Consider the following 72089-nt stretch of genomic DNA (forward strand, 5'->3'; position numbering starts at 1 on the left):
TCATTCTATCATCTTTCTTTTTTTATATCTATCCTCTTTCTTTCTATCTATCCTCTTTCTTACTTTCTTTTTATCTATCTTCTTTTTATCCTTTCTTTTTTTCTATCATCTTTCTATCCTCTTTCTTTCTTTTTATCTATACTCTTTCTTTCGCTTTATCTATCCTCTTTCTTTCGTTTTATCTATCCTTTTTCTTTCTTTTTATCTATTCTCTTTCTTTCTTTCTTGTTATCTATCGTCTTTCTTTCATTCTTTCTTTTTATCTATCTTCTTTATTTCTTCGACTATTTTACAAGAACTTGTCTATAAATAATAATGTAATAAAATACAAGCTATAACTCCGTTTTTCTCCTTAACACACTGGCTTTACACCTGATTTCCTTCTTCTGTGAGCGCACTCTGGCTGTCATTCTTGTCTGCCCAATAACCCAATAATAACTACCAAACTACCACTCACCTCAATCACGCCATTTAGCGAGCTCGGCTGGGTTCACTGCAGAGTTCACAGCCCATTGTTCTAAGGACAGAATTTTTCTTTTTCCAGGCCACTACCATTTACAATACAATAGAGTGAAACAGAAAAATCTGATGTCAAACCTTATAATCCTAACCACTGCACTACAGTATAGTGACACGGGAAGGACTGACGACAAACACTTCTATGGCTGAAAATCTATTCTGTTCATCTGAGCAAAACTGCTTTGTGTGTGACATATCTCCTCAATATCATGCACTATAAGGCACTATTTTATTTATCTCACATGTGCTACCGCCTCCATATTAACTCACAAGGCAGTGATACATTATAGATCCATAGATTTACATGGGCAGCATATTTCTATAATAAGATGGCCCTGTTGTCTATTATTCCTTGTAGACAACTGCATATGTAGTGTATTTGCCTCTGATTTTATGCATTGATCTAAGTGGAGAAAATTCATAGTATATTCCAGAACCAGATGAGTACATGATATTGGAAAATCCCATCTCCACATTGTGGAAATTTTCCACACAGAAACATAATTGCAGTGCAGAATATTTGTGCAGAATTCATTGTGTTTTTCCACTTTTTACAATGCATAGGGTAAACTCTGCAGCTAATCTTTATAAAACCTGCCTTTCTGGAGCGACTGTAGGCTGACATTTATAGGCTGGGAAGGGCCAAATAACCATGGGTCTTCCCTCTCTGATAATATCAGCCCTCAGCTGTCTGCTTTATCTTGGCTGGTTATCAAAAATAAGGGGGACCCCGCATGGTGTTTTTTAATTATTTATTAGGTTAGACCAGGCTAAACAAACTTCAGTGAAAAATTGAATAGTTTACCTGGATAGGTACAAAAGGGAAGACAAGTGCGGCGCTAACCTAAGCACAGTAAATGGTGAAAAGACTTGGATATAAATGAATTCAATGATCACCTTTTTGAAGGTATAATTTGCCTTGAAAGTAGATGTATTGAGCCATGGCAACTGGCCCCTCTTGGCTTGCAGCAATCCCTGGACACTATGAGAGAATTCTCCCTTGGATTCACATAGGCACCACAAATCAGAACCATAAAAAAATCCAGGCTGTGTGTGATTGCACTTCCATAGGAGGCCAGAGCGGGGTGATCCTTTTAAAAAATTATTTATTGATATTCACATAATCCACATACAACGCGTTTCGGCTAGGAAGCCTTCTTCAGGTATAACAGAAGCAATATTGCTTGCTAGCCAAAATGCGTTGTATGTGGATTATATGAACATCAATAACATTTTTTTAAAAAGGATCACCCCACTCTGGCCTCCTATGGAAGCGCAATCACACACAGCCTGGATTTTTTTATGGTTCAAACTTTAGTGAAAGGAACTAAAGGGTTCAAGTGTATAATATGTAGGGGCATTATATATATATGGTGTATATAATGCAGAGCATTACTTTGGTCAACATCTAATCTAAGCTCTCCCTCCTAAATCAACTCTCCCTGAACTGCTTCTAGAGGAGAGTGTGCCGAGCATCGTGCCCCCGGATCTCATATAAGACCCAATGACGACCCAACATGGTAACGGCATTATCGTGTATGGCAGGCAATCCCCGCGTGTTGATAGGCTGTCTAACAGCTGTGAAACATATGGGATGGGGACTTATATGTATATATATCGTGTATTGAGCAGTGGAGAGCACTCGTGAGCATCACTACTGCAGACCACATCAAAGTTGAGTGTGCAGGGAAACAACCTGCAAAAGCTGAACAAAAAGATTTTATTTAGCTTCAAATACATGCAAGAGAAAATAAAAAGAATTATATATATGTCGCAGGCGGAAGAGGGGACGCCGCGCTCTCCCACTGCTCGGGTCCGGCTGCCGCTGCTGCTGCGGCCTGCTGCTGCTCGGTGGCTCGAGCGATGGGCCGGATCCCGGGGACTCGAGCGGCGCTCCTCGCCCGTGAGTGAAAAGGGATTGGTTTTTGGGATTGTTTATTGTCCGTGACGCCACCCACGGTTGTGGTGATTATGTGGACACCACCGCTGCTCTGTATGGGGATCCCGGGAGCGATGACAGGGAGCAGCAAAGTTGTTGGTTCTCCCCTCCGTGGGTAGGGGGTAGTTGTCCCGGGGCCCAGTGATGAGGTGGGTGATGAGGGATGGCGGGGCAGGTGCAGGGCTTGGTGGGGGTGCAGGGACGCGGGGGAAGCGCTGTGCCTCACGGCACTGTGGTACTCACTCAGCCTGAGACAGGGACACAGTTCTCGGTAAAACACACGGCTGGGAAGACGGTTCCCACGGACGGCTGCAATTGCTTTTCCCCAGTAGTTGACGGTGACGGTCCCTTTTCCTGCACCTAAGATGATGATGGTAGCGATGGGTTCCCACCGGTAACCCGCTCCCCGACTTGGATATGGGCCGGAGGAGCCCTACTTTGCCCACAGGCGCTGGCCCTGAGAAACTGGTGCCTTGGTGGTGGCGGTGTCTCTCTCTAACGGTTGGACTGTTGCCTTCAATCGGGACTTGGTTGTTGGGAGACCCAGAGGTCCCCTTCACTGACGGATTTGGCAAATTCACGGTGACTCCTAGCCTTGCCGGGATCCGAAAGGCCCCTGCCAATGGTGCTGGCTTCTCTTTGTATATCGCTCCGGTACCGCCGGGACACCACCCGTCCACGGTCCTTCCGGCAACCTCCAAGTAGCCTCTCCTGCAGACAGTCACCGCCGTCTGCTGACCTTGCTGTTCTCAGTCCAGGGCACACAACCGGACTAACTTCAGGCTTTCTCAACTGTCACTTCTTCTTCCACCTTTACTCCTCTCTCTTGCTCCTTTACCACTTTACTTCCACTTCACTCACTGTTCTGTCTACACTCCTTCACTTCCCTAGCTTAACTGCCTGGTTCTCCCGCCTCCAGGGCTGTGTACTCCTCAGTGGGCGGAGCCAACCGCCTGGCCCACCCCCTGGTGTGGACATCAGCCCCTGGAGGAAGGCAACAAGGATTTTTGGTTAGCTTTGGTGTACCTATCTGGGGTGTAGGGTGTGGTGGTGTTATTACCTGTGACCCCTGGCTTGCCCAGGGCGTCACATATACAGTACAGACCAAAAGTTTGGACACACCTTCTCATCTCTAGAACAACCGTTAAGAGGAGACTTTGTGCAGCAGGCCTTCATGGTAAAATAGCTGCTAGGAAACCACTGCTAAGGACAGGCAACAAGCAGAAGAGACTTGTTTGGGCTAAAGAACACAAGGAATGGACATTAGACCAGTGGAAATCTGTGCTTTGGTCTGATGAGTCCAAATTTGAGATCTTTGGATCCAACCACCATGTCTTTGTAGAAAAGGTGAACGGATGGACTCTACATGGCTGGTTCCCACCGTGAAGCATGGAGGAGGAGGTGTGATGGTGTGGGGGGGCTTTGCTGGTGACACTGTTGGGGATTTATTCAAAATTGAAGGCATACAGAACCAGCATGGCTACCACAGCATTTTGCAGCGGCGTGCTATTCCATCCGGTTTCCGTTTAGTTGGACCATCATTTATTTTTCAACAGGACAATGACCCCAAACACACCTCCTGTGTAAGGGCTATTTGACTAAGAAGGAGAGTGATGGGGTGCTACACCAGATGACCTGGCCTCCACAGTCACCAGACCTGAACCCAATCGAGATGGTTTGAGGTGAGCTGGACCACAGAGTGAAGGCAAAAGGGCCAACAAGTGCTAAGCATCTCTGGGAACTCCTTCAAGACTGTTGTAAAACCATTTCTGGTGACTACCTCTTGAAGCTCATCAAGAGAATGCCAAGAGTGTGCAAAGTAGTAATGAAAGCAAAAGGTGGCTACTTTGAAGAACCTAGTATATAAGACATTTTTCCAGTTGTTTCACACTTTTTTAAGTATTTCATACCACATGTTTTAATTCATAGTTTTGATGCCTTCAATGTGAATCTACAATTTTCAGAGTCCTGAAAATAAAGAAAACTCTTTGAATGAGAAGGTGTGTCCAAACTTTTGGTCTGTACTATATATATATATATATATATATATATAATCCATTAAGATGGACGATTGCTTTCAGATCGTTTCATCTAAGGATATGAAATCTGGTGCTGTAGCGCTTGCTCCCCTAGTATGCCGGTGTAACGCCTTGTCTCTCCCCTCTTCCCTGCTGTCCACGTCTAGTGCAGTCCCCGGCTCCTATCTCCCTTGGGTGCCCACGTGAGTGTCGGCTTCTGTACCCTCTGCTTACCTGCATGACCATCCTTGTGTTTTGTGGTTCTCGGCTCGTTCCCAGGGAGAGGGAAGGCGTTAGGACGTGGAGGAGCGCCGGCGTACTAGGGGAGCCGACGCTACAAGTGCATTGCCCCTTTGCATCAATAATTAGGAAAAAATGGGAAATATGGGTTTGATAGGGGCCACTTTTCCCCCATGAAATCCTCCTATTCGAAGAGGTTTAAAGTATCAGAGTTATATTTTTTATATGTTTCCAATTAATATTAATTAGAAAGTGGGAAAACACGGGGGATTGCATGTTGTCTGCTCAGGCATACTATAACATGCATAGATTTAATGGAGTCATTTATATGTAAATTGCGCCTACATGTACTTGATGATACCTTGCACAGACTATAACCAACACTTTATCACATTCTCCCTGGAAGTGATTTGGGATATACAGTAAGAGAAGCGTCGGCGGTGGCACGTGCCAATGTATCCGTGTATGAGATTAATCTCCTGATATTTACTGAAATTTCACTGAAGAGTTGTGACTCCACTTTGCTCCTGGAAGACGGATTAGGCGGACCTTGAGCCTGACTTGTAGAAGGTTGAGGGGATTACGAGATGGAGATTCAATATTGTAAAGTGACAGTCCTCTATAACTCTCAATGCAGCTGGGAGCCGGGATCAGGGTAGGGGGCTGCAAATTAAGGACTGGGAAGAACATAAAAACCATAAATACGTTTAGGATCAGCGGTAAGAAATGAGTGGGGATACCAGGGACCGGCCCTTTATCCCTCCGGACATTTTATCGTCATCAGATCTCTATTTTTCCATAATGGTAAATCAATGTTTAATAAAGTAGCTGACCCTTTAGCCCAGGAATGTGAAAATGTGAAATGTGGCGGGATGAGTTTCTCGATTAGCACAAATCATCAGGATATCATAATTTTTGGTTTTACATAGGACTGCCAGCAGAGGCAGCAAGGAGATCAATGCAATGAACATATATCGTATATTCTGCCTGATTCCAGATCTCAATAATACACTGCTTTTTTTCCGTATTGTTCCTCTTAGTGTTTTCGCTACTGTTACTCAGGGCTGCCATCAGGGCATTACAACCATTACTGGTGTATGGGGCCCGGTAAAGAGGGTGGGCCCGGCCGAGCTAGGGGTAATTACTTAGCATTATTAAGCCCCGAGCCGCCTAGGCCCCCTCTTCACCAGGCTCCAGTCACAGCCGCAGCAGAGGGGCCCGGCAGTGTCGCTTTGGCTACTATAGTGTTACTCATCTGTCTTGGCTCCAGGGCTGGGCCCTGTTCCCTTCCCTATTGCCACCACCCATTACTGTCACTTCTCTGACATTGTAGTTGAATCTGGAGGACATCTTTGTTCTGTACTGTGCAGAGGAGATGGAGGACTATTGCTCATCTCTTCTTTGTAGCCTTAGGGGTACTTTACACGTTGCGACATCGCTACCGAAATATCGTCGGGGTCACGGTTGTTGGGACACACATCCGGCGCCGGTAGCGACATCGCAATGTGTAAATCCTAGGAATGACAATGAACGAGCGCAAAACAGTCAAAAATCGCTGATCTGTGTCACGCCGTTCATTTTCATAATGTCGCTCCAGCTGCATGTACAATGTTGTTTGGCGCTCCAGCGGCGTCACACATCGCTGTGTGTGAAGCCGCAGGAGCGACAAACATCTCCTTACCTGCCTCCACCGTCAATGCGGAAGGAAGGAGGTGGGCGGGATGTTATGTCCGGCTCATCTCTGCCCCTCCGCTTCTATTGGCCGGCTGCTTAGTGACGTCGCAGTGATGTCGAACGCACCCCCCTTTGAAGGAGGGATTGTTCGGCGGTCACCCCGACATCGCCGACCAGGTATGTGCGTGTTATGCTGCCGTAGCGATAATGTTTGCTACGGCAGCAATCACAAGATATCGCATGTGCAACGGGGGCGGGTGCTATCGCGCTGGACATCGCTAGCCGATGCTAGTGATGTCGCAATGTGTAAAGTACCCCTTAATCTTAGGTGCAGCTCTTTTGTGACCACTCACCTTTGCTATAACAAGTCAAGTGTCTTACCATCTGATGCCGGTTATAGACTCTCATTCTATTACTGAACACTTTAGAAGGAGCCTGTCTCTGGAAAAAGCAAAGGCGTCATGACTCTGGCGAGTCTGGGACCAGAAGGTCACAACTTGTCATTGTTCTCAGGTCTACAACTGGTAATTGAATGTATCTCCTTTCTTTCAGTGCTGTGGGGATTAAAGACTCTTTCCTAGGCTGTTCTTTGTAGCCTTAATCTCAGGTGCAGCTCTTTTGTGACCACTCCTCTTTGCTATAAAAAGGCACCATCTGTTTCTTACTATCTGACGCCGGTTATAGATTCTCATTCTGTTACTGAACACTTTGAAAGGAGCCTGTCTCTAGAAGAAACAAAGGCGTCATGGCTCTGGCGAGTCTGGAACCAGAAGGTCACAACGCTTTATTGTTCTCAGGTCTACAACTGGTAATTTAATGTATCTACTTTCTTTCACTGCTGCGGGGCTTAAAGACTCTTTCCTATCTGGTTATTCTTTGTAGCCTTAGGGGTACTTTGCACACTACGACATCGCAGGTGCGATGTCGGTGGGGTCAAATTGAAAGTGACGCACATCCGGCATCGCCGGCGATATCGTAGTGTGTAAAGCCTAGATGATACGATTAACGAGCGCAAAAGCGTCGTAATCGTATCATCGGTGTAGCGTCGGCGTAATCCATAATTACGCTGACGCAATGGTCCGATGTTCTTCCTCGCTCCAGCAGCAGCACACATCGCTGTGTGTGAAGCCGCAGGAGCGAGGAACATCTCCTACCGGCGTCACCGCGGCTCCCGTAGGATATGCGGAAGGAAGGAGGTGGGCGGGATGTTTACATCCCGCTCATCTCCGCCCCTCCGCTCCTATTGGCCGCCTGCCGTGTGACGTCGCAGTGACGCCGTACGACCCGCCCCCTTAATAAGGAGGCGGGTCGCCGGCCAGAGCGACGTCCCAGGACAGGTGAGTCCATGTGAAGCTGCCGTAGCGATAATGTTCGCTACGGCAGCTATCACAAGGATATCGCAGCTGTGACGGGGGCGGGGACTATTGCGCTCGGCATCGCAGCATCGGCTTGCGATGTCGCAGCGTGCAAAGTACCCCTAAATCTCAGGCGCAGCTCTTTTATGACCACTCCCCTTTGCTATAAAAAGTCATGTGTCTAACAATCTGATGTCGGTTATATATTCTCATTCTATTGCTGACCACTTTGGAAGGAGCCTGTCTCTGAAGGAAACTGAGGAGCCATGACTATTGCAGATGTGGTGTTTTGCTGAAATGAAGAAACTTTCAGTGTTTTCCTTTTTGTCTTTCTGTCTCTCTTACCTTGTGTTGTAATTAATGATTCAATGTATCCACCTGTAGGGAAAACGGAAAAGACACAGTGTGGTGTTATTTCAGAACGTAATAAACCTTTAAACTTGTGTTGGCAATGTATGTAATAATTGTAGTCACCTATAGCGAGCACATAAGGCTCATGTAAAATATATCCTTATTGCTGGTGTTCTGGTTTGCTGCCAGAACAATGTGCTGCGAATAATCCCCTCCGTCGGAAATACCACAGATGGAGTCTAGAAAGATGTAATAGATTGTATGCGGCGCTTCCAATATATCCAGCCTTGATGTATTTTTTATTAAAATAATCAAACAGGACCAACCTTATCCAGACAGGATATACTGGAAGCACCGCATGCAATCTCTTGCATCTTCGTACATTGTGTTGTATTATTGCAGAGGTGAGACTAGTGCTCTCGCCGGCCTTCTCACTAGCCAGAGTGAGTTCAGGGCAAGAGAGGGACTAGGTATGTAATAGTGACTGGGGGAAGGACCTGTTTAGGAACTTTAGTGAGTTTAGTGTACAGATTCAGGTCAGTTGCAGAAGGTGTCTGTGATGGTGGAATATGGGGGGGTGTATAATTTTGTGTAGGTTCGTATTTTAGGCATGGTGCTCTGTCCATTCTGTGTATTCCTTGTGTGTACATTGTCCTGTTTGCAGGTTAATCACCCCCTGCTGGGCTTTTGTCCCTAAGTCTGGGGGAGGGGAGCCTGGGATCCACCTAAACTCTCTGCTTAACTGAGGGATTATTCATTCTGGCTAAGAAAGACAAGAGAGAAGGAGTAAGATTGATCCTCTGGGGGAGAAGCTGCGGCTACAGGCAGCACCTCAGAGAGCTGTTGAGAAACCCCGATTTTACTGGAAAAGGACTGTTGGAGGATTGTGACTGATCCCCGGGACATTTTTCCCTTTACTGGACTACTTTACCCTCTGTGGTGTGGATTATTTTATGGATCTTCTGATTTGCATGGAATAAAGGATCTCTGGATTGTTCACCCATCTCTCACTCTGTTGATTGTGTGATATGGGAGACAGACCCCACGGCAGTGTCCCCTCTCCCTATCACGAAAGCTTTTGTCACCCTTGTGTTGCACTGCATGTTTAGATTCTGTACGCTCTGGTGTGACACAGAGTTTGTGAATGGATCTACCCTCTTTCTTCTCAACTCCCTATTTAATTCTGGATTTACTAGCAATCCTGATGGGTGGCAGCAATATCTTCTTCGCACTGCCCTCCACCAGTTGCCGCCCTAGGCATTGGCCCTCCAGTTCTTTGTGACAAATACAGCTTTGTCTCTACTCTGCAGAAATTATATCTATATTCTCCCTAAACTTCCTGTATCGGAACAGAAGAAGTATCCGAGAAAATGCTTAATGGAATATTAAAAATTCACACAAGAATAACTCAGTAACTTTTATTGCAAGGTAGTTTTTACTTTAGGGGAAATGCTCTTTAAATAAATGACCTTTAGCAAAAATTACATTGATCTACATTACTGCAAATGTAAAATGCAGAGAATATTAGGTGACGTTTACAACTGCTGGCTATGGGCACAAATGTTTCTGAATCAGGCCGCTGCGCAGGCAGGTCAGACAGGGCTGCATAAATAAACAGCTGAAAAAATCTGCAATGTTACCTGTAGCCGGCAGCTAATGAGAAAAAGACACAGAAATGGCCGCTAGGCACAGCAGAGAAACTTCCTACATGCCCAAAACCTTGCAAATAAACCATTGGAAATCCAATCTCTTTATCACTATGTACAGTTGAAACCAGAATTTTACTTAAGGCCGCTTTACACGCTGCGATATCGGTACCGATATCGCTAGCGTGGGTACCGCCCCCCTCTGTTGTGCGACACAGGCAAATCGCTGCCCGTGCCGCACAACATCGCCCAGACCTGTCACACGTACTTACCTGCCTGGTGACGTCGCTGTGACCGGCGAACCGCCTCCTTTCTAAGGGGGCGGTTCGTTAAGCGTCACAGCGACGTCACTGAACCGTCGCCCAATAGAAGTGGAGGGGCGGAGATGAGCGGGACGAACATCCCGCCCACCTCCTTCCTTCCGCATTGTGGGCGGGAGGCAGGTAAGGAGAAGTTCCTCGTTCCTGCGGTGTCACACGGAGCGATGTGTGCTGCCGCAGGAACGAGGAACAACCTCGTTACTGCTGCAGTAACGATATTTGAGAATGGACCCCCATGTCACCGATGAGCGATTTTGCACGTTTTTGCGACGATGCAAAATCGCTCATAGGTGTCACACGCAACGGCATTGCTAATTCCGTGACCCCAACGACTTCGCATTAGCGATGTCATAGCGTGGAAAGCCCCCTTTACACTCTCTTTAAAGACACATCTGCAGGTTTTTCCCACCGCTCTCTATAAAGACACATCTGCAGGTTTTTCCCTCCGCTCTCTATAAAGACACATCTGCAGGTTTTCCCCTCCATTCGACACATCTGCAGGTTTTTCCCTCCGCTCTCTATACAGACCATCTGCAGCTTTTTCCCTCCACTCTCTATAAAGACACATCTGCAAGTTTTTCCCTCCACTCTCTATAAAGACACATATAGCGCCCCTGAGATACTCAGGGCACTACAGGGAACTGCATCCTCTTGGGGATGCAGGATCTACCCCCTGGGACCTGGAGTACCAGTGCCTATATAACCAAAGCACAACTAAAATCCTAGTTCTCCACACCACACTCGGCATAGAGAGTTAACCATGTAAGGGGATGGTCGCCATGGGAACGAGTCCCTGGGATTAGCCAGCCTGGTGGGAGGGGTCAGCAGTCAGTCAATGGTAGAGTCTAGAGCGTGTGGCACACAGAAGAGGTGGGCGGATGTGCCTGAGCTGGGTCCGTGTAACGGTGACCCCGGGGCACAGGAGAGAGGTCGCCAGGTTGGGTACCGGAGATACCGCTGGGACCAGAGCACAAACGGGGCACAGGGCCTAGGTCAAGAGTCAGTTTCAAATGGTTTGATAAATACCTGCCCAGTGAGGACACCTTCACGGACTTCACCTAACCAAATAATCCGTGGGCATCAGCAGGAAACTAGGATCGGGGTTCGGACACTTACCTCCCCACAGTTTCCGCTCTGCCCGCCGTACGGAGAAGGAGACTGCACCCCAAAAGGGACAGTTGGGGCCCCCAAACGCTCCACGCTACGGGGACCCAACTAACAGAGAATGCCGGGGACAGAGCAACCTGGGTCACTACATTGGCACTGGTCCTCCAAGGGACCTGAACCAGCAACTCCTGGGTCCATGTGAGTAGAGACTGTTAAAGACAACCTGGTGTGGTCTCCGTTATTATCCCCGTTACATCTCCCAGACGCAGCCCTACCTGCGGAGGGCCTAACACCATTGCTGCAATCACCACCAGCCCTGGGAGTACCCACATTCAGCAGCGGCGGTTCTCCATCCTTAACCGCATCCCGCAGGTGGCGTCACATGAACATTAACTCTTATCTCCCCTGTAAATACTCCCCTTACAAAAGGGGCCCAGGGCACGGGACCGGGCAACAGCCACCCAAAGTGATATTCCCAATTCTAAGTACTGCCCAGGACCGAGCACCTCAACCCTGGGCAACACACACATCTGCAGGTTTTTCTCACTATTTGACATGAAATCAAAATAAACTTTCCCATTTTGCATCAATTAGGATTCCAAAAATTATTTCTATTTGCCAATTATGCTATTGGCTTAAAGAGGACCTTTCACCGGGTCAAAAGTGACAACCGTTTGCTCTTACAGTGTCCTATTTTACTCTTGCTGCTCCTTTGAGTAAGCCATTTTTTTTAATCCACCTTACGGTTCAAGAGAAATTTGCCTTTTTACTGAGTGCTAATTTTTATGATCTTAGTGAAGGATGTGTGTTTCACATAGTAATTATGCAGAGCTGCCTAAAGTCACACCCACGAGGAGTCTTGTGAGCCACGCCCCCAAAGAGCACAAAAATTAGCACTATATATAAAAGCCCATATCTCTGGAACCGTATAGCGGATTTTTAAAAAACGAAAACAGGAATACTCAGGGGAGAGACAGAAATAAAATAAGGGTGAAATCCTGTTGATTGATGCCCTTTAAATTATCTGGGGACTAAGAAATATATCTCCACCCATCCAGTAATGTGATCAGTGTTTGGGCACCCAGAAATAATTAGGGAGTAAATATAATTTGTTCCCAGGTTCTTTTTATCTATCAGGGATATTTCCCGCGCACGACACACTGGGACAACATTTATCTGCAATCATGTAAGTAAGGATTTAATAGCTTTGTTTGGCTAATTAAGAGGCGCAGTGAGGCCAGGCGGTTGTGAAAATTGAATGAATGTACAAATATGCTGATCAGATGGCAATGAATCAAACACTCATCTGAAATCTGAAAAACAAGATGTAAAAAAACATTGAAAACCCTCAGCTTTATCTCCCGGTCCTGAGCAATTAAATACTATTGAAATGCAGCCTCTCCTCCTACAGATGCATGGTAAAGAGTCTCTTAGTCACACGCAAATGAGATGGAGGGGGTTTGGATGAATGCCAAGGAAAATTCCCCGGAATGGATAATGCGGGGTGTAATAGCAATCCTCTGACATTCCTGCAGTCAGCTCTGTCTAATGGGTCACTCAATAAAAACGGATATATTTATGCCTAAAACCAATACAACTCCCAGTACGTCCTGCAAGGAAAAACATTGTTCATCGACTGAAAATTATTAACAATATCAGCTTCACTATCGATGGAAAATATTAATAAAGACAAAGCTGCTAAATGATCACTAAATAGAAAATTGGCTAGGGAAATCTTTAAAGGGAACCAACCAGCAGTTTTTGCCCTATAAACTAGAGCAGGGGTGGGCAATTAATTTTTCCATGGGGCCACATAAGAAATTGGGATGGTTTTAGAGGGCCGGACTAATATAATTACCTCGGTTCTACATCATTATATATAAAAGATGTAGAACCGAGTTAATTATAGTAGTCCGGCATTATATATATATATATATATATATATATATATATATATATATATATGTGTATGTATATGTGTATGTATATGTGTATATATATGTATATATCTATATGTATATATATATATATATATATATATATGTGTGTATGTGTATATGTGTGTGTGTGTATGTATATGTGTGTGTATGTGTGTGTGTGTATGTGTGTGTGTATGTGTGTATGTATGTGTGTATGTATGTGTATGCGTGTGTGTGTATATATACACACACACACAGCCGGGCCTCCGACATACAAGCACGCATGCGCACACGCACACACACACACAGCCAGGCCTCCTACATGCGCACACACACACACACACACACACAGACAGGCCTCCTATACACATGCATACATACACAAACACACAGCCAGGCCTCCGACATGCGCACACACACACACAGCCCTCCTACATACATACATACACACACACACACACACACACACACAGCCCTACTACATACAAACATACATACACACACTCACACACACACACACACAGCCCTCCTACATACATACATACATACACACTCACACACACACAGCCCTCCTACATACATACTAGTGATGTGTCGGTCGCAAATGATCCGACACAAAGATCCGGCTCCCTGCTGTGAACGACAGGAGCCGAATCGCCGGTGTAAGCCACTTAAATATCTAAATGGCTCTTTTCGTCGTCAAAACCCCGCCCACCCGCGGCTAAACTCCGCCTACTCAGCAATCTAATTGGCCGCTTGTAAGTGGGCGGGGCTTTGGTGGCGTTACTATAATCTTAAATATGTGTTCACCTGGGGTGAACACATATTTAATAAGGAGCCGAGAACGAGCTGAAAGATCCGGCTCTTTTTGGCGAGCGGAGCCATGGGAACCGGATCACTAAAAAGAGCCGGACTGCCCATCACTAATACATACATACACACACACACACACAGCCCTCCTACATACATACACACACACACACACACACAGCCCTCCTACATACATACACACACACACACACACACACACACAGAGCCAGGCCTCCTACATACATACACACAGCCAGGCCTCCTATACATACACATGCATACATATATACACACACATCAACAAAGCACAAACACAGAACCACGTATTTACCTTAAAAAAAAAGTGTGTGTCCATGCAGTGGAGCCGGCCTCAGCGGAGAGCAGAAGCAGGAAGTCAGGAATCAGCTTCTTTGGAGTGAAGCTCCGCCCCCGCCCCCAGGTCTGCTCTGTGTGAGAGGATGAATGCAGCTTCCATAGAGCAGTGTGTGCAGCTGCCGGCCTCCTGTCACTGCAGACAGGGCCGGAGCGGCCGCACACACCAATGAGATAGGTAGTCGGGCGGCCCCCCTCCCCCCATAGGTTACTAGTAACCACTCACCTCTCCCTTCTTACTGTCCCTCCTCAGGCAACTCCGTATGTGCCCCCCGCTGAGCTGTTTCTCTTTTGCATGGCCAGGCTTCGCCCATGCTGTATTCCTAGGAGGCCCCGGCTGCTGCAGCTTCTTCTGCTGCCGGGCGGGAACTTTTCATATGACACACACGCGCCGTACTGACGACATCAGGGCGCGCGTGTCACACAGAGCATCTGCCGGGCAGGGAACAGAGGACAGATTCATGCGTTCCGCTGCCTGCACTGTGCAGCGCTGCAGGATCTGTTCCCTGCACAGCACGCAGCGTGTGATGACGGCGATCTGACCAGGGACCTCCCCGGAGCCTGGAGCTCCGTCAACAGGTCAGATTGCTCTCTCATCACTGACCGGCCAGCAAGGACGCCCTGAACCAGGCGGGCTGGATGTGGCCCGCGGGCCGCCCCTTGCCCAGGTCTGACCTAGAGGCATTGGATTGAAAAATCTGGGGCTTGATGCTGAATATTCGTTGGTCAAACCTTCAGAAATGACATATCGTATTTTTCGGTTTATAAGACGCACTGGATTATAAGACGCACCCCAAATTTAGAGGAAAAAAAAAGCGAAAAAATGGGATCCGTCTTATAGTCCAGTGTTGTCTTACCAGTGAGTGGCAGCGGTGGTGGAGCGGGTTCGTGGTGGAGCAGGGTGGTGCTGCGAGTGGTGCGGCGGGTGTCCCAGATGCTGTCCCAGAAACTGTCGGCAGTGCGGGTTTAAAAGAAATGGCGCCCGGAGTCGGCGCGTACGCAGATAGAGCTATCAGCTCAGTGACAAGCCAAAATCTCAACTACACACGCTACACTTCCGGGCCCCATTTTCATTAAGCCCGCTGCTGAGAGAACAATGGGCCAGAGGGGACATATGCGCAGATGAGATCTTGAGCCGAGAAATCCATCTGTGCACGCGTCGACTCCGGGCACCATTATTTGAAGCCCTCACCCTCCGCAGCACCCTTAGCCAAGCACAGCCGCCGCAGCACATTCCTTTCAGCCCAAGCACAGCCACCGAAACACAGCATTGCCCCTGCCTCCTACTACCCCTGTGGACATGAATATGAGGGGCGATGGCGCATGCGCTGATGAAAGAAAAAAATTAATGGAGCCATGTACCAGAGCTGGGACAGCTGTCCCCACCCACATCAGGCTCTCAATAAAGATTGTACATTGATAGTAAGGTGTTCATTACAGCAGGGGTCATGTCGGAATGCGACGTGTGTGACAATGATAAGTCCTGCTGCTTAAGCAAACATAGCAAGTAAACAACAGATTGGACCTTAACAAGACAGGCATCCCTGAACCACACCACCCCACAGGCACAAAACCAGCACAACAATGGCTGCCACACAGCACGAACACCGTGTGAATGGAGTTGAATAACTCACCTGCCATCAGCTCCCAGTATGTAAACTGACACCAAAAAAGCTTGTGACCCTCCTGACTCACGGGTCCCATAGCGGCTGTGTGGTCTGCAACTGAACAGTGCAGCTCCTCTCTCACAGAGAGAAGGCGGTTGCTTCTCTGCAGGTTGGCTGACACCTAGTGCTAGAGATGAGTACTACAACATATAGCCGGGTAGTAGTGAAACGTACGTCGGGGTGTCAGGACGGCGGCACACTTTCTATATACCCAGGTAACTTTTGTGCATTTTTGCTGAGAATTTGACCTTTCATTATACGAATGTTTTACACGGTGCCCATTGGGAATAGTACCATCTACCACTTGTGTTCGGTAATACTTACCAGGTGGTACAGTTTACACTAGTTACCATTATGTTAATTAGCTTGAGAATAGCTCCATCTATGGACTTAGGTTGGTAATACATCCACAGCATTAATGCCACTGGGTTATTTGCACAACGCTTATACTAAATTGATCTTTTAGTGAAAAAAAAATGTATTTTTCCTTTTTTATATTGATATTTCCACATGAATGTACGGTACTTATTTATAATCTATTTTTTTGTACATATAAATTTTCCATAACGGTTATGTGCAATTTGATGCACCAAGACACTTTATAAGTATAGCCCTTATGGTGTAGTATTGATATAGATGTGGGGTGTTATTTAGATCAGGAACATATTTTCGCACTAGTCACTTTTCTCCCTTGTGGATATCGTAATGTGCAATAGTGTTATGCTGCTTGGTCCTCATTTTTTGCTGTATACATCTCATTTAATTGTTTGATTATGTTTTGAATTTCTCAATAAAAATTTACATTTTATTATTTTGGACTGTTTTGCTCCTTTTTGAAAGAATCACAATTGATCTTTTCAAACTGTTGTTGCCTATGTAATGGGAGTGTCCTTCCACTGATTGACCGCTTTTTGTGCTGAAACATATATGCAGCAATGCAGCATAAAATCAGTATACAGCGCAAAAAAGACAGCACGACGCAAACACTTCTCAGACACAACTCTACTCAATTGGGCAATGACAGCTCCAAAGTAGAAAATTGCAAACGTTCAGCAAATGTCACGCCCTGGCCTATCAGGTCGTCACAGGGTATCGTGCAATCTGCCCTTCAGCAGTATCCAAAGTCCTCTTTGGTTACGAATCCCTGTCCTTTGGTGTTGCTAAGATCAGAGCCAGTCAAAACCCTAGGAACACTTTGCACCACACCCACCAGACACACCATTGGGGGGCCTGAAGGGAATAGGGCTACCCACTTGGGGGGTTGGTAGGGGAAAAGTGAAAAGTGAGAAGAGATTGAAAGTGAACAGTAGGAGTGTGGAGTGGTGTCTCTCGAAGTGAGAGGTCACTGGTTTTGGAGCAGGGCTCCTTAAGACTACTAGGTGGCAGACATTGGTCTGGGCCTGGTAGGAGCTGGAACCCTGGTCGCAGGGGATTGTGTCAAGGGGCACGGATCTGCCGAGGAGGGCAGCCGGTGGCCTTAATCCATCTCCGGGCAGGGGACAGGGCACGACGGGGTACGTGGAGCCTAGGCCGGTAAGTAGCTTCAAGCGTCCTGGTAATTTACCCGACGGGGGTGAAGTCTTCAAGATTCATCCCTCAGCCGCTCCAAAATCGGGGTACTAGCGCAACGAGGGGATAGGACTTTTCCCAAAACACAGTCCAGAAAATCCCAAGCGTGAACCCTGAGAGCGAACTCACTCCGTTAGCCATACGGGTGAGCGGGACCCGACTAGTTCCACACTACAGGGTCCAAATAGTGAAGGAGGTGCCACGGAAAAGGTCACAGGCTAACAAGCAACACCAAGGGCATGGATTCACGCGTGCTCCCTCCATGCTGCAGCGGTGCTCAGAATTCTGGTTTACAAGATGTCGGTGTCAGTATTCTTGGCCTGAGTGAGTACGCAGAAACCCTTTCCTCTCCCAACAGCACCCCTTTGCTACCATCACCGGGTCCCAGGGCAAAACCCCCTACCCACGGAGGGGGTTAAACACCTTGCTGCCATACCACCGCCACCGGGCTCTCCCAACAGCAGCGGTGGTACTCCATCTTACCACGCACCGTGGGTTGCGTCACGAACTTCTAATCCCTATGTACATATCCCCCCTTTTACATTCGAGTGTATGTACGACCCCCACCCGGGTCCGGAGACCCCTCGAGCCACCGCGGTTCCAGATCCGAGCGGCTCGGCCGCTGACACGGGGGCGGTACATTATCTTTTTGAAAAATTAAATAAATAAATAAAATAAAGAAAAATAAAGAATCTTAAAAATAAAATATCACAAAAATATAATTAATTTGACATATTTTTCCTAGTTCCAATTGTTAGCACACAAGTGCTGGGGAGCGAGCCATTTTCTGCAGTAGTCATGGGCACCAGTAATTACCTCCAAGACCTGGTGAAGATGCCAGCAGTCAGATATCAGAGCCGGGGAGAGGCTGGCATTGGGCTGGGAGCTCTACAGAGCACTCTGTATGCAGCTCGCATCCTCACTACTACATTGTAATTTGGAACACCCAGGCTGTAATTAGAGGAATTTGCTGCTCGCTTTGATGTACAGGAATAATAATCTGTTGCAGCTCGCCCCAAGAAAACAGGCTGCCCTATAATCTTTATTTACAGAGCGGCTTTATTAAAAGACACGCCATTAAGGTCTGGTAATCATATTGCGCTCAGTGCAGATGTCACACGACCCTTGAAATGCAGAAGGCTCGGCTCGCTGCCTGCCTGCCGCAGAATACAAACAGCATCTGCAGTGTCCTGGCTAATGAGCAAAGGTAAAATGGGTGCAAGTCCGCAGAGATCGCCCCCAATTTATATGTATTTGGTTGGCGAGGGAAGACGAATACTTTAGAAATGACTGATATGCGTATGTGCGCACTGCTAGGAAAATCTTTTGGCGTATACTTTACTTTTTCCATAGGTTGTGATTCACTGTGGCTACCGTTGGATGTATAATCATGGCCAAAAGTGTTGGCACACCTGAAATTATTCTAGAAAATAAAGTATTTTTCCCAAAAAGTTATTGCAATTACACATTTTGTTATACACATGTTTATTTCCTTTGTGTGTATTGGAACAACACAAAAAAAGAGGAAAAAAATGAAAAAATTGGACATAATTTCACACAAAACCCTAAAAATGGGCCAGACAAAATTGTTGGCGCCTTTCCAAAATTGTGGATAAACAACTTTGTTTATGTGATGCTCTCTCAAACTCACCTGTAGCAAGTAACAGGTTTGGGCAAAATGAAAATCACACCTAAAATCAGATAAAAAGTGGAGAAGTTGACTCAATCTGCATTGTGTGTCTGTATGTGCCACTCTAAGCATGGAGAATAGAAAGAGGAGGAGAGAACAGACTTGAGAACCAAAGTTGTTGAAAAATATCAACAATCTGAGTCAATTATGAGTCAATTTCCAGAGATCTTGATGTTCCTTTGTCCACGGTGCACAACATAATCAATAAGTTTACAACCAATGGCACCGTAGATAATCTCCCAGAAAAATTAATGAACATTTGCTATGCAGTATATATTTTAAACTTGGGTTTGGGAGAAGTCCCCCTTCAAATATGAGAGACCTGGAGACATTTGCAAAAGAAGAGTCCAAAATTCCAGGTGAGAGGTGTAAGACGCTAGTTGATGGTTATAGGAAGCGATTGATTGCAGTTATTACAAGCCAAATATTAAGTTGTGGGTGACAACAATTTTGTCCAGCCCAATTTTAGAGTTTTGTGTGAAATTATGTTCAATTTGCCTTTTTTTCTGTTTTTGTTTTTTTTGTGTTTTTTTCAATACACACTCTGCAATAGTGGCCACATCTCTGTAGGACTCATATGGGAAGGCTTTTTCTAAATACCTTGTTGAGCCAACTGTGCCTCTCAGCGGCGCTATTGTGGTCCGCTCATCCCCATCACTTGACCCCTGGGCTCCGTGACCTCTGAGATCCGGTGATGTCATGTCAACTTCTAGTTGACCCAACATCACCGAGGCCGGCCCTTGTCTTCCTAAGTGACTGGGTTGTGGCGGCGTTTCACCTCTCATCACAGCCCAGCAATGCCTGCTTTCGGCACTCTGCAGTGAAGGAGAGAGCAATCAAGATGGCCACAGCCCAATCACTCAGGAAGACTGGGGCCGCCTCGGTGATGTCAGGTCAACTGGAAGTTGACCTGACATCACCGGATCTCAGAGATCTTGGACCCCGGGGGGGTGTCACTTAATGGGGATGAGTTGACCGCAATAGCGCCGTTCAGAGGCACAATTGGCTGAACAAGGTATTTAGAAAAAGCCTTCCCTATCAGTTTTACAGGGATGTGGCCACTATTGCAGAGTAGTGAACGACCCCTTTAAGTAATATTGCAGTATACAGTAAAAACGAGGGTCTCATATGAAGACCTGCCTGTGGCTGGGCTTCACAGATTTATTGGCGGTGATAGTGGTCTTTAGCAAGTCATCAGCTGCCATTACAATCCACCAACACACAGTGATCGCAAGGTGAGGTGGGTGATGAGCCTCCAAATGGACAGCACACCCGAATTGCAACAATTGAGTGCTAGATGTGCTGTCTGTAAAACACAGCTGGCACCTGTGCGGAGCAGGCTCAGCTCCTGAGCCATTTCCATGCTCTGTTATGGAGCAAGAAGGGGTAAAAAAGTCAGCAGCAAAGGTCAATTTTCTGGCCTACAGAATTTCCGCAGTATGTGGATGAGGTTCGGTAAAATGTCATCCAATCTCCGGCTGCTATATTCCACCCGTGTAAAGCGACTTGACAGAAGAGCTGAAAGGCGGTATCCGTTTTGCTAAAAGGAGATCACTTCAACCTGTTACCGTGATCTCTAACTTTCTTCTGTAACGTGACACGCCATTTTAACTCATCAACCATTCCACTGTCATCATGCGAGTCAATCTGCAGTAATCCCCTGCACGTAGTAGTGAGATAGACGGCTGCAGAAACTCCCGAGCGCTGTCACGACTACTAATTCCAGTGTCATTTCGTCCCTGTAGCATGAACACAGTGACATTTCATTTACTCCTCACAAGGAATTAATGCTAATGTTCTTGTCTTGAAAATACATTAATTCCGCATCAACATCCTTTGTGCTAATTTTTTCAGGATGGATAACTTAACTATTTCTAAACTCCGTCGTAGTTGACTTACTTCTAAAGGGAGAGATTTAGAAGTAGAAAATCATGATACTTTCTTCTAAAAACAGCGCCACACCTGTTAACAGGTTGTGTGTGGTACTGCAGCCTAATCCCATTTATTTCAGTGGAGATTAGCTGCAACGCCATGTTTGATTTATGGACCAACATGGAACTTTTTTTTTGAAAGAAAGCAGACATGTTTTTTAATTCATAGACAACCCAGTTTAATGTTTATGGCAGGAAAAAAAACCAAATAATATATGTATTTCATTAGTTTAGTTATACTTTCTGTGGACAATATCATAGATGGACAGGTATTTCATTCTCAGGTCTTGAAGTTCCTTCTAAATTGCTCTATCACCAGGGATGAAAATACAATAGGTGCAGGAGTTGCGATCGCACCCGGATTCTGGAACCTAGGGGGCCCAAAAAGTTCATTTGGCCTATATAAAAAGACCAATGCTATTGGACTTACAATAATTGAGGGCCCTGGTAAAGCTTTGTATTGGAGCTCATGAGCTTCAAGCTTTGCAACTGTGTAGTTAGGCCACGTTCACACGTTGAGTGTTTTGTGAATTTTTTACCTCAGTATTTGTAGCCAAAACCAGGAGTCGGTGATAAATACAGAAGTGGTGCCCGTGTTTCTATTATACTTTTCCTCAGATTACTCAACTCCTGGTTTTGGCTACAAATCCTGAGGTAAAAAGCTCACCAAATACAGTGTGAACGTGGCCTTATCGTTTCAACCTTTTGGCTCCAACCTATCTTCCAAATGTTGACCTGGAAGGTCTATTCTAAGGCCCAATGCTAGTAACTTGGACCTGTGCCACCCCCACGTCAGCAGCCGGGCTGCTCGGATCCGGATCCGCGGTGGCTCGAGGGACTTCCAGACCCGGGGGTCGTGCGGCCACTCGAATTAAGGGGATATTTACAGGGGATGGTGTATTTACAGTTCGTGACGCCACCCATGGTGTGTGGTAAGGTGGAGTACCACCGCTGCAGCTGGGGAGTACCCGGTAGTGATGGAGTGGGCAGCCAGGTGTTTAACCCCTCCATGGGTAGGGGGGAATGTCCCGGGACTCGGTGACGGTGACAGGGATGTGCCGTTGGGGAGGTAAGGGTCACTTGCGTACTCACTCTGTCCAATAATGCTGACACCGACAACTTAGTAAACCAAAGTTCTGGACACCGCTGCCGCTGAGGGGGAGCACGTTTGGGTCCCCTTTCTCCTGGTGTTGCCTGATGATCTGTGACCTTTCCCTTGGCACCTTGTTCTCTTCTTAGTTGTGCCCTGTAGCTTGAAACTAGTCGGGTCCCGCTCCCCAGTGTGGCTAACTGAGGGAGCTTGGTCTCAGTGTTCACGCTTGGGATTTCCTGGACCGTTTTAGTGGAAAGTCCTATCCCCCTTGTTGCTCTAGTACCCCGATTTTGGAGCAGGTGGAAAGTGGATCTTGAAGGCTCCGTTCTCGTCAGGTGAATCGTCAGGTTGCCTGAAGCTACTCCCTGACCTAGGGTCCACGTACCCCATCGTGCCCTGGTCCCAGCCCGGTGAGTGTACAAGGCCGCCGGCTGTCCTCCACGACAATACCGTGCCCCTGGTCACGATCCCCTGCGACCGGGGGTCCAGCTCCTACCAGGCCCAGACCAACGTCTGTTACCTAGTACTTCCAAGGAGCCCAACTCCTGACCTCCTCTCTCCTTTACTTCCAACACTACACTGGCCCACTCCTGACTATCCTGACCTCCCCTTAACCAACTTCGCAAGGGGGCGACCCTATTCCACTCAGGCCGTCCACTGGTGTGTCTGGTGGGTGTGGTGCAGAGTGTTCCTAGGATTTTGATTAGCTGGTTTTGGCAACACCATTGGTTAGGGACCCATAACCAATGAGGAGGTGCATATTGCACAGAAGGGCAGATTGCACAATACCCTGTGACGACCTGATAGGCCAGGGCGTCACAGACCTGTGTAGGGTGTTAGGATTAGGTTCGCCCCTGCAGAAGCAGCCAACACACGGTAATCCATATTTGATGTGTAAATATAGGAATGTGTATTGTGTAAATAGCCACAAGGTGGCAGTGTTACAGCACGGCTGTCCTAGCACCTGGGTGGTCATGGAGACAGTTAATACGAGGAGGAGAGTAGGCCATATAAAAGAGAGAGATAGAGAGTAGGGGGCAGGAGAGTCCCTGAGTTGGAGTTGTGATAAAAGCCCTTTTGAAGATTCTGACCCTAAGGGTCACCCCTGTGGCCGTGATGTGTGGGATTCATTTAGGATTGAATAACTACGTCCCCTAGAAGTGGGGTATAGTCCTACGGTCTTGGGTTTGGCATCCGTATTGTCTGGCTTGGAATACTCAAAGACTTCCTCACTAAACGAAAGGTCAGTGCGCCCTCAAGGAGTAGGGTTTGGCTGGAAGGCCTGGGCAGAGACAAGAGAGCGCTGTCGGTTGCGGTCCTTCGTTTGCACTAGCATCTCCTGTGGGTGGGGTGAAGTGGCCCAACAGACTTAATGAACCGGTTGGTGCCAGCGTGAAGTTGAGTGGAGGAATGAGAGGCCTAGAGGTGTCAGACAGAACCCAGGTGCCTGAAGTACAGACAGCTGCTAAAATGTATATGAGGCGGAGGTGTAGAAGGAACCCCCATGGGATGTGTAACGGTGCCGGCGGAACGCGGAGTGAAATAATGCACGAGTGGAAGAGTAAAAAAATTATATGTTTGGAAGAAGAAACTCTCCCTTGACCTTATTAACTGAGAGGAAAAAAATAGTGTCGCCTGGACTGTTGTGGAGTTCTCCTGTGTGTGGTGTGGTGACGGGGAGGCATGGGGTTATCGAACGGCTGTGCTGCGGCCTGCTGACCTCTGCATTCACGACTACCACTGCCTGCCCCGTGCGTCCCACAGCTGGACAACTACCAGAGTATTTTCTCAAAGTTGGCCTACATGAGAATTGCCTTCCACTTTAGAGCTCCTCCTCAAGTTTCAAAGAGACTGTGACTTTACTAGTGATGCCTTTGGCGGACATAATGGCTTATGTAGATCATCACTTGGTTGAAGACCTTTACCTGCCTCCTGGCCAAAACCTCAATTATTACATGGCTGACCACAACTTAAAGGGGTTTTCCAGATTCAGAACACCCCTTGCTACCAGTGACTATCAGTCTGCAGCCAATCACTACTTAGGCAATGTCTCCTCTCTTACTCTTGCCTACAACCCGACTTCCCCTGTTCCTGCCCTAAGCTTTTCTCCCACTCTTTGTCATCTTCCCACACTTTTTGGGCAGGGCTCCTCCAACTCCACTAGTCAGAGAGGAGCGCCGACTCTGACAGCTAGTCCACAACACACAGGGGAGCCCCATCTCTTAAAGTCACAGCATGCTTATGTGTCGCCAGGGGTTAAGGGGATACCCAGAACCGGGCCAAGGGGTTGCTTCTGGAAAGGGGATCACGGTGTCGTGACCCGGTCTGTGCTCCCTGGTTCCACAATAAAAAGGGGGGTTATGTTCGTGACGCCACCCGTGGAATGTGATCAGAGATGACCACCGCTGCTGCAGAACCTCCGGGGTGATGGAAGGCAGCTTGAGATGGGACGGCTCCCCACGGGTAGAGCCTTTTCCCCGGGGCAGTGTGTTAGTCTATGGGGGGAGTGCAGGACACGAGCACAATAAACAGGCAGACTCACGGTTTTGCAGTTTCTTTGTCCTTTACTGTAGATGGCATTCAGCAGAGTACTGTCCACGGAGTCTGTGAGGGGTTCAGGGCTTCTCCCACCCAGCCGGGCCGTTTTGGCTTCCTTGCCTGCACTGTGTGTCTGTGGCCCCGCTGCTGAGTGAACTATGCAGCTGGCTCTGCTCTGCTCTGCTCCTAGGTACCGACCTGACAGGCAACTCGAGTCCTTACTAGTATGTTCCTGAACTCTGCGTTTGTTGCTTGTGTCTGTGGTACAGGTGAAAGATCTGGAATCTTCACTTCTCTGGTGGTAACTGTGCAGCATGTAACCTGCAGTCTCGGATCCAGCATCCGTTCTGTGTGCTCCACTGGGGATGAGCTCAGCAATGCTCTGCCTCCCAGGAATGTTCCTCTGTGTAATCTGTCTCCTTTCCTCAGACCCTCAGCTAGGCCTGGAATTGGTCAGTGGATCCTGAGGTGAGCTAAAGCCAGCTTCCAACCTGCAGAGATCTTGTCTCCTCAGTGCTCTGCACTGAACTTCCAAACTGAAACTACTTCTGACCATTTCCTCCCTCCACCAGAATATATCGGGAAGCAGCTTGGTCTCCCCCTTCTGGCCAGGAGGTCTTGGTGTTGTGTGTGGGGAGTTAACCCTTTGTGTTGTTACTGTGCCACATTCCCCCTTAGTGAAGAACAGTACTCCGGGACTGTGAAACAAACAAACAAGTTATCACAACAATTGTATATATACAGAGTCTCAAAAGGAAAAAATACAAAAACCTTAAAGCTCAAAAAGAGTCCAAAATGTTCAAAAAAATATATAAGTGTTCATACAGTATAGTCTCTGTAGGTACTGGGCTTTTGGTCTTAACGTTGCAATTAAATAAACATTTCAATCAACAAACACTTCTTAAAGGTGTCTCTACTCTGGTCATAAGTGCAGTAGGCCTCACGGCCCTCGGGCCACCAACAATGTGATCAAGTTGTAACTCTCCGTGCTGCCACCTTACACCACTCTTCTCTCACCTTTTCTGTACACTAAACTGTTACGGTTTTTCATATAAACATTATAACATATGTACATTTTATATGCAATTCCACATTAGTCTTGATATCTTGCTGGTATATGACCCTGAGTACTACGCTGTGATCTGCGTACTGCTGGTGTACTGGGTGTACTTAGCATAATGGTGTGGGTGGAAGTGTACCTATTTGGTGTTTCTGGTACTTGTGAGGATGGTGGACTGACTGTAGGACTGGCAAGCTCACTGGGACCAGGAATCTGTTCTTCCTCTACGGCTTCAACTTCCAGTTCTTCTTGTCTTGAGACTTCTTGTGGTACGAGTTCTGATGCTGATTCTGCCACTTGAGGGAAGGCGATCATTGGGACTACTACTGCTCCATGGTAATTTGGCCATGTTTTTGGGAAATCTCCTAAGACTGTATGGAATACATCTTCTTCCTTCTTGACAGGTTGTACCTGTATGGGTAAGGTGACTTCTGGTGTCTTCAGGGTTTCAGGACACGGTTTGAGTTGATCTCTTGACACGACAGCTGATGTCCTTCCTTCATCCTTACTGATTAGACACACTTTGGGATTATCCATACTGGATGGTAAGACTGTATATGGGGTGGTTTCCCACTGATTATCCAATTTGTTTGTGCGTCGTTTCCTCTTGAGAACTTGGTCACCAGGTTGCAATGGGGTTGCTAGAGCATGCTGGTTGAAGGTTCTCTCCTGTCTTCCCCTAGCTTGTTGGAGACTTTTCTCTACGCACTCTTGTACTTGGCTATACTGCTGCTGACGTAGGGTATCCCAATTGGATTCTTGAACTTCCGCATCTGGCTTCAGAATTCCCATATCTAAATCAATTGGCAGTTTACCGGGCCTTGCACGCATGAGGTAAGCGGGGGTGCAGTTTGTAGAACTCACCGGGACATGATTGTACAAGTCCACTAGGTCTGGCAACTTCTCTGGCCATTGATTTCTTTCTGACTCTGGTAAGGTCTTCAACAGGTCAATCACAATATGGTTCATCTTCTCACATAAGCCATTTGTTTGGGGATGGTATGCTGTTGTGCGGATCTTTTTACAGCCATACATGTTGCAGAATTCTTGGAAAATCTGTGATTCAAAAGCTGGACCTTGATCTGCAAGGACTTGTTCTGGGTAACCATGGGGTCTGCAAAAGTACGTCTGGAATGCTTTAGCTGCTGTTCTAGCTGTAAGGTCTTTCACGGGTACCACCACTAAGAAGCGTGAGTAATGGTCCACGATGGTTAAGGCATAGACATAGCCGGACCGGCTTGGTGACAACTTGACGTGGTCTAATGCGACTAGCTCGAGTGGTTGCTTGGTTACTATGGACTGGAGTGGAGCTCTCTGGTTCTGTTGATCCTTTCTTCTGAGGTTGCACGGTCCGCATTTTCTACACCAATCTTCAATTGATTTTCTCATGCCAACCCAGTAGAATCTTTCTCTTAAGAGCACTTCCAACTTTTTCCAACCAAAATGACCAGCACCGTTGTGGTAAGCTTCCAGAACCATCTTGACATCTCTCTTGGGCACGATGATCTGCCAGACCAACTCATGTGTTTTTGGATTGGTGTGCCTTCTACAGAGCTTCCCTTGGTACAGGAACAATTTACCTCTCTCCTTCCAGAGATGTTGTGTCTCAGCTGGGGCATTCTGATTAGGGTATGCACCTTGTTGTGTAAGCAGTTCTTTCACTAGCTTCACAGCTGGATCGCTGTCTTGTGTGTCAGCCCATCCGTGGTGTGCTAATGGGTTGAGAGTTGCCTGCTGTTGTTTTTGGTAAACACTCGGTTGATACTGTCCCACCTTAGGACGGTGAAAGGCCGGCAGCTCAATTTCTTCCAGTCCCTCCGGTTCCTCTTCCACGTTCCCCGAGTGTGGCATCCGGGATAAGGCATCTGCATTCCCATTCTTGTGGCCTGCCCTGTACTTGATGACAAAGTTGTAGTTTGACAGTCGGGCTATCCATCGCTGTTCCAGCGCACCTAATTTTGCAGAGTCCAGGTGGGTCAACGGATTGTTGTCAGTAAAGATGGTAAATTCTGCAGCTGCCAGGTAGTGTTTGAAACGCTCTGTTACAGCCCAAACTACTGCCAGTAGTTCTAACTTGAAGGAGCTGTAATTCTCAGGGTTTCTTTCTGTAGGCCGGAGCTTCCTGCTTGCAAAGGCAATAACTTTCTCCTTGCCTTCCTGCCTTTGAGACAATACTGCTCCCAGTCCCACGTTGCTGGCATCCGTGTACAAAATGAAGGGTTGATGGTAATCTGGATATGCCAGGATCTCTTCTCCTGTCAGTGCCCACTTCAACTTCTTAAAGGACTCTTCTCTCTCATCACTCCACTGGAAAGGAGGATTTCGGGCTGCAGACTTCTTTGACTGTCCTACCAGGATGTCTTGAAGGGGAGCTGCTAGCTTCGTGAACCCTTTTATAAATCTTCTATAGTAGCCTACCAGTCCCAGGAATTGCCTCACCTCTTTCACGCTGGTGGGTCTCGGCCAATCTCTGATCACGGTAACTTTTTCAGGATCTGGTGCTACCCCTTCTGAGCTCACGACATGTCCCAGGTACTGTATCCTTGACTTTAGAAGGTGACACTTGGATGGCTTGATTTTCATGCCATATCCAGATAAGGCTTCAAACACTTCTGCCAGGTCTTGTAGATGCTGTTCATAGGTCTTGGAGTAGACTATGACGTCATCCAGGTACAGGAGGACAGTTTCAAAGTTCTTATGTCCTAGGCAGCACTCCATCATTCGCTGGAAGGTTCCAGGTGCGTTGCAGAGTCCAAACGGCATACAATTGAACTCACAGAGGCCCATCGGTGTGGTGAATGCTGTCTTCTCCTTATCAGCCTCTGCCACAGGAACTTGCCAATACCCACTAGTCAGATCTAGGGTGGAAAAGTAAGTAGCGGATTTTAATGCAGCCAATGACTCTTCTATCCTAGGTAATGGGTATGCATCCTTGTGTGTAATGCGGTTGATCCGTCTGTAGTCTACACACATCCTCATGGTCCCATCTTTTTTCTTAACTAGCACTAGTGGGGCTGCCCAGGGGCTACAACTGTCTCTTATTACCCCTGCTTCTTTCATTTCTTTGAGCATGTCTTTGGCGCATTGGTAGTGAGCCGGTGGTACTAGTCTATACCTCTCCTTTATGGGTGGATGGTTACCTGTGGGTATAGTGTGCTCTACCCCTTTGATCTGCCCAAAGTCTAATGGGTGTTTGCTGAATATTTGTTCATATTCTTTCACTACTCGGTATACTCCATGCTTTTGATGGGAGGGTGTAGAATCGGTACCTACATGTAGCTTTTGGCACCAATCCTCCAGCTTTCCCTCTGAGCCATTGTCTTCCGCCTGACTTGATGGCTTCAAGGGCTCAACGGTGGTGATGGCGTTGTTATCAACCGTATATAGCTTAGCCATGGTAGCATACTTTGGTAGGGTGACCTCATCTTCCCCACAATTTAGAAGGCGTATTGGCACTCTTCCCCTGTGTACCTCAACTATTCCTCTGGCCGTCAATACAGTGGGCCTACTGTCTGAGTACACAGGTTCTACCAGGGCCTGATAGTCTCGCCCTCTGATGCCTATTGCGGCTCTACACCAGACCAGCATTTCAGTTTTGGGAGGAATTACAATAGGTATTGGGTCACTTACCCTTGCACTGCCAATTTCACCTCCTGACATTTCTACCTGCTGCTTCAGCATCAAGGCTTTAATTTCCTTCTGCAGGAGTCTCTGTTGCCCAGGTTTGGCAGTCTCGACGATCTGCTGCAAGACAGTAATTACCTCTGCAAAACAATTTTCAATTACATTCATTCCTAGCAGCATAGTTGGTTCACGTTCTCGTCGGTCAACATCAACAATGATAATACCCTGATTCTGCAATTCTACTCTCCCAATCTTAATGGTCATTTCTCTGAAACCAACCTGTGGTACTAATTCACCATTGCTAGCCCATATATTCAATGCAACATTAGATGGACCACTGCTAACGTCTGAATCAGCCCAGTACCTCTTATAAAGGACATGCGGAATTGATGATATTTGGGAACCAGTGTCCAGCAAGGCGTTGAGCGGAATGCCATCCAGCACGATGGGGATGACTGGACGTCCCCCCACATACTTGTCGTGCCAGGGTGAAGGACCTTGAGAGTTCATTCCTGAGGAGCGGCCCGCCTCCCCAGGGGATCCCCATTTAAAGCACATTCACGGGCAAAGTGACCTGGCTCATTGCAACGGCGGCAAATGGGCTGTCCATCCGGCTGGTAGCGGTCGCTGGGTCGTCCTCTCGTCGCTTGGTATCTCCTAGGCCTCATCCATGGGACATCCTCCTTGCTGGTCGCCAGCTCAATCTTGGGTGCAGACTTGGATCCACGCAGCTCCTGGACGATTCTAGCCATGGAAGCAACAGTGTCTGTAAGGGCTTCAAGCTTTTGATGTAGAGCCTCATTAGTGATCGGCTCCAGGTGGTTAGCAACAGCCGCTGACATGGCCGATGTCACCGGCACCACTGGCTGCTGGGGTGCCACTGTAAGGTGTTGAACAGAGTCTATATCCTGCGGCTCCTCCACCTGCTGGAGGCGGATGGCTCTATCCTTTAGCTGGGCAAATGTTAGTCCTGGATCCTGGATCACCATCATGCTCAGTTGTCCCCGGTGGGAAGGGGATGAGAGTCCATCCAGGAATTGGTCTATCAGCAGCTTATCTGCTCCAGGGGCTAAGGCAGGTTCTGCTAATTTAAGTGCTCTGAGCGCCTCCTGTAAGTTTAAGGCAAAGTCTCTTGCGCTCTCTCTAGGTTTTTGCTTGCATCCAAAAAACCTCATTTTAGCCCGGCTGCCAGCAGTGGATTCAAAAGCTGCTTTTAGTCCAGCTATTATATGCTCTACAGTGTCTTTTGCATCGTCCGGCCAGGATGTAACCTCCCGCTGGGCATTGCCAGTTAACTGTCCCATAAGCATACCAACACGCTGAGCTTCTGTCAGGGGGTACATGCTGTAGTAGATTTTTAGCTTTCCGATAAAGTCATTAAGTGTGTTGGGCTCACCTGAGTACTGTGGCAGCCACACTGCACCCGGGGTGTACGGCATCAGGAACGGCATGATAGGTGCCGCTGCACCGCCGGGTACAACAGCGTCTCCCTGCTGCGACATCTTTGCGCCCCCTTAGTTAATATCACCAGTCTTCTTGACAGCAAGCCTGGGACACTTTTCTGCGTTTTCGTTCGGGTCGCAGCACCGAGCGCACCTCCTCAGCAAGCGGTGGGCGGAGTCTTAGTTTAGGCGCGATGTTTTCCCGCGCGTAGCAGGTAATGGCGTGATTAAAGATGGCGCCTGGAAAATTTTACCAATGATGTTTTTGGATTTTTCCAGGTATGTTTGCAAAGTTTAAAGTCCGTTCTTTGTTGCAACAATTCACAGTGCAAGTCTTTTATGCTATGCAATAAGTCTTTACAGGCGCACGTCACCCGGGTTGCAGCCGGGTCCAGTCCGGATCCTGTTCGTGACGCCAAAGTTGTGTCGCCAGGGGTTAAGGGGATACCCAGAACCGGGCCAAGGGGTTGCTTCTGGAAAGGGGATCACGGTGTCGTGACCCGGTCTGTGCTCCCTGGTTCCACAATAAAAAGGGGGGTTATGTTCGTGACGCCACCCGTGGAATGTGATCAGAGATGACCACCGCTGCTGCAGAACCTCCGGGGTGATGGAAGGCAGCTTGAGATGGGACGGCTCCCCACGGGTAGAGCCTTTTCCCCGGGGCAGTGTGTTAGTCTATGGGGGGAGTGCAGGACACGAGCACAATAAACAGGCAGACTCACGGTTTTGCAGTTTCTTTGTCCTTTACTGTAGATGGCATTCAGCAGAGTACTGTCCACGGAGTCTGTGAGGGGTTCAGGGTTTCTCCCACCCAGCCGGGCCGTTTTGGCTTCCTTGCCTGCACTGTGTGTCTGTGGCCTGCTGCTGTGAACTATGCAGCTGGCTCTGCTCTGCTCTGCTCCTAGGTACCGACCTGACAGGCAACTCGAGTCCTTACTAGTATGTTCCTGAACTCTGCGTTTGTTGCTTGTGTCTGTGGTACAGGTGAAAGATCTGGAATCTTCACTTCTCTGGTGGTAACTGTGCAGCATGTAACCTGCAGTCTCGGATCCAGCATCCGTTCTGTGTGCTCCACTGGGGATGAGCTCAGCAATGCTCTGCCTCCCAGGAATGTTCTCTGTGTAATCTGTCTCCTTTCCTCAGACCCTCAGCTAGGCCTGGAATTGGTCAGTGGATCCTGAGGTGAGCTAAAGCCAGCTTCCAACCTGCAGAGATCTTGTCTCCTCAGTGCTCTGCACTGAACTTCCAAACTGAAACTACTTCTGACCATTTCCTCCCTCCACCAGAATATATCGGGAAGCAGCTTGGTCTCCCCCTTCTGGCCAGGAGGTCTTGGTGTTGTGTGTGGGGAGTTAACCCTTTGTGTTGTTACTGTGGCAACCCTGGGGTGCCACACTTATCCTTTTGTAGGGGTGACACCTTTACTCTTATCTGATGGTAGGGTCTATAAATCTTATCTCTATTCTCCTAATTCATCTATAGCATTAAACTCTTTTGTGAAAAAGTTGATCGGACCTGGACATGTGGCACCATCTAAATGCAAAGGTTCATTTACACTGGTCTTGCAACTCAGTGCTATTGAAAAGAGAAAATATGAGTTGCAATACCAGGCACAACCAGTGGATCGGTGGGGCACTGTTTCTGGAAGAAAATAGACATATTTTTCTAATCTTGTAAACCCCTTTTTTAAAAAAAAAAAAAAAAAAAAAAAAATAGAATTTCTGCTAAAACACCTCAAGCAAATAAGTAACAAATCCAGAGGGTGTGGATTAAACTCTGTTTCCACCACTAATGCTCAGTTGCTCGTTGACCTTTATGTCTCTGATGACGACTACCGGAGCCGGGCTTTGCAGTTTCGCATAAACGAAGAAATATATTGAGGACAAATTAATTAACTGTGCGTTGTATCCAAATATGAGTCAAAGACACTGCAAAACCAAAGAACGTAATAAAGACTGGAAGTCTGACATCGAACGGAAAGTGTCCAAAATAAGTAGTCAAGAGTAAGATATATATAAATGAGATGGTAAAAGCTTTAAGGGATTTTTCTCCTTCTCAAGGACTCACAGATGCAGAATTCATTGTAGTGGAAGCAGAGGACAGGAAAGGAATGAATAATGAGGATAGGGGTATTATACGGGAGGAGAAGGGGTCCGGGCAAAATGCTGGATGGTGATCTCATGGCAATGACATATAGAATGGAATAAAGGTCTAGTCTCAACGGGCCACCAGGGAATGTAGTCCCACAATTAGAGGGGTGAGACAATCGGTACCATCACTACATTGCAGCCCTTAGTTCCCACTTCTGGTGGAGTAGAAGCAGTTCTGGAGCAGTAAGTCGCCATGTCAGTCTACAGGATCTATGAAAACAATGGATGCATTCCATATTGGCTCTATGGCCAGCCAATTGTGCCAAATTTCGGACTGGTAGACATCTGATGTGAGTTAGATGTTCATCAATCCTATATTTTTAAAAATTGATAAGACATATGGAATTTCAACATGTCTGATCCTTTGTTCTCAATGATGCTACGTTATACAGACTGAAATGTTTGGCAAAAGCTTCTACCCTTCTCTGCACTGAAATGTCATGCAGAGAAAAAGGTGTATGAATATGTTCAGAGGAGATTGGGAGCTGCATGCCCATTTATTTTAATCCAATAACAACAACAGTGTCATAAATTTGTGGTGTTTAGTTCAGGTGCTTTAACCCCACACATTTGTAAATTTTCAGTGTAGAGTTAACGCTCCTGCTACTGAAATGTAGCAGGAGAAGGGCCAGTCCCCTGCTGTCAGACACATCTCCGGACCTTGGTGAGAAGACAGAAGCGGTTTATCACCGTTTCTGTTGTCTTTTTTTTGTCAAGTAGAGAGATCTCAGTGAGCACTACTCAGTGATCAAAGGCATCACATGATCACTGGTTCTCTGCCTAGCTTAGCGGAGATGTTTTGTTCTCTCTGTTATTGACATTTGTAACTGAAGTGGGCTATTTTCCCCTGTAACTGGGGTTCATATGGATGTCCCAGTTACAGTGGAAAAAGTGAGCAATAATTTATATATATATATATATATATATATATATATATATATATATATATATATATATATATATTAAAAATAAAGAGTCCCCATTACAAAATATATGGACTTTTTTGACACAGAAAATATGACATTTCACTGCTGCTCCCGGTGTCTGGCATTGACTGCGGGGCGTACATCACGTGGATGGCATTGCTTCCAATCAGTGATCTCAGCAGCTCTTACTTGGCCATTTTGTCTACAGTGACAGTGTCGCTGAGCTCTGACTGTGAACAGCTGCATAGACTCACATGTGGACCCGGGAAAGGTGAGTAAAGTGGTTCAGCCAAGAGAAATTTAATTGAAAGGGAACAACCCCTTTATTAATGCAAATAACCATGTATAAAGGCACAGGGATATCAGATGTCTGTGGAAAATGTTATTTCAAAAATTTGAAAGGTGTTTGTCTGAAAATATGAATTGATTTATAAGATTTGTAACCAAATCAAGGTGAAAACTTTTATGACTGTACTTGATGCTGTCTTCCTTAGCCAAGTCGTATCGGCCTTAATAAAATATGGACATTTTTATTCAAAGATTCTACCTTGATATTGATATTAGCTGTGTCCCTCATTTTGACAAATCTTTCAAAGCAGAATATTAACTTTTTGGTATTAAACATGAGCTGCAAAATTCAAAACTCATCTTCAACATTCCGTATTTGCTGTCACCTATGTACCCTGATTTCTAATCACATTCATCTATCTATCTATCTATCTATCTGTCCATCCCTCTATCTGTCTATCCATCCCTCTATCTATCTATCCATCCCTCTATCCATCTATCCATCCATATATCATCTATCTATCTATCTATCTGTCCATCCCTCTATCTGTCTATCCATCCCTCTATCTATCTATCCATCCCTCTATCCATCTATCCATCCATATATCATCTATCTATCTATCTATCTATCTATCCATCTATCCATCTATCCTTCCATCCCTCTATCTATCTATCTATCTATCTATCTGTGACGCCCTGGGCAAGCCAGGGGTCACAGGTCATGACACCACCACACCCTACACCCCAGATAGGTACACCAAAGCTAACCAAAAATCCTTGTTGCCTTCCTCCAGGGGCTGATGTCCACACCAGGGGGTGGGCCAGGTGGTTGGCTCCGCCCACCGAGGAGTTCACAGCCCTGGAGGCGGGAGAACCAGGCAGATAGAGTTTGGAGGAGGAAGTGGAAGGAGAGGAGTTTGGAAGTCTCTTATCTCTCATCTTAGGTGCAGGAAAAGGGACCGTCACCGTCAACTACTGGGGAAAAGCAACAGCAGCCGTCCGTGGGAACCGTCTTTCCAGCCGTGTGTTTTACCGAGAACTGTGTCCCCGTCTCAGGCTGAGTGAGTACCACAGTGCCGTGAGGCACAGCGCTGCCCCCGCGTCCCTGCACCCCACCAAGCCCTGCACCGGCCCCGCCATCCCTCATCACCCACCTCGTCACTGGGCCCCGGGACAACTACCCCCTACCCACGGAGGGGAGAACCAACAACTTTGCTGCTCCCTGTCACCGCTCCCGGGATCCCCATACAGAGCAGCGGTGGTGTCCACACAATCACCACAACTGTGGGTGGCGTCACGGACAATAAACAATCCCAAAGACCAATCCCTTTTCACTCACGGGCGAGGAGCGCCGCTCGAGTCCCCGGGATCCGGCCCATCGCTCAAGCCACCGAGCAGCAGCAGGCCGCAGCCGCAGCGGCAGCCGGACCCGAGCAGTGGGAGAGCGCGGCGTCCCCTCCTCCGCCCGCGACAACTTGGCATCACGAACAGGATCTTACCGCTCTGCCGTTGGGTAGAGGTGCGCCTTGTTACCGCCGGAGGTGTCCGGCCGAAAAATTTCAGAAGCCGCCATCTTTGCCGCGAAAAGTTCCCGCTCGAGCGTCTTCTCGAGTAGCGGAGGCGCGAAGGCCAAAACCCCACCCCGATAGAGGAGGGGCCGGAAGAGGCTAGAAGGGGGATGAAATGGTGACTGGTCGCATGTAGCCGCGGCTATACGGATAAGGACGCTGAGACCCCACGATCCGCCGACCTCTGCAAAGAATGTAGGCCCCCCCCTAGCTACGCGGAGGCTACCGAGCCGGTGCCCGGGACAGCGGCATGGCTGAGGGCCCGAACGGCAGGGATATGCTGACACTACCGGAGCCAGATCTGCCGGCTGATGGAACAGTGGACCGCGGAGGTGGAGGATGCAGTTGCAGTTGCATGAGTGTATGGAATGGAGGCCATGATGGAGGAGCTGGTGAGTGACCCACGCCCCTATGTCCCCGAGGGACCGGCCTGTGCGGCTGAGGGATCCGGTCTACCCCTGGCCCCCATGCCACCTCTGTCCTCCTTGCCCGTGCACCGCACTGCGCCTGGCCCGTCGGGCGTATATTCCCCCGTGACGGGGGCGGAGAGAGTGGTAAGCCTGGAAGCTGCGGCAGCTGGCGGCAACCCGCCTGGCGCAGAGACGGATGATAGTGATTCCGGGCCTGACACCGAGCCCGTTTCGGAGGAAGATGAAGGAGTCGTCTCTCTGCAGGGCACGGAGGCCACTTACATCCCCCAGAGTGGGAACAAAGGGTATCGGGCAGCCCTTCCTCGCCGCGCGTGCTATGCGCTGGAGGGGCTGGTGCCCGTGTTCTTCCACCCAGAGCCGGGTGAGGAGGACGAAAGTGCACAGTAAGGGCAGCGGAGCACCGTTGCACCGTCCCCGTTGGGACCACCAGTATGTGTGTTTTGAGTTTGAAAAGTTTTGAAGAAAATGAGAATAAATTACCGAACAGTAACCTGATTACCCATGTGATTGAAACCGGTCGTTGCCGGCACCGTTGTCCCCGTGGGGACCATCTAGCTGCATAGAAACTTCTATGGACAAGCCCGAGAACTTGCAGGGCAACCACAAACATTAGTGGCATGTAAATAAAATCTGTTGTTGCAGCTAACCGTTACCGCCTCCGGAGAGGCAGGTTGGAGGGAGGGCCCGCAGTGGAGCAGGCTGGGGCCCAGCCACCACAGGAACCGGTGGCTACCCACTGGAGGGGAAGGACAGATCCCGCTCCGGTAACTGGTTCAGGACTGTGGTCAAGGGGTGCTGCCTGTGTTTTAGGGGCAGCATCAGGGCCAGGTTACTTGGGTGGGAGAGAGCGGCAGCCGCAACCGTTTAAAATGTTGGTAACGTTTAAGAAATGAACCTCCCGATGTGGGATGAAGTTATTTTATTTGTATGTTTACCTTTTATATCTTTTCAGAAAATAAAACCGGTGTTGGACGGGCAGCCCGCGGACGGTCTGCATTTTGCTAAGGGGGAATGTGACGCCCTGGGCAAGCCAGGGGTCACAGGTCATGACACCACCACACCCTACACCCCAGATAGGTACACCAAAGCTAACCAAAAATCCTTGTTGCCTTCCTCCAGGGGCTGATGTCCACACCAGGGGGTGGGCCAGGCGGTTGGCTCCACCCACCGAGGAATTCACAGCCCTGGAGGCGGGAGAACCAGGCAGATAGAGTTTGGAGGAAGAAGTGGAGGGAGAGGAGTTTGGAAGTTAGTTGACGTAAGAGTTAAGCTAGGGAAGTGAAGGAGTGAGGAGATGAGTTTAGGGAGAGTTTGAAGGAGGACAGTGAGAGTAGTGACAGAGAAAGTGACAGTTGAGGAAGCCTGAAGTTGGTCCGGGTGTGTGCCCCGGACTGAGACAGCAAGGTCAGCAGACGGCGGTGACCGTCTGCAGGAGAGGCTGCTTGGAGGTTGCCGAAAGGACCGTGGACGGGTGGTGGCCCGGCGGTACCGGAGCGGTATACGAAGAGCAGTCAGCACCATTGGCAGGGGCCTTTCGGATCCCGGCAAGGCTAGGAGTCGCCGTGAATTTGCCAAATCCGTTAGTGAAGGGGACCTCTGGGTCTCCCAACAACTAAGTCCCGATTGAAGGCAACAGTCCAACCGTTAGAGAGAGACACCGCCACCGCCAAGGCACCAGTTTCTCAGGGCCAGCGCCTGCGGGCAAAGTAGGGCTCCTCCGGCCCATATTCAAGTTGGGGAGCGGGTTACCGGTGGGAACCCATCGCTACCAACATCATCTTAGGTGCAGGAAAAGGGACCGTCACCGTCAACTACTGGGGAAAAGCAACAGCAGCCGTCCGTGGGAACCGTCTTTCCAGCCGTGTGTTTTACCGAGAACTGTGTCCCCGTCTCAGGCTGAGTGAGTACCACAGTGCCGTGAGGCACAGCGCTGCCCCCGCGTCCCTGCACCCCACCAAGCCCTGCACCGGCCCCGCCATCCCTCATCACCCACCTCGTCACTGGGCCCCGGGACAACTACCCCCTACCCACGGAGGGGAGAACCAACAACTTTGCTGCTCCCTGTCACCGCTACCGGGATCCCCATACAGAGCAGCGGTGGTGTCCACACAATCACCACAACCGTGGGTGGCGTCACGGACAATAAACAATCCCAAAGACCAATCCCTTTTCACTCACGGGCGAGGAGCGCCGCTCGAGTCCCCGGGATCCGGCCCATCGCTCGAGCCACCGAGCAGCAGCAGGCCGCAGCCGCAGCGGCAGCCGGACCCAAGCAGTGGGAGAGCGCGGCGTCCCCTCCTCCGCCCGCGACATATCTATCTATCTATCTATCCATTCCTCTATCTATCTATCTATCTATCCATCCATCCATCCCTCTATCTATCTATCCATCCCACTATCCATCTATCAATCTATCCATCTATCTATCTGTCTATCTATCTATCCCTTTATCCCTCTATTCCTCTATCCATCTGTCTATCTGTCTATTTGTCTGTCTGTCTGTCTGTCTATCCATCTATCTTTCTACAGTATATGGAGAAAAGTATGTGCCCCCTTCACATCACTGTCACATGAAGGTTTTTGCAGGCATTACCATTTATCATGGCGGTGTCAGGATCTGTGTAAACGTGGCCGTCGATCCACAGACTTGTGGTTCATAGGCAGGAGAGCAATAGTTAATCTCTGCTGGGCTGCTTGTTAATCTCCTTGATCACATGCTGTGGGTGAGCCAGTCACATTTGCTCTCCTCCTATATATGCTAGCTGGACAATTTCATTCATGACAGCTATAGCTAGTCTATATTGGTCTAGTGAGGTGTTGTGATCCAGCATTACTGGGGATTGTAGTACTTTATTGCTGTGAACAGTTGGGGTGTTAACACTTGTCCTTTTGTTGCTGCCTTTCACCTATTGCTTTTCTCCTTAGTCTCTTACTTTTTGTTCTTGTGAGTTTGCAGTGTGTCTGAGTTATTGTTTTCTTCTGGCTGACTTTATTTGTGTTGCCATCACACCCTGCCCCTTCTTTCCCTGGGGGAGGGGGGATGGGCTGTGGGCAGATCGACAGATTAGTTCTGAACAGGAGAATAGCCAGACATGGGACTCAGGCATTTCCACCAATAGGGGTAACCCTATAATTGGGGATAGCCTACGGTCCCCTAGCGTGAGGGACAGTGTAGAAGCCCCTGTCCTTCACTATCCTTCAGTCACATCTTGACAATGACCCCTACAGAAGCTTTCTTGACCTCTCATTCCCCATCCATTGACATTAATATGAATGAGGTCCCTTTTACTCCTATAACAACTCACATTCTTCTTGGAAGGTTTTCTACAAGACTTTGGAGGTGTCTGTGGGATTTTTTGCCTCTTCATCCAATGAGCATTTGTGAGGTCAGATATTAAAGGAGAGTCGTGGAGCACAATTTCACTTCTAGTTCATACCAAAGATGTTGGATTGGGTTGGGGTCCAGGCTTTGTGAAAACAGTCATGTTCTCCCCACCATATTCCCCCAACCATGTCTGTATGGACCTTGTGCACTGGGTACAGTCATGGGGAGCAGAAAAGGGTCTGCCTCACACTGTTCCCACAAAGTTGGAAGCTACAAATGTCTTATGCTGAAGGATTAATATATCCCTTCAGTGGAATTAAGGGGCCAAGGCCAAGTCCTGAAAAAAATCTTCATAGTATTATCTCTCATTTACCAAACTATACAGGGGGGACAATGCAGTTATGCGGCTAATGTTCTCCAGACATTCACCAAACCCAGACTCCTTCAGATGCAGATAAAGCAGTGAGATCCATCACTGCACAGAACACATCTCCTTCAGAGTCCAGTGATGGCGGCTTTACACCACTTCATCCGATGCTCGTCATTGTGCTTGGAGACGCACGGCTCGGCATTGTGCTTGGAGACGTACGGCTCGGCATTGTGTTTGGTGATGTGTGGCTCGGCGTCATGTTTGGTGATGTACGGGTCGGCATTGTGCTTGGGGATGTGTGGCTCGGCATCATGCTTAGTGATGTACGGCTCGGCATTGTGCTTGGTGATGTACGGTTCAGCATTGTGCTTGGTGATGTATGGCTCAGCGTTGTGCTTGGTGATGTACGTCAGGGCATTGTGCTTGGTGATGTATGGCTCAGCAATGTGCTTGGTGATGTACGGATGGGCATTATGCTTGGTGATTTATGGCTCCGCAATGTGCTTGGTGATGTACGGCCCTGTAATGTGCTTTGTGATGTATGGCTGGGCATTGTGCTTGGTGATGTATTGTGACGACATGGACTCTCATGGGTTAAAGTTTCTTAAAATCCAGCCAGACAGCATGATAGATTGTCTATAGACGGGGGAGAAGTCCCTCATTGTTTTTACAAGACTCTTGTTGACTCAATGTAATTGTGTTGGCCACTGAAAGCCAGACGTATTGTTCTCCAGACATTTCCAGTAACCATTGTATTGTAGTTGTGTATTGATAATGTAATTACCTTAGTAGCCATTGTCTAGTCGGTGACTTGCCGACTCCATGTAGATATACTGAGTCTTTCTATGCACATCATTTAAATGAACATTATCCATGCAGCTTGAAATTCATCCAATGGGAGAAGCAATCTTGTCCAACCAATCGATGAGGACGCAGTGTATCCTAAGGGAAGGTTATGGCTATAAAAGGGACTTCTTTAAGCCACCAGGGTTGTTGAAGGTTGATGGATGCTGATGGATCCAGTCTAAGCTCTCAGGAGCTGACTAGAGGATCAGGATATCTTATGGCTTCAACATATATAACAATAGGGATTTCGACTCCGGCTGCCAGGATTTTAACATCAAACCAGGACTACCTAAGGAGGACACTCAGGTTGAGACAGTTCAGTCACCTGTTACAGACTTTGCAGACATCAGACAGCTTGGAACCTGTGAGGCATGGACATTCTAAATCCCTGGTGAGCCAGTGGAAGGGTGAGACTCTGTTGCCTGTTACTTTTGTGTGTTTTGCTGGTTATGTGTTATGTGCCGTTAATTGTTTGCGGATCCAATAAAGTCTAATTATTGTGGTTCCCTCACCCTGTGTTGTCTGAGTAGTGTTACGCCCACGGTTAAGGAGGCCGGCATTCAGTTGGGATGAGCCCTGAGCCACGCTGTCTTTCTAAAGGCGGCGGGTTTTAGTGGACGAGAGCACCCACTGAGCCCCGTGTCTCCACATGTATGACTCCGCATTGTGCTTGGTGATATATGGCTCAGAATTGTGCTTGGTGATGTACGGCTCGGCATTGTGCTTGGTGATGTATGGCTCAGCATTGTGCTCGGTGATGTACGGCTCGGCATTGTGCTTGGTGATGTACGGCTCGGCATTGTGCTTGGTGATGTACAGCTCGGCATTGTGCTTGGTGATGTACGGCTCGGCATTGTGCTTGGTGATGTACGGCTCGGCATTGTGCTTGGTGATGTACGGCTCGGCATTGTGCTTGGTGATGTATGGCTCGGCATTGTGCTTGGTGATGTACGGCTCGGCATTGTGCTTGGTGATGTACGGCTCTGCATTGTGCTCGGTGATGTATGGCTCGGCATTGTGCTTGGTGATGTACGGCTCGGCATTGTGCTTGGTGATGTACGGCTCTGCATTGTGCTCGGTGATGTATGGCTCGGCATTGTGCTTGGTGATGTACGGCTCGGCATTGTGCTTGGTGATATATGGCTCAGAATTGTGCTTGGTGATGTACGGCTCGGCATTGTGCTTGGTGATGTATGGCTCAGCATTGTGCTCGGTGATGTACGGCTCGGCATTGTGCTTGGTGATGTACGGCTCGGCATTGTGCTTGGTGATGTACAGCTCGGCATTGTGCTTGGTGATGTACGGCTCGGCATTGTGCTTGGTGATGTACGGCTCGGCATTGTGCTTGGTGATGTACGGCTCGGCATTGTGCTTGGTGATGTATGGTTCGGCATTGTGCTTGGTGATGTACGGCTCGGCATTGTGCTTGGTGATGTACGGCTCTGCATTGTGCTCGGTGATGTATGGCTCGGCATTGTGCTTGGTGATGTACGGCTCGGCATTGTGCTTGGTGATATACGGCTCGGCATTGTGCTTGGTGATGTACGGCTCGGCATTGTGCTTGGTGATGTACGGCTTGGCATTGTGCTTGGTGATGTACGGCTCGGCATTGTGCTTGGTGATGTACGGCTCTGCATTGTGCTCGGTGATGTATGGCTCGGCATTGTGCTTGGTGATGTACGGCTCGGCATTGTGCTTGGTGATGTACGGCTCTGCATTGTGCTTGGTGATGTACGGCTGCTGCAGCTGCTCAGCCATGAAGCTCCCGGTGTTTGTGCTGATGTTATCAGAGGAGGTCTGGTCTCTTCAGTTATGAGGTCAGCAGATTGATGGTGACTTTTCTGCCCTCTGCTCCTAAGCACTTGGCCCCCGCTCTGTAACATTACGGGGTCTCCACTTCATGACTGAGTTGCTGCAGTTCCTTCCACTTCTCAATAATATCACTCACAGGTAATAGGGGAACATTTAGGAAGGAAGAAATGTCAGGAACTGACTTGGTACAATGATGGCTACTACCTTTCCCTATTTTTTAGAGATCTGTCTCCGTCATCAGGACAAGAAATGACACACCGCTACATACAGAGCCGTCACCCTCCCCTGAGCTCCCCACACAGCAGAGATGTGGAGAGATAGGGAGGACATGTTTTGTTTCTGTTGATAAGAGAGTGACGTCCTGGCAGCGCAGCGCCTGCAGAGATCACTGTGCTCCAAGTATAAGGGGTACTTTGCACGTTGCGACATCACTACTGTGATATTGTCGGGGTCAAATCGAAAGTGACGTACATCCGGCGCCGGTAACGACGTCGCAACGTGTAAAGCCTAGGAGAGAAGATAAACGAGCGAGCGCAGTACATGATGCTCCAATCACACAGTACTAGCAGGATAACACAGAGCTCTATGGGTGATTTTACATGTGGGCAATATATTGTTTTTCTGTGTGAGCAATTTTCATGTGGACTTTTTTTGTGGACTCTTTAATAGAATCAGAAATTCATGTGTAGTGAGCGCCACCTAGTGGTGGTTGTAAGCAATAAGAATTCTCTGCCCGAAAATTACATACACATTCACATACACATACACATGTACCGGCTGCAGCCGAGCCGCTCGGGTCCAGGCTTGTTTGGTGGGTGGCTCGAGCGCCTCCGGACCCGGGGGTCACGTCGCTCTGCAAGGGGATGCTGGCGATCTCGATGGGGGTGGTTAGGTAGGTGTACGGCCGGAGCCGTGTTTGAGTTCATGACGCCACCCACGGGACATGGTGAAGGTGTAGACACCACCGCTGCAGTTACGGGGCACCCGGGAGAGATGGTCGTGCAGCAAGATGTGCAACCCTCCGTGGGCAGGGATGGTGGCCCCGGGACCTGCTTGGGGAGAGTGGTAATCTGGCGGTGCAGGGCGGTGCGCGGCCGGATGGCACTGTTGTACTCAAGGTTACTGACACACACAAGTCTCTGATGAACAAAGTTGATGGTGGTCGGTGCCCGCAGCCAGCTGCGTCTTGTCCCCCACCCGGGTTGGTGGTCCTGGCCGTCTTCCTGCACCTTGTTATGTTTGTGTAGACTGCCTGTGCCTTAAGAACGGTAGTCCGCTCCCCGGCTGTGTATGTACCGGTGGAGTCCGTTTGCCCGCAGGCGCTGGCCCGTGGGATCTCTCTGTCTGTGCGGTGGCTTTCTATCCCCCTCGGTGGGCTGTTGCCTTCTTTCGGGTCTTGGGATGGGAAAGGACCTAAGGTCCAGACCTCAATCAGTGAATTCGACGTGGTCCAGTGGCTTCTGGGCCTCGTTCTGGGTCTGAGTACCCCCCTTGTGCTCCGGTTTCCAGTCGGTTCCCCGGTTCGGTACCGGCGGGCCACTACCCTGTCCCGGTCCCTTACGGTTCCACCTGGCCGTCTTCCCAGCTCCTGCGGGCCAGGCCACCACCTGCCTCCTAGCCAAGGTACCAGGGCTACGACCATGGCACCTGTCAGTTTTCGCTGCAGACCTGTCACTACAGGCCTGCTGCGCTCTCCTCCTCTCAACTCCACTGAACTGGTCTGACTGACGTTGAACTTGAACTAACTACTGTTTCTCCTACCTCAGGCCCTCTGGACTCCTCGGTGGGTGTGGCCAACCGCCTGGCTCCGCCCCCTGGTGGGACCATCATGCTCTAAGGGAGGTGACTAGGTTTTAATGTGGCTGGATGCTGTTACCTTTTTAGGGGGACGGGTGTTATGCAAGTGCCTACCTGTGACTACCTGGCTAGTCCAGGGCATCACACACACACACACACACAGACACACAGACACAGTCACACACACACACACATATACTACACATACATATACACACACACACACATACACACATACACACACACACACATACACACACACGCGCGCATACATACATACATACAGTACATACCGTACACACATACATGGTGAGTCAAAAGAGGTATACAGCATCATTGTCCGGGGAGTGTAATAAAAAATCCAAATTTATTCAAATAATATAACAAATTTGGATTTTTTTATTACACTCCCCGGGCGATGATGCTGGAAACCTCTTTTGACACACCATGTGAACATGCTGCCGACATTTCTGTGTACCTTCACCGCCAGTGAACAGCTGCTTCCTATACTGTAGATTGGTGAGCTGAACTTTTTTCTTTTCTTTTATGTACGCACATACAGTATATCACAAAAGTGAGTACACCCCTCACATTTTTGTAAATATTTTATTATATTTTTTCATGGGATGACCCTGAAGATATTACACTTTAACAGAATATACACTGTCAGTGTGCAGCTTGTATAACAGTGTAAATTTGGTGCCCCCTAAACATTTCAGAACACAGCTATTAATGTCTAAACCGCTGGCAACAAAAGTGACTCATTAGTGTTACAAGGTCTCCGGTGTGAATGGGGGGCAGGGGTGTTACTTTTGGTGTTATCCCTCACACACTCTCTCATACTGGTCACTGGAACACATGGCTCCTCATAGCAAAAAATTCTCTGAGGATCTGCAAAAAGAATTGTTGCTCTACATCAAGATGGCCGAGGCTATAAGAAGATAGCTAGCATCCTGACACTGAGCTGCAGCACGGTGGCCAAGACCATACAGAGGTTTAACAAGACAGGATCCACTCAGAACAGACCTCTCCATGGTCGACCAAAGAAGTTAAGTGCACGTGTTCAGCGTTTTATCCAGAGCTTGTCTTTTCAAAATAGATGTATGAGTGCTGCCAGAATTGCTGCAGAGGTTACAGGGGTGGGGATCTGCCTGTCAGTGCTCAGACCATATGCTGCACACTGTATTAAATTGATCTGCATGGCTGTTGTCCCAGAAGGAAGCAAAAGTAAGCCTGCATTTGCTGAAGACAAGCAAACTAAGGACATGGATTAGTGGAACCATGTACTGTGGTCTGATGAGAAAAAGATAAACTTATTTGGTTCAGATAGTGTCAAATGTATGTGGTGGCAACCAGGTGAGGAGTACAAAGACAAGTGTGTCCTGCCTACAGTCAGGCATAGTGGTGGGAAGGTCATGGTTTGGGGTTGAATGGATGCTGCCAGCTGTGGGGAGCTACAGTTCTTTGAAAAAAACATGAATAACAACATGTATAGTGACATACTGAAGCAGAGCATAATCCCCTCCCTACGGAAACTAGGCTGCAGGACAACATGATAATGACCCCTCACACTTCCAAGATGACCACTGTTTTGCTAAGGAAACTGAGGGTAAAGGTTCTGGACCGTCAAAGCGTTCCAAGACCTAAACCCTATGGAGCATCTGTGGCATCTCCTCAAACAGAAGGTGGAGGAGCGCAAGGTCTCTAACATCCACCAGCTCCGTGATGTCGTCATGGAGGATGGAAGAGGATCCAGCGGCTCCTTTGAACCTCTAGTGACCTCCATGTCCAGGAGAGTTAAGGCACTACTGGAAAATAATGGTGGCTACACAAAATATTCCCACTTTGGGCACAATGTAACTATTTTCACTTAGGGGTGTACTCACTTTTTGTTTTGGTAGAAATGGGCTGCAGCGACTGCACCAATGATATGTCCGTCCCTATTATACACATATATACAGTGTATGCAATACAAGCAGCATTGTTAAAGCAAATGTATATTAAATAGAGTAGGCAGAAGCCAAAGAGGCCCATTGATGAGCTCCTGTCTGTGATCTCCCCATCATAGGCTACGCGTGATGCGTGTTACACCACTACATGTACATAATGCTTGCATTGAACAATAGGTGTCAGAGAAAATGTCAAGCATCCAATTAACTCCCTGGCTTCATAAACAGCAAAAATGGTTATTACGCTGTCTCCCGGGCTTACGAGATCCTGTAAGCAGATTATTATGGCAGTTCTTATGGGCTTCTGGGAGCCGCTATCATAGATCTGATGAACTGGAGCCTGTGAAAACTCGCCAGGAATATCACACTCACAATCCCTGGCAGACCTCGATTATATCAGAAGATCTTACATTTCTCCTTCCTAATATCTAAAGGCACAAAATCCGCGACCTCCGTAATGTTTTCTGAGCTAATTTTTGAGTAATTTCCATGCTTACTAAATACATTACTATATATATATATATAATTATGTGCATCTTGTGAGATGATGCATAAATATGAAATATATCAGTCATTCGTGGGAGTCTCGAGATTTAACTTTTCTATTTCTGGGTGCACCCTAAGAGTTAGGATGCACTCAGAGTGAGCACAACCTCAAGTGTTGGGGTTGCACTTGCTCTGAGTGCACCCTACGTATTGGAGTTGCCCTTGCTCTGAATGTACCCTAAGTGTTGAGATTGTGCTTGCTCTGAGTGCACATAAATGTGGGGGCAGTGCTGTGTGCCCTGAAAGTGTTGAGATTGTGTTGGCTGTGAGTGCACTCTTTTGTTGGGGTTGTGCTCACTCTGGGTGCACCCTAAGTATTGTGGTTGTGCTCACTCTGGGTGCACCCTAAGTGTTGTGGTTGTGCTCACTCTGGGTGCACCCTAAGTGTTGTGGTTGTGCTCACTCTGGGTGCACCCTTGTATTGTGGTTGTGCTCGCTCTGGGTGCACCCTTGTGTTGTGGTTGTGCTCGCTCTGGGTGCACCCTTGTGTTGTGGTTGTGCTCGCTCTGGGTGCACCCTATGTGTTGTGGTTGTGCTCACTCTGGGTGCACCCTAAGTGTTGTGGTTGTGCTCACTCTGGGTGCCCCCTATGTGTTGTGGTTGTGCTCACTCTGGGTGCACACTTGTGTTGGGGTTGTGCTCACTCTGGGTGCACACTTGTGTTGGGGTTGTGCTCACTCTGGGTGCACACTTGTGTTGGGGTTGTGCTCACTCTGGGTGCACACTTGTGTTGGGGTTGTGCTCACTCTGGGTGCACACTTGTGTTGGGGTTGTGCTCACTCTGGGTGCACACTTGTGTTGGGGTTGTGCTCACTCTGGGTGCACACTTGTGTTGGGGTTGTGCTCACTCTGGGTGCACACTTGTGTTGGGGTTGTGCTCACTCTGGGTGCACACTTGTATTGTGGTTGTGCTCACTCTGGGTGCACACTTGTGTTGTGGTTGTGCTTTCTCTGGGTGCACCCTAAGTGTTGTGGTTGTGCTCACTCTGGGTGCACACTTGTGTTGTGGTTGTGCTCTCTCTGGGTGCACACTTGTGTTGTGGTTGTGCTCTCTCTGGGTGCACACTTGTGTTGCGCTTGTGCTCACTCTGGGTGCACCCTAAGTGTTGTGGTTGTGCTCACTCTGGGTGCACACTTGTGTTGTGGTTGTGCTCACTCTGAGTGCACACTTGTGTTGTGGTTGTGCTCACTCTGGGTGCACACTTGTGTTGGGGTTGGGCTCACTCTGGGTGCACACTTGTGTTGGGGTTGTGCTCACTCTGGGTGCACACTTGTGTTGGGGTTGTGCTCACTCTGGGTGCACACTTGTGTTGTGGTTGTGCTCTCTCTGGGTGCACCCTAAGTGTTGTGGTTGTGCTCACTCTGGGTGCACACTTGTGTTGTGGTTGTGCTTTCTCTGGGTGCACCCTAAGTGTTGTGGTTGTGCTCACTCTGGGTGCACACTTGTGTTGGGGTTGTGCTCACTCTGGGTGCACACTTGTGTTGTGGTTGTGGTCTCTCTGGGTGCACACTTGTGTTGTGGTTGTGCTCACTCTGAGTGCACACTTGTGTTGTGGTTGTGCTCACTCTGGGTGCACACTTGTGTTGGGGTTGTGCTCACTCTGGGTGCACACTTGTGTTGTGGTTGTGCTCGCTCTGGGTGTACCCTAATGTTGTGGTTACCATGTAAAGGCAGTATTTTTTGTTTTTTTCCATATGCGTTTCCTCATTTTTTTTGCATCGTTAAGATGATATTTATAAATTCCTGGGAATACAGGACAGATATTTCAATGCCAGTAAAGTGGATGAGATTTTCACACGCAGCAGAGAAAATCTGCAGCGTGAATGGACGTCCTCAGTAGATTTAAAATTCACTGCAAGTCACTTTATTCTAAAGCCAGCTTTACACCTTACAATTAGGTGTGCGATCTCGTATGCGATGTGCCACGCCCAGGTCGCATATACGATCTGTCGAGATCGTACATAGGTCGTATATTTGCCGTCACACGTGAGTTTTGAATTCTATGCAAAATTGATCAATATGTTGTACGATCTTTTTAAGCCCGCTACACACGCTTCAATGTATCTCACAATCCGTCGTTGGGGTCAAGTTGTAAGTGACGCACATCCGGCATCGTTTGTGAGGTATCTGCGTGTGACAGCTACGTGCGATCAGGATTGAACGCAAAACCGTTGATCGCAAACACATCGTATCATTCTCTAGAATTGAGCGTTTTGTTGCACGAACCTAGTCAATTGTAACGTGTGACATCCCTCATACGATTTCGGTGTCTGAGGCTATGTGCGCAGTGTGCGCTCTGCACCGCAGCTTAAAAAAGGTCCGCTTCAGAGCGCAGCTGAAAAGCTGCGTTCTGAAGCGCCTCACAATGTCTGTCATTCACTAATCTCTGTCAGTCGGTCACTATCTCTGTCCCTCACTCTCAGTCCATGTCAGTCTATCCCCCTCTCTCATATACTCACCGATCCCCGATCCCCGGCGCTGCACGGCGTTCACACTGCTCCGGCGGCTTTTACTGTTTTGAAAAAGCCGGCCGCCCATTAAACAATCTCCTATTCCCTGCTTTCCCCGCCCACCGGCGCCTATGATTGGTTACAGTGAGACACGCCCCCACGCTGAGTGACAGGTGTCTCACTGCACCCAATCACAGCAGCCGGTGGGTGTGTCTATACTGTGTAGTGAAATAAATAATTAAATAATGAAAAAAAACGGCGTGCGGTCCCCCCCAATTTTAAAACCAGCCAGATAAAGCCATACGGCTGAAGGCTGGTATTCTCAGGATGGGGAGCTCCACGTTATGGGGAGCCCCCCAGCCTAACAATATCAGCCAACAGCCGCCCAGAATTGCTGCATACATTAGATGCGACAGTTCTGGGACTGTACCCGGCTCTTCCCGATTTGCCCTGGTGCGTTGGCAAATCGGGGTAATAAGGAGTTATTGGCAGCCCATAGCTGCCAATAAGTCCTAGATTAATCATGTCAGGCGTCTATGAGACACCCTCCATGATTAATCTGTAAATTACAGTAAATAAACACACACACCCGAAAAAATCCTTTATTAGAAATAAAAAACACAAACATATACCCTGGTTCACCACTTTAATCAGCCCCAAAAAGCCCTCCTTGTCCGGCGTACTCCAGGATGCTCCAGCGTCGCGTCCAGCGCTGCTGCATGGAGGTGACCGGAGCTGCAGAAGACACCGCCGCTCCGGTCAGCTTCACACAGCAACTGAAGACAGCAGCGCGATCAGCTGCTGTCACTGAGGTTACCCGCTGTCACTGGATCCAGCGGTGGCCGCGGGTAACCTCAGTGACAGCTCAGCTGATCGCGCTACTCACCTCAGTTGCTGCGTGGAGGTGATAGGAGCGGCGGTGAGTAGCGCAATCAGCTGAGCTGTCACTGAGGTTACCCGCGGCCACCGCTGGATCCAGTGACAGCGGGTAACCTCAGTGACAGCAGCTGATCGCGCGGCTGTGTTCATTAGCTGTGTGGAGGTGACCGGAGCGGCGGTGTCTGCTGCAGCTCCGGTCACCTCCATGCAGCAGCGCTGGAAGCGACGCTGGAGCATCCTGGAGTACGCCGGACATGGAGGGCTTTTTGGGGCTGATTAAAGTGGTGAACCAGGGTATATGTTTGTGTTTTTTATTTCTAATAAAGGATTTTTTCGGGCGTGTGTGTGTTTATTTACTGTAATTTACAGATTAATCATGGAGGGTGTCTCATAGACGCCTGACATGATTAATCTAGGACTTATTGGCAGCTATGGGCTGCCATTAACGCCTTATTACCCCGATTTGCCAACGCACCAGGGCAAATCGGGAAGAGCCGGGTACAGTCCCAGAACTGTCGCATCTAATGTATGCGGCAATTCTGGGCGGCTGTTGGCTGATATTGTTAGGCTGGGGGGCTCCCCATAACGTGGAGCTCCCCATCCTGAGAATACCAGCCTTCAGCCGTATGGCTTTATCTGGCTGGTTTTAAAATTGGGGGGGGACCGCACGCCGTTTTTTTTCATTATTTAATTATTTATTTCACTGCACAGTATAGACACGCCCACCGGCTGCTGTGATTGGGTGCAGTGTGACACCTGTCACTCAGAGTGGGGGCGTGTCTCACTGTAATCAATCATAGGCGCCGGTGGGCGGGGAAAGCAGAGAATACGAGATTGTTTAATGGGCGGCCGGCTTTTTCAAAACAGTAAAAGCCGCCGGAGCAGTGTGAATGCCGTGCAGTGTCGGGGATCGGTGAGTATGAGAGAGGGCTGCTAACTTCAGTAACTTAGGAGATTAGCGGTCACCGGTGAGTCCTTCACTGGTGACCGCTAATCAGGACGCGACACAGACAGAGCCGCAGCATGACCGTGAAGTCGGGTGAAGTTCACCCGAGTTCATTCTGACAGTGCGGCTCTGTCTGTGTCTGCTGTCATCTGCCATTCAGCTCTGCTACATGGCTGTCTGTGGCTGCTGTTAGTGGCCATGTAGCAGCGCTGAATGGCAGATGACATAGTAAAAACGCATCCCTACACATTACACACGCTTGGCAAGTCAATAAATAAAAAAAAAAAAGGTGCCCAATGCATACGTCACAGATCACATGATCTAAAGGATCGCACACAAAATTGACCAATTTAACATAGACTACTAACGCTCGTGTGACAGCAAATGAACGACCTACGTGCAATCTCATAAGATCCCGTATGCAACCTGGGCGTGTCACATCGCAAATGCGATTGTACAACTAATTGCAACGTGTAAAGTGGGCTTTAGATCATGTGTGCTATGACGTCAGCATAGCCCACCCCTTTTTTCCAGAATGGACGAGGCATTTTTTGTTTCCTCTTGGTTAAACCTTTTTTTTTTTTTTCTCTTTATCACGCAAATACAATATCAAAAACAAGTGAAGCAAGCTTAGCCCAAAAAAAACAGAATCAAAAAGAAAAATATTGAAGAATTAAAACCTACCGTCAAAAACAAAACGAAATCAAATCACAATGTGTGACATACCAAAAAAACGCACAAAAGACACAGAAGCGCACGCAAAAGAGTCTACCACAGGACCAGATACATACATGAATGCAGTCTTTTACCGCAGTAGCGAAAGCCTATTAAAGATAGAACAAGCCGTAACGCAGGTGCGAACAATTAGCTTAGGGGGGGGGCCCGAGTCATGTCGTGTCACGACACCCCCCCATAGCATATGACGTTGATAATTTCAATTAGACATCGTTAGTAGGGTGCCACACATATACTCGTTTCGTACAACAAAACGTACAATATTTAGGAACTGAACGACGTGTATGCGATCAACGTTTTTGTGTTCAATCTTGATCGCACGTGTCATACGCAACTACGTCACTAATGATGCCGGATGTGCGTCACTTACGACGTGACCCCGCCGACACATTGTATGATCTCTTGAAGCGTGTAAAGCCCGCTTAAAACTTTTACTGCTGCAAAACCACCACGTTACGACACTAAGGGGTACTTTGCACACTACGACATCGCAGGTGCGATGTAGGTGGGGTCAAATTGAAAGTGACGCACATCCGGCATCGCATGCGACGTCGTAGTGTGTAAAGGCTCGATGATACGATTAACGAGCGCAAAAGCGTCGTAATCGTATCATCGGTGCAGCGTCGGCGTAATCCATAATTACGCTGACGCGACGGTCCGATGTTATTCCTCGTTCCTGCGGCAGCACACATCGCTGTGTGTGAAGCCGCAGGAGCGAGGAACATCTCCTACCGGCGTCACCGCGGCTTCCGTAGGATAAGTGGAAGGAAGGAGGTGGGCGGGATGTTTACATCCTGCTCATCTCCGCCCCTCCGCTCCTACTGGCCGCCTGCCGTGTGACGTTGCAGTGACGTTGCACGACCCGCCCCCTTAATAAGGAGGCGGGTCGCCGGCCAGAGCGACGGTCGCAGGACGGGTGAGTCCATGTGAAGCCGGCGTAGCGATAATTTTCGCTACGCCAGCTTTCCCAAGATATTGTACCTGCGACCGGGGCAGGGACTATCGCGTGCGACATCGCAGAATCGGCTTGCGATGTCGCAACGTGCAAAGCCCGCCTAAAGCCTGCAGAGCTTTTCCCCCCACTGATTTCCCCGTGTATATTCTGCAGAAGGATAATTCCCATGCAGACATACCTCAAAGAGAAAATCTTTCCAAAATTCATTCATGATTCCTCACTGGTGGTGTCAGCACAGTATTTGTGCAGTGATTTTACATCCTTAAAGGGATCTGTCACCAGGTTTTTGCTCCCCCATCTGAGAGCAGCATATCGTAGAGACAGAGACCCTGATTCCAGTGATGTGTCACTTACTGAGCTGTTTGCTGCCATTTTGATAAAATCAATGCTTTCTCTGCTGCAGATCTAGAAGTTATACAGAGCTCATGATATGCTGGACTACCTGCAGCACGCCAAGTAGTCCTCTAATGATAATCTACTGCTGATTAAATAGTGATTTTATCAAAACTACACTAAGCAGGCAAAAAAGTAACACATCGCTGGAATCATGATCTCTGCCCCTAGGCTATACTGCTCTCAGATTAGGTGGCAAAAACTTGGTGACATATTCCATTTAATCAGATGATCATTAGATCCCCCTCACTCATTTATTATACTCCTTTATTATCTAAAGTGAAGTACTAGGACAAAGAGGGGCTTTTTATTCCAGATTATTCCACTCCTACAGTGGTTATATGGACATTGTCTGATGTGTAATATAAAGTGAATGTCTCAGTGCTGCTGCTGCTGGAGAATACAGGCTGGCAATGTAGCAGAGCTGGACAGCGCCATCTAGCGGCCGAGAGTTTAAAGAGTTGTATTGCATATTGCATTTTACTGTGTGATGTGTATTTTATAGTATAATCTGTTATGTGTGATTAATGCATTAACCGTGTAATGTGACGTATATGTCGCGGGCGGCGGGGCGCTGCTGCTCGGTGGCTCGAACGGTGGGCCAGATCCGGGGACTCGAGCGGCGCTCCTGAGTGAAAGGGGTGGTTTGGTTTGGGGATTTGGTCCGTGACGCCATCCACGGTTTGTGGTGAGGTTGGGGTGTAACGGGGGCAGGGGGCGCCTCCGGGGTTGTAGTCGCGGTCTCCCGCCTAGGGGGCGGCAGGCTGACCCCCGGCCCGGCCGTCACTGTTAAAACAGAGGTGTTGTTTGTGGGGCAGAGTGTAGGTGGCATGGACGCTTCCATGTGGGCAATTTGCTTCTCGGTAACACCTTTTTCTCTCGGCTCACAGGCCTCTTCACCACTCCCAGTAAAGAGCCACAGACAGGCAGTTGATGAACCAAGAAACATTTTATTGATGACAACTTCCACTCTTCTCTACACCTTTCAGCATCAAGTCACTTTGGTTTACAGGTTAAACTTCTTGCTGACGGTTTCCTCTTTCCCCGGTAACTTTCCCTTGCCTGCAGGGGACATGCGTTAACCCCCTAGTAGCTGCACACTGAACCCTGTTTCACTGTAGGGCAGATCTAGCACAGACTCCGGATAAGTTCTCACCTCTCCACTTCCTTGCCGGGGAACTGCTTCACTTGTTTTCTACGGGCGTCCCCATTTACCTTCACTTCTTTGTCAGGGCACTACCCTTCGCCTGCAGGGGCCTCTTGTTATCCCCCTGATAGCTGCACTGTAGTACACACTACCGGCTTTGGGACTAGTCTTGACTCTTCCACTTCTTCTGCCACTGCAGCACCACTTCCACACTCTGCCCCGTCACCTCAGACTTCTTTCTCCAGTCACATCTCACTGAACACTGCACTCTGCATACAGAGACCTCCCTTCCTTCCCCACCTAGGCTGCCCTCCCCTCCTTCCCTGCCACTGTTACCAGGGGAACCACTGCTCTACACTGGCACCTAGTGGGGAAACAGTTTATGACAGGTAACATTTTACCATTAACATTTACAATTTGCCACCATACTACTGTGGCATCTTAAGGGGGGGGAAAACACTCCTTCACTACCAGGGGTCCGACTACCCCTTACAGGGGCACCACCGCTGCTGGTGACGGGGATCCCGGGAGCGATGGCAGGGAGCAGCTGGGATGTTGATTCCCCCCTCCGTGGGTAGGGGTTGGTTGTCCTGGGGCCTGGTGAGGTGAGGCGGGGAGGCATGGTTGGTGAGGTGCAGAGTCGCGGGTGCAGCGCGGTGCCAGATGGCACGGTGGTACTCACTCAGCCAAGAACAGATGCAGAGTCTCCGGTAAAACAAACGGCTGGATGGACGGATCCCTAGTTCTCAGGCATGTCCATAAGTAGTTCCTTATGCACGGTACAAAGGGTCCCTACGGGGACTACTTGCCGGCAATGGCCGGGTCAATCACTGTCGACAATCAGGTTACATCTTCGGTTGATTACAGTCATTCATTTAACAGGTAACGGTACTGGTGGTCCTAACGGGGACAACGGTGCAACGGAGGGACCGCTGCCTTACTTTAGATCCACAACACAGGCCGGATGAGGGGGCTGGGCTGGTGCTTGGGCCTCCTGGCCTCCTCTCAATTTGGCGTCCAGGGCAAACCAGCCCCTCTCTCCACAGTGCCGCGTGTAGGTCACTAAGTCACCCGGGAGCAGGTTGCGGCCCGGGTGGTCCTCCGGCAGATGAGCATTCACGTCCCGACGGGCCACAAACACCTCGGCCTCCAGGCCCGGCTCGAAGATAAATCCGTATCCCCGACAGACATCGAACCTTCTCACTTGCCCCTCGTGAATCGGGCCCCATACCCGGAAGGTGGCTCTGCGGAGGCTCTCTTTTTCTTGAATGGTGCGGGCTATCAGTTCAGCCTTTCGCTTCTCCCTCTCCGCAATTTCTCGGCCCAGCGGGGTCGGTTCCCTGTCCCAGTAAGGGGCTGCTGCTTGCCCCTGCTCGCAGGTCGGGCCCCGCGGGATTTACACTACACTGCCCACTACTGGCGCTCTCGGTGGAACATCCCGCGGTGACATGGCCTGGGGCGCTGCCTTGCAGCAACGATCCGGCGCAGCCTCAGCCGAGGCGTGGGGGATGGGTACAGGGGTCCTCTCCCGCTTGACCTCCGCCTTCTCCTGCACGGGACAGATCACCGGAGCCGGAACGGGACTAGGCACGGTTACTTCTGGTGCCACTGGCACGCCTTCGCTGGCGGGCAAAGTCTTCAGAAGCTTCCAGGGAAGCGGCTCGGGGTGGCTACGGGCTTCAGCTGCAGGCTGGTCCGCTTGGGCGGACAGGCAGGGTTCCGCTACCGGTTGCGGTGGTAGCGGGCCTAGTGGCAGGGCAGCGGCAGCCAACACGGGTAGCGGGGGAGGCAGCAGGGCGAGCGGGTGCAGACCGGGCCCCTCAGCCACAATGACCGATCCCGTAGGAACACAGGGGCGTGGGTCGCTTACCCGCTTTTCCAATTCTTCCTCCACCTCGTGTCTCCGTATGGCCGCCACCACGTCCGCCATGTCGGCCTCCCACTCCTCCAGGAGGAGCTGCATTCGGACCTGCAGTCGGCTACTCAGCTGGATGGTCCGGACCTCCACCCACACCGCGGTACCAGGCGCAGGGACAGCGGTGTTGCCGGACGGACGGTGCATACTGGCAGCGGTATCTTCCAGGAACCAAATATGGCCGCAGAGTCCTGGTGTCCCTGCTTTTATAGCCGCGGTCTACATGCGGCCGGACGCCATCCGTCCCCCTTGGTTCTTTCTCAGCACCTCCTCTTCAGGGGCGGAGCTTCGGCTTTCTCGCCTCCACTGCTCGAGAAGACGCTCGAGCGGGAAAATCTTCGCGCCCAAGATGGCGGCTTCTGAAATTTTTCGCCCGGACACCACCGGCGGGACACAAGGCGCACTTCTACCAGACGGCAGAACGGTAAGATCCTGTTCGTGACGCCAAGTTTTCGCGGGCGGGGAGGGCGCTGCGCGCACCACGCGTGGGTCCGCCGCTGCTGCTGCTGCTGCTCGGTGGCTCGAGCGGTGGGCCGGATCCGGGGACTCGAGCGACGCTCCTCGCCTGTGAGTGAAAGGGGTGGTTTTGGTTTGGGGATTTGGTCCATGACGCCACCCACAGTTTGTGGTGAGGTTGGGGCACCACCGCTGCTGGTGACGGGGATCCCGGGAGCGATGGCAGGGAGCAGCTGGGATGTTGATTCCCCCCTCCGTGGGTAGGGGTTGGTTGTCCTGGGGCCTGGTGAGGTGAGGCGGGGAGGCACGGTTGGTGAGGTGCAGAGTCGCGGGTGCAGCGCGGTGCCAGATGGCACGGTGGTACTCACTCAGCCAAGAACAGATGCAGAGTCTCCGGTAAAACAAACGGCTGGATGGACGGGTCCCGCAGCCGGCTGCTGTGGTTCCTCCCGGACGGTTGGTGGTGGCTGCCTTTCCTTTTGTGTAACTTCGGTCCCGATGGCTTCCCACCGGTAACTTGCTCCCCAGCGTGGATATAGGCCAGAGGAGCCCTTTTGCCCGCAGGCGCTGGCCCTGGGAATTCTAGCTGTGGCGGTAGCTGTATTTCCCTGTTACTGTTTGGACGGTTGCCTTCAGTCGGGTCTTGGCTGTTTGGAAACCCCTGGGGTTCCAGTCACTAACGGATTTGACCCGTTTAACGGCGACTCCAAGCCTGGTCGGGGTCCGCAGGCCCTGCCGGTTTGTGCTGGCTTCTCTTCGCTCCCCGGTTCGGTACCGGCGGGCCACCGCCCGTCCCCGGTCCTACGGTTCCGCGTTGATCTGCTTCTCCTGCAGACGCCCACCACCGTCTGCCAACCTTGCTCTCGGTGCCCGGGCCACGTACCCAGACACGGTCAGTCTGCTCCTCCACTACCACTTTACTCCTCTCTCTTTCCCTCTCTGAACTGATCTGTCTTCCTTTCCCACCTCCAGGACTGTGAACTCCTCAGTGGGTGGCGCCTGGCTCCACCCCACCTGGTGTGGACATCAGCCCCTGGAGGGAGGCAACAAGGATTTGTGTCTGACTGATGTGCCTATCTCGGGGTGTGGGGTGTGTTGTTGCTGTACCTGTGACAACCTGGCTTGTCCAGGACGCCACATATAGGAATGCTAGCCAGATAGGTATTAGAGTAAGAGAAGGTTTAGTATGTATAGTGTAACAGATACATCCTGGTTGCTGGGGAGCCAGGATGGGGGATGTGTCAGAGAGCAGAGGTTTTGCCGGTGAGACAGGCCAGGAAGAGAGTTAGTTCTGCAGAGAGGTTCCTGGTGTGTGGACGGTGCTTGGTAACTAGGGCCCATCGGTGAACCTGTCAATATCCTCCATGTCTCCCGAGCCTACAGCTCACCTTGGGATGAGCTTATGCGGGCGTCACACGAGACGAGCTATCGCGTGATGCATCGTTACGGTCACGGTTTTTGTGACGCACATCCAGCATCGCTTGCGACGTCGTTTCGTGTGACACCTGTGAGCGACGCAGAATCGCTCACAAATCGTGAGTCGTGTACTCATGGCTTATTTTTAAAAAATTGTTTATTTTTAATGGCGCCGGTTGTTCATCGCACCCGGGGCAGCACACATCGCTCCGCGTGACACCCTGGGAACGATGAACACAGCTTACCTGTGTCCCGCGGCTCCCGCCGGCAATGCGGAAGGAAGGAGGTGGGCGGGATGTTACGTCCCGCTCATCTCCGCCCCTCTGCTTCTATTGGCCGGCCGCTGTGTGACGTCGCTGTGACGCCGAACGTCCTTCCCCCTTCAGGAAGTGGATGTTCGCTGCCCATAGCGAGGTCGCTCAGCAGGTAAGTACGTGTGACGGGGGTTTAACGACTTTGTGCGCCACTGGCAACTAATTGCCCGTGAGGCACAAAAGACTGGGGCGGGTACGATCGCTCATGCAATCGCATGATAGATCGTACCGTGTGAAGCCCGCATTAGTGTAGCCATCCTAGGCAGCAATTGGACACAGGAATCCGTGGAGAGAAGATCAATGAAGAGTAGAGGTTTAGACTTGACCGCTGGAAAGCTAATTCTTGGGGTCAGGGCTAGGCAGAAGAAGTACCTCAAAGGACAGTGACAGCAGAACAGGATAGTAATGACAATGTCTGTCAAGAAGGTTGAAGGTCGAATAAACCAGTTGTTGATGTTTTGTAAAGAGACATAGAGATGTGATGTGTTGCCCCTGCCATGTCTATGATGGTGACCGGCTGTGGAGAGGTGGACGCACCCCTGAAGTAAGCGCCACACCCCCCAATCTGGGGTGGTAAACAAACACAGGCTCAGTTTGGTGAAGTAGAGCAGAGCCTGGTTGGCCTGGGGTTTGCTCTCCTCTACTCATTCATGTATTACTTGGCTGCCCCTTGGTTTTCATCTCCTATCACATTTCTCCTGTAGAAGCCCCTGCAGGAAGCATATAGGATTCAGCTATTTTTTAAATCCAATGGGAGGGCCTAAAACAGTCTCAGTGTAAAGCAAACTCCATTAACTCAGCTTACAATTCAGCACAACTGCAATTGCAATCAAACTTATCCAAGGCTTGGTTTCAGAAGAAGTCCTGGAAGATTCACCTGACTTGCACCCCATAAAAAAATCCTTCATGGGATCTGAAGGCAGTTACAACAAATACAAGAATATTAGTGACTTGGAGGCATTTGCCCATTAACAATGGGCTGAGATTCCTCAATAACACTGCCAGTAGCTGATGTCTGGCTATGCATCATATTAGCAGCAGGTCATAACAGCCAGAGATGTAGCAGGTCATAACAGCCAGAGGGGCTCTCTTAAGTACTAATACTAAATAAGCTTCTCATGGGGGGGATAATTAATTCTGAGACTGCAGTATTTAGTAAAAGTGACTGAGACTTTTTTCCCATTCTAATTCATTTATGTTTTGCTGCAGTGAGCTGGTAGGTACTAATTAGCTCTCTACTGGGAGCCTTGGGTGGGGCTCTCTTCTATATAAACCCCAACAGATAGACTCTAGTAGGCCAGTTATAGTTTGTGTTATTTAGTAACAAAGGCTCTCTGACTTGAATCCTGTGTTCAGTTTTATATTTCCTGTGTTCTAACTACGGCTTGAATTTTGATCACCCTCTGGTCTCCAGATTTTGTCTTTTGACGTGTCTTCTCGGCTTTAACCTTGTATGGAGACCTTTCCTGCCTCCGGTTCACAATTCTAGATGGAAACTCTTCCATGGTAGCAATTCACTGATCCATATCCCTGCACAGAGGTTTCTTTGGAATCTGCCAGACAGAGTGCCTTGTGCCAAGTCTGTCTTTGATGCCCCTGACTCTATCAGGGTGTCACAGGGAACTGCACTCTCCTTTCTCTTAGTGCAGAACCCACCCTCCATAGTTCTGGGTTCCTACACACTGGTATTGCTTCCATCAGCACTCAAATCCTAACCACACCTCACACCACACTCTGTCAGACACACCAGTGGGTTGTCTAGCTGGAATAGGGTCACCTGCCGAGGGGTCAGGCAGACTGGTGGGAGGGATTAAGTCAGTTCAGTAGTAGCTCCCAAAGAGTGAGGAGCTGGGAGTAGCAGCTCCCTGGAGTTCAGTAGCAGCCCTCAAAGTGTGAGGAGCTGAGGGAGTTGTAGCTCACTGTGTGACCTTGGTTTTGTCTCAGACGGTGGTCTGGGACCAGAGGAGTCGGAGACCCGGTCACAGGGTATTGGAAAGGGTGTACTGACTTAGTTTTGGAGAACGGTCGGCACCAGCAAGTCCAGTAACCAGATCGGTACCGAGCACGGCGGGGTACAGGACCCTAGATCGGGGAGTAGCTTCACGCAACTTGATAATTAACCTGTAGAGGGTAGTCTCTTTATGAACTTTCCCCAAGAGCTCGGAGATCGAAGGCATCAACACAACGAGGGGGATAAGGTTTTTTGTAACCCACTGAAATCCCATGTGTTAGCCATCAAGAGCACAGCTCCACTATATAAATATAGGGAGGCAGGCTCCGGACCACTAAGCAATAATGTGACGCCCTGGGCAAGCCAGGGGTCACAGGTCACAACACCACATGCACCCCACATTCCCTGCAGGAACAGCCAAGCTAACCCAAAATCCTTGTTGCCTTCCTCCAGGGGCTGATGTCCACACCAGGGGGTGGGCCAGGCGGTTGGCTCCGCCCACCGAGGAGTTCACAGCCCTGGAGGCGGGAAAACCAGGCAGATCAGAGAGAGTTTGAAGTGTGAGGAGTAAACAGTGAGGTGGTAAAGGAGGACAGTAAGAGTGGCGACAGCAAAGAAACAGTTAAGAAAGCCTGAAGTTGGTCCGGGTGTGTGCCCCGGACTGTGACAGCAAGGTCAGCAGACGGCGGTGATAGTCTGCAGGGGGACTGCTTGGAGGTTGCTGGAAGGACCGCGGACGGGTGGTGACCCAGCGGTACCGGAGCAGTATACGAAGAACAGTCAGCACCAGGGCAGGGGCCTTTTGGATCCCGGCAAGGCTAGGAGTCGCCATAATTTGCTAAATCCGTCAGTGAAGGGGACCTCTGTCTCCTAACAACCAAGTCCCGATTGAAGGCAACAGCCCGACCGTGAAGGGGAGACACCGCCACCGCCAGGGCACCAGTTTCCCAGGGCCAGCGCCTGCGGGCAAAGTAGGGTTCCTTCGGCCCAGATTGAAGCCGAGGAGTGGGTAACCGGTGGGGACCCATCACTACCAAAAGACTTTACATAGGTGCAGGGAAGAGACCATCACCGCTAACTGCAGGGAACCGCAGCACCGTAACCGTCCGAGGGACCCGTCCATCCAGCCGTTTGTTTACCGAGAACTGTGTCGTGTTTACTGGCTGAGTGAGTACCTCCGTGCCGTGCGGCACAGCGCTGCCCCTGCGCCCCTGCACCTCCACAGGCCCCATACCCGCCTGTCCACCATACCAACCCCATCACTGGGCCCCGGGAGCACCAACACCCCTACCCACGGAGGGGCAAATCAACAACTGGCTGCTCCGTACCATGACTCCCGGGATCCCCATACAGAGCAGCGGTGGTGTCCACTTAATCACCACAACCGTGGGTGGCGTCACGGACAATAAACTATCCCAAATCCCAATCCCCTTTCACTCACAGGCGAGGAGCGCCGCTCGAGTCCCCGGGATCCGGCCCATCGCTCGAGCCACCGAGCAGCAGCAGGCCGCAGCAGCCGCGGCAGCCGCCCGCGACAATACCAGTGGGGACAGACACCCGGTGGGGCTTGCCAAAGTGGCAGCGGTACCCAGAGACTTAGTTTACTCCTGTGTCAGAGTCTGCTTAATGATTGCGCTAACATCTTCACAGCCTGAGTGAGTACACTGCCCTACCTGAGTCCTGCCTGCCCACATAGCCTGCACAACACCATCTTCCACCTTCCTCCAGAGTCCCGGGGGCCTCCCCTACCCGTGGAGGGATCACCATCTGGCTGCCCCACTCCATCTCCCCTGGGTGCTCCCATCGGCAGCGGCGGTACTCCCCTTACCGCGAACCACGGGTGACGTCACGAACTATCCCTTGTAAATAACTTTCCCCCCTTTTTAATCGAGCGGCCGCTGAGCCCCGGGTCGGGGGACCCTCGAGCCACAGAAAACCCCGGATCCGAGCAGTTCACCTGCTCCAGGGGGCGGCACAGGTAGCCTTTTTGAACTTCTGGCCTCTGATAGACGAAACAGATAATTTTGATTGCAACTGTATATACAGAGGAGGGTGAAGTATTGAACATATCACCAATTTTCTAAGTATATATGTTTCTAAAAGTGCTATTGACTTGAATTTCTCACCAGATGTCGGCAATAGAGATGAGCGAACCCAAGGTTCGGATTCGAAGTTTGGGGGCTTTACATATGAAGACCACTCACGCAAGCATCACTTGGTCCTCAGCCCAGTGTGAGTCGCATCCATTTTTTGAATGGCTCACACTGAGGGTAACAACAGCGTGATCGGATGTAAGGTGCACCAAAAAAAATAAAAAATTTCACCTATGAGCTGCGACCACCACCTGTGGTGGTTCGGAATACTGTATATAAGAGCCCATGCCGCTGTGTAGAACGTAAAAAAACCCTTTATAATACTCACCTAGAGGGCGGTCTGGTCCGATGAGTGTTTCTGCTTTCAGTCCGGCGCCTCCTCCATCTTGCGCAATCACCGTCCTCCTCTCCAGCCCCGTGTGGATGATGCATCCTGCATCATTCACACAGAGGTCTCCATTGTGCTCCTGTGCAGGCGCATTTTCATCTGCCCAGTTGAGGGCAGCGAAAAGTACAGAATGTGTACTACAGTACCTTGATCTGTCCTCAGCCGGGCAGATCAAAGTGCGCATGTGTGGCGCCCTGGACAAGCCAGGACGTCACAGGTACTACAACAACACACCCCACACCCTGGTTAGGCACATCAGTCACACACACAAATCCTTGTTGCCTCCCTCCAGGGGCTGATGTCCACACCAGGTGGGGCGGGACCAGGTGGATGGCCCCACCCACCGAGGAGCACACAGTTCTGGAGGCGGGAAAGGAAGGGAGTTGAGAGAGAGGGAGAGTGGAAGTGGAGGAGCGTGAAGTAGTAGTGAAGGAGCAAGAGCAGACTGACGGTGTCCGGGTACGTGGCCTGGGCACTCAATAGCAAGGTTGGCAGACGGTGGTGACTGTCTGCAGGTGAGGCTGATTGACGCACAACCGTAGGGACCGGGGACGGGCGGTGGCCCACCGGTACCAGACCGGGGAGCGAAGAGAAGCCAGCACCATTTGGCAGGGCCTACGGACCCCGACCAGGCTTGGAGTCGCCGTTAAACCGGTCAAATCCGTCAGCGACGGGAACCTCCGGGGTTTCTCAGCAGCAAAGACCCGACTGAAGGCAACCGCTCAACCGTGAAGGGAAATACAGCTACCGCCACAGCTAGAGTTCCCAGGGCCAGAGCCTGCGGGCAAAAAGGGGCTCCTCTGGCAAATACACCGCTGGGGAGTGGGTTACCGGTGGGAAGCCATCGGAGCCGAAGACACATTACAGGTGCAGGGAGAGACAGTCACCACCAACCTACCGGGAGTGACCATCGCAGCCGGCTGCGGGACCCGTCCATCCAGCCGTTTGTTTTATCAGAGACTCCGTCTGCGTCATTGGCTGAGTGAGTACTACCACTGAGTGAGTACTACTACTGCGCTGCCCCGTGACCCTGCACCTCACCAAACCCCGCCATCCACCTTACAGTCACCATCACCGGGCCCCGGGATCCCCAAAACCCCCCTACCCACGGAGGGGAGAGAAACATCTCGGCTGCTCCCTGTCATTGCTCCCGGGATCCCCGTCCAGAGCAGCGGTGGTGTCCCAACTTCACCACAACCGTGGGTGGCGTCACGGACAAAATCCCTAAACCAAACCACCCCTTTCACTCACGGGCGAGGAGCGCCGCTCGAGTCCCCGGATCCGGCCCACTGCTCGAGCCACCGAGCAGCAGCAGCAGCGCCGGACCCAAGCGTGGTGAGCGCAGCACCCTCCCCGCCCGCAACACATGCGCAAGAGCACAATGGAGGCCTCTGTGTGAATGACGCAGGACGTGTCATGCACAAGAGTCTGGGCAGGAGGACGGCGACTGCACAAGGCAGAGGAGGCGCCAGGCCGAGACCAGCAACACCCATCGGACCGGTCCACCCACTCTAGGTGAGTATTATAAAGGTGTTTTTTTACGTTCTACAGAGTGGACTGGGCTCTTATATACACAATTCTAGAATGCTGTATATAAGAGCCCACTGGTGGTGGCCACAGCTTAAAGGGAAAAACCTGATGACAGGGGCCCTTTAATCATTGGTTGCTTATGTACCACCCCCAGTGGCCGAGCCGCTTGGATCCGGAGCCGCGGTAGCTCGAGGGGTCTCTGGATCCGGGGGGTCCGCGTGGACACTCAAATTAAGAAGAAGGGGGGGATGAGATATATACAGGGGGAATTTGGGAAGTTCGTGACGCCACCCATGGTACGTGGTAATGTGAGGGACCACCACTGCCGTTGGGGAGCCCGGTGACGATGGTGTTTCAGGCCACCCAATGGTGTGTCTGGTAAGTTCAAGTGGGAAATGTTCCTAGGTAGTGTTGAGCGGACCCGAATCCGCAAAATCCTGATCCGCACGGTTTGAGCGCCCTATCCGAGTCAGACCAATACCCGGGATTCGGGGTGCACGATCTAGATCCGTTTTTTCTCTCTCTCTTTCTCTCTCTCTCTCTCTCTCTCTCTCTCATCCCGGATCTGGCTCCCCATTGATTTACATGGCTGCGGATACCGGATCGGATCCGGACTTCGGCGGCAACCCGATCCGGATCCGCCGGACCCGGATTATGACCGATCCGCTCAACTCTATTCCTAGGATTTTAATTGGACTAGCTGTTAGCAACACCGGAGGACCAGGATCCGTAACCAAGGAGGGTGGATATTGTGCGGGAGGGTAGATTGCACAATACCCTGTGACGACCTGATAGGCCAAGGCGTCACACTTATGGCCCTTGCACCTTATGCCATTATAGTGAAGAAGCATGAGCTGCAATACTAGAGACATCCCTCGCATGTCGCTGTTTATCGAAAACAAAAAAAGTATTCCGACCCTTTTATCCCAATTCTGGATATCCCTATCGATAATGGTTAAAATATCCCCAATATGTCTTTATTATAGTCGCTCGTAGAGTTGCAGCGGTTCTCAGCATATTTAGATGAAATATAACCGCTGGCAAAACACACACACTCGCCGGCGCCGCGCAGGCTTGTGTTCCTAATCATTGTGTTAGCCGGGGGAAGCTGCTGTATATTAAGGAGTTGAGATGAATAATGACTGTATGCAGGGAGAAGTGTATCACGGGCAGAGTGAGAACGGAAAATCTTCCTATTAACATATCCCATCTTATTATAGCCTGAGCGGATCGAGAGAGACGTGCTGCTCATTACAGCTGTCACCGACTGCTAACTCTCCAATAAGCAATCAAATGTGTGATTTGTGTTTCTATAATTTACATGCAAATATTCCTCAATGTGCCGTACGTCTACCAGCCAGGTACTGTGCAGCTATAAAGGGGCTAGTGTTGACACTTCCTAAACCCCCCGGCTACAGATGCCAGATGCTCCTGATTTTCAGGAATGATCCTATGGTATGGATATTGGAAGTTTTTATCACTGTCAATACTCCTAGTTTCAATATAGACAAATGGTGCCTGTTTCTTCCTTCGCTCGGCTTATCCAGACTGCATTCAAAATTAGAATAAAGTAACCCTTCATTGGTTATAGTAGATAAATATGTCATATCTGTTGTAATATTAACGGGTGCGAGCGGGAGTGGACCCACTGGGCCGTAGCACCGACTCACCTGAGGGACATGACTAACCGACTACCTCGTCTTCACTGGAAGGTAGACACTAGGTGCTACTCTTGGAGACACGGTACTGCGACAGCTGACCACAGGGGTAGAGAATACCGGTAAAGGGCACAGATGCAGGCAGGTATAGTCTCTGAAGCAGACAAGTACAGCCAGTACTTCTAATGCAGACTGGACGGCTGGAACCGGCAGGGATGTAGGATTCAGCCGATATGGCAGGAGTAGCTGGTATACCTGGGATGGAAGGTACTGACGGGCAGTGTCGGACTGGCTACCGGAGGAACCTCCAGTAATACCAGGCCTGGCCGCGGTTACCTGCACTGAACTCTGGAGCTCTCCCCTGAGCTCCAGAGTGCAGCCTGGACTGAACTGAAAGTGCCGACTGATTCCTCGGCAATTGTGGTTCAGTTCATGGCAGCTGCAGACAGGCCAGGCTGAACTCCAAAGCTGTCACCCGAGCTCTGGAGTTCAGCCCGGCCTGTCCACAGCTGTGACATGAACGAAGTGCAATCGCTGTAGAATCAGTCAGCGCTCGCGGTTCAGTCCTGCAAACCCTGAGTTCAGTCCAGGCTACACTCCGGAGCTCAGGTGAGAGCTTCAGAGTTCAGTGCAGGTAACCGCGGCCAGGCCTGGTATTACTAGAGGTTCTTCCAGTAGCCAGTCCAATTCTGCTGACAGGTGCAGCAGGTATGAATGCTACAGTGGGTGCAGATAGGTTGAGCAGGTACACCAGGTTCTAGGACACATACACTTATTAGTAATCACAGCTTAAGGTACAGAAAACCAGAAAACGGGACCTGAACAACTAGTAATTTGTCTCTAAAAATAGACCATGTTGCCCAGGCACTTCCCATAGGAGGAGGATGCCTTAAATACCTAAACCCTCTTAGTTGTAGGCCGAGAAGCACTTCTTGTTTAGGGCATGTTGGCCCTTTAATAATAGGTATGTGCGCCCTAAGCTGACTCCCAGGACACCTGCATGGTGTGCGCAGGCCCTGGGAGCCAGCAGAAGGGACCAGGGACATGGAAGTCAAATGGAAGGATAACAGTACCGACTTTCCTGCCATCCATCACATAGAAGCCATCTTATTATGTCTCTCCTAGTGAGATGGATCTTTGAAAACCCTGGTTCTGGATGAACATCTAATAAGTAACACGGTCAGATGATGTTAGTGCAAAAAGGTGACACAGATGGAACAGCGGAAGCTATTGTGGCTGGAACAGGAAGAGCACAGCTGGTACCAAAGGTAGTAATGAAGCACGGATCGCAGCATTTAGGGGGTTAAACTGCCTGGAATGGCACGGGCACCACTCTGGGCAGTGATAGCCGGGTCCCAGATGTGACATCAGCTGGTGACCGGGCGGCGATCACGGGGGTAAAGAGCCATGACTAAAAAATAGCACAAAAAAAGCAAGAAAGAATGCATATGAAAAAAACGCGGAAACACAATAAAAATGCTTTTTTTCTGCTGCGTTTTTCCTGCCAAAAAACTTGCTTTTTATGGCAGAAAAGAAGCACATAAAAAAGCAATGTGGGCACAAAGCCTTATACCTGTAAACCTCTGCTCCACTATTCCATATGTGAGGCAATATACACTGCATGCAGAATTATTAGGCAAATGAGTATTTTGATCCCATGATACTTTTTATACATGTCGTCCTACTCCAAGCTGTATAGGCTGAGAGCCAACTACCAATTAAGTAAATCAGGTGATGTGCATCCCTGTAATGAGGAGGGGTGCGGTGTAATGACATCAACACCCTACATAAGGTGTGCTTAATTATTAGGCAACTTCCTTTCCTTTGGCAAAATGGGTCAGAAGAGAGATTTCACGGGCTCTGAAAAGTCCAAAATTGTGAGATGTCTTGCAGAGGGATGCAGCAGTCTTGAAATTGCCAAACATTTGAAGCGTGATCACCGAACAATCAAGCGTTTCATGGCAAATAGCCAACAGGGTCGCAAGAAGCGTGTTGGGCAAAAAAGGCGCAAAATAACTGTCCGTGAATTGAGGAAAATCAAGCATGAAGCTGCCAAGATGCCATTTGCCACCAGTTTGCCCATATTTCAGAGCTGCAACGTTACTGGAGTATCAAAAAGCAAAAGGTGTGCCATACTCAGGGACATGGCCAAGGTAAGGAAGGCTGAAAAACCACCACCTTTAAACAAGAAACATAAGATAAAACGTCAAGACTGGGCCAAGAAATATCTTAAGACTGATTTTTCAGAGGTTTTATGGACTGATGAAATGAGAGTGACTCTTCATGGGCCAGATGGATGGGCCAGAGGCTGGATCAGTAAAGGGCAGAGAGCTCCACTCCGACTCAGACGCCAGCAAGGTGGAGGTGGGGTACTGGTATGGGCTGGTATCATCAAAGAAGAACTTGTGGGACCTTTTCAGGTTTAGGAAGGAGTGAAGCTCAACTCCCAGACCTACTGCCAGTTTCTGGAAGACAACTTCTTCAAGTAGTGGTACAGGGAGAAGTCAGTGTCGTTCAAGAAAAACATGATTTTCATGCAGGACAATGCTCCATCACATGCATCCAACTACTCCACAGCGTGGCTGGCCAGTAAAGGTTTAAAAGATGAAAAAATAATGACATGGTCCCCTTGTTCACCTGATCTGAACCCCATAGAGAACCTGTGGTCCCTCATAAAATGTGAGATCTGCAGGGAGGGAAAACAGTACACCTCTGGGAACAGTGTCTGGAGGCTGTGGTGGCTGCTGCACGCAATGTTGATCGTAAACAGATCAAGCAACTGACAGAATCTATGGATGGTCGGCTGCTGAGTGTCATCAGAAAGAAAGGGGGCTATATTGGTCACTAATTTTTTGGGCTTTGATTTTGCATGTCAGAAATGTTTATTTCTAAATTTTGTGCAGTTATATTGGTTTACTTGGTGAAAATAAACAAGTGAGATGGGAATATATTTGTTTTTTTTAAGTTGCCTAATAATTCTGCACCGTAATAGTTACCTGCACAAACAGATATCCTCCTAAGATAGCCAAATCTAAAAAACCCCACTCCCACTTCCAAAAATATTATGCTTTGATATTTATGAGTCTTTTGGGTTGATTGAGAACATAGTTGTTGATCAATAATAAAAAAAATCCTCTAAAATACAACTTGCCTAATAATTCTGCACACGGTGTATTATAACATTTTTTACTTTCAAAGCGGTTTGACTTTTTTAACACAGCTGAAGAGTTGAGTAGAAAATTATGTATTTTAGACACAGCACCCATAATATTGCTTAGTTGGGTTTTTCCGAGATTTTTACTTTTCCCTAAGCATGATGGGATATTAACTGCATCATTAACTCCGGAACATCATTCACTTTTTTTTATAACGCCATCATTCAGTTGCATCTATCATATTTTTATTTCCTAGCTTTCCCGTATATCAGTTGCACATTAAAGCTAAAAATAAGAACTAGACTTAGAGAAGGATCTCTAATAATAAAGAGGGGCGCATCGGGTTCCCATCGCCGTACCCGAAACAGTTCGGTGGAAACAGCACGATGATAGAGTTATACGGAACCCAGAGGAATTACAAATGAAAGCGAATCTATTTGAACAAATGTAATTAAAGACTTCACTGTCCTTAAATGTTTGAGTCGTCGGCAATTAGTTTGTTGCACATTACGTCTTAATGAGAAGAAACAAAGAAGAAAAAACGATTATAGAAGAGACAAAAATGATCAACATCAAGGACCATCATATTTGGCTGGAGATGGATGGGGGTCATCTGACTCATTTTTAAAAAAAAAAAGTATCTGGTGGAATGAGGTTGGATTTAGATGAATGATTTGGGTTGTACCAGGAAATATTAGTCATCTCTTTAGGATAATTAGTTTTATAAACCTACATAGAAATACCGTATATCAGGTTCTAGAGAAATTACTGAAATGAAACTTTTCTTTTTACTTCTCTTGTGGTGCGGCCATTTCTTATTATAAGAAAATAAATTACAATAATGTATTAGCATGCTGGAAATCATATATTACAGAGCGGCCGAGAATCTAAATGCACATACATTACATTACCATTGGCTTCCGGCTTTTATCTACAATATAAAGTAAAAATTCCAGCAGAGGAACACAAAGTTTCATTTTGTTTTTCTTCAAGCCAGAACTAAAAGTGCTAAAGGCGCTAATAGAGTATATTCAATAATGATGAGAATGTGTCATCTTCACAAGAGGACATTCTGATCCAAGGGTGAGGCAGGTGCCATAGGGACTATGAAGAATTAAGGCTTTTTCTGTCTATTTTCTTTGAAAAAAATGGAAACAATCACTTAGAGCCACATTGCTCTTTTCTAATAGAAGGGATGGAGACTAGTGGTGAGTAATGATGAGCGAGTTTCGAAATACTCGGATTCGCGATACCTATAACGAGTACTGTCTAATACTCGTGTATGCATTCCGAATAGTGTGTGCAATGCAAGTCAATGGGGAATAGTCGCAATGTAAGGAGTAACCCAAATGCCGCTCTATTCGCTACTCGCACGAATACTGTGGCTTTACTGTGGCTGGATAACAAAATACAGGGGGAAAAAGGCATCTAGTCCCCCCCATTCTTGATATCCAGCCATGGTAAAGCAGACAGTTGGGGACTGGTATTATCAGGAAGGGAGGAGCCATGGATATTGACCACCCCAACCCAAAAATAGCAGCCTGCAGCTGCTCAGAATTGTTGTATCCATTAGATGCAACAGTTCTGGGCTTTACCCGACTCATGCCAATTGTCCTGGTGCGGTCTATGTCTTTTCCCCCCCCCCCTCTATTTTAAAACCCAGCTATGGTAAAGTCTACAGGCACTGGCTACCAAAAATTGGTGGGAGCCTACATATTTTTTTTAAATTATTTATTTCTTTTTACACTACTATGCAGCAACCAATCACAGAATTGGACATAGGGTGTGTGTGTGTGTGTGTAAAGCAGTCTGCAACTAATCACAGACCCTGACTCAGAGAGTGGGTGGGAGAAGCAGTGAATATTCATGAACCTTAATTAGCAGGCCCAGAAGAGAGTTTGACTGCAGGGTGATCCTCCAGGAACACTGGAAAACACAATATGTATAACTGTCCTACTCTTACTACCTATTCTTGCTACCATTTGCAGTCCACATCATTTTTTTACAGTGATTTCGCAGGCCATTCACAGCCATGCCAATACTTGGCATGGCTGCGATGGCTCCAGAAGTGCTCACAGCCTAAAAGCTTGCTGATTGGCTGCTCTACAAGCTTAATTTTGGGTGACAAACTGAAACAGGAACCAAACTTACAGTCAAAAGTCTGTGTTCGGGGTTCAGCGCCGAAAACAAGGTGTTCGGTATGGATCCCAAACTTTACAGTTTGGATTCACTCATGCCTAATGGAGATAAATAAACTATGGATGATAAAGTGAGAGTGATCGTAAAAATCTGTTCCAAAATTAGGGTTCTATTTGGAGTCTTATGGAGCCCTATTTGTGCCATATTTGACGAAACTCCTGAAATGTCCAGAGGGCTCATGGAAAACACGAAAAACGCTCTGGCCCCTAGAAAGTTTAGCAAATCCTCAAAGCACCAAAGCCTCTTGAACAGCAGTGCTTTAGGACGACTTTTTTAATATAATGGCCAGATGCTTTGTCATCAAACAAAACCCCAGAGTCCAAACCTACATCTGAAGGACAGAAAAAGGGGCGCGAAGGATCATGAAATGGGCCGAATCCAAAAAAGGCACATAGTTAGGGAAAAATACCCTCTAAAATCTACCAGGCCTGCAGCAACGAATAGGGAGCCTTCTTTATCAAAATTGTCTACATCGGAATGACTGCTCAGCCCAGTGATTGACATTACAAGGTGGATGCTGTTAAAAAACCAAAACCCTCAAAAGGTATGCAAGAACCATTGTTAAAACCAGCAACAAGCAACATCAAAGTAAGAATAAGACAGTCAGGGTTTCTGG

Source organism: Anomaloglossus baeobatrachus, chromosome 9, assembly GCF_048569485.1.
Source record: "Anomaloglossus baeobatrachus isolate aAnoBae1 chromosome 9, aAnoBae1.hap1, whole genome shotgun sequence".
NCBI classification, from domain to species: domain Eukaryota; kingdom Metazoa; phylum Chordata; class Amphibia; order Anura; family Aromobatidae; genus Anomaloglossus; species Anomaloglossus baeobatrachus.